The sequence below is a fragment of the Epargyreus clarus genome, unplaced genomic scaffold (assembly GCF_041222505.1).
Source record: "Epargyreus clarus isolate Ecla_fem2 unplaced genomic scaffold, WU_Ecla_fem_2.2 ptg000024l, whole genome shotgun sequence".
Classification (NCBI taxonomy): Eukaryota; Metazoa; Arthropoda; class Insecta; order Lepidoptera; family Hesperiidae; genus Epargyreus; species Epargyreus clarus.
Window position 1 is genome coordinate 577,448 of NW_027332231.1, and position 72,089 is coordinate 649,536.

The 72,089-nt window shown below is 36.4% G+C and overlaps 3 protein-coding genes across 8 annotated transcripts; 1 reads left to right on the top strand and 2 right to left on the bottom strand.

The window, feature by feature from the left end:
- Nucleotides 1–4,020: 4,020 nt before the first annotated feature.
- LOC140752610 (esterase FE4-like) lies at nt 4,021–13,112 on the bottom strand. 3 transcript variants are annotated; one of them, XM_073086967.1, is made up of 4 exons: nt 12,970–13,112; nt 10,366–10,542; nt 4,645–5,924; nt 4,021–4,322 (listed from the first exon to the last, which is right to left on the bottom strand). In XM_073086967.1, the coding sequence occupies exons 1-4, from the start codon at nt 12,997–12,999 to the stop codon at nt 4,151–4,153; spliced, it is 1,659 nt and encodes a 552-aa protein (XP_072943068.1). In that variant the 5' UTR covers nt 13,000–13,112; the 3' UTR covers nt 4,021–4,150. The 3 variants fall into 3 exon arrangements, with proteins under 3 accessions (XP_072943068.1, XP_072943069.1, XP_072943070.1); XM_073086968.1 differs by lacking the exon at nt 12,970–13,112 and adding an exon at nt 10,632–11,455; XM_073086969.1 differs by lacking the exon at nt 12,970–13,112 and adding an exon at nt 10,660–11,453.
- LOC140752611 (esterase FE4) lies at nt 13,028–17,700 on the bottom strand. 4 transcript variants are annotated; one of them, XM_073086973.1, is made up of 4 exons: nt 17,543–17,700; nt 15,758–16,435; nt 14,138–15,420; nt 13,028–13,825 (listed from the first exon to the last, which is right to left on the bottom strand). In XM_073086973.1, exons 2-4 carry the CDS (start codon nt 15,929–15,931, stop codon nt 13,654–13,656), a joined length of 1,629 nt encoding a protein of 542 aa, XP_072943074.1. In that variant the 5' UTR covers nt 15,932–16,435; nt 17,543–17,700; the 3' UTR covers nt 13,028–13,653. The 4 variants fall into 4 exon arrangements, with proteins under 4 accessions (XP_072943074.1, XP_072943072.1, XP_072943071.1 ...); XM_073086971.1 differs by having other exon boundaries at nt 17,482–17,698; XM_073086970.1 differs by having other exon boundaries at nt 17,414–17,698.
- Nucleotides 17,701–21,394: 3,694 nt separating this feature from the next.
- On the top strand, nt 21,395–28,386 carry LOC140752386 (esterase FE4-like). Its single transcript, XM_073086660.1, has 3 exons — nt 21,395–21,975; nt 24,380–25,656; nt 27,837–28,386. Exons 1-3 carry the CDS (start codon nt 21,802–21,804, stop codon nt 28,006–28,008), a joined length of 1,623 nt encoding a protein of 540 aa, XP_072942761.1. The 5' UTR covers nt 21,395–21,801; the 3' UTR covers nt 28,009–28,386.
- Nucleotides 28,387–72,089: the final 43,703 nt, after the last annotated feature.

Genomic DNA, 72,089 nt, shown 5'->3' on the forward strand with positions numbered 1-72,089 from the left:
TTTTATGAAATCTGGACTTTGGTTTATACTTTTTTACTGGTATCTCTGCTGGGTAGAGATTTCCTCCTCAGAATATGGTTTTAGGACCTAAATAGGCCAGAGTCCTGTACTCAAATCAAACGTGGATTGGTACACTGTCATTGTTAAATATCTTGAATGATATAATTATACCTCTCTCAGGTATAAGAGTTTCCTCACGATATTTTCCTTAATCGCAAAGCAAGTAATAGTTTATAATGTTTACATTACTTTCCAAAATCAGGCGATATATAAGTCTCGGTTGTTTACCTTGGCTCTCCAGAACGGAGAGGGAAATTTACCACTTCCTTAGGATTACATGTAGGGTATTCTTTTTTCTGTCTGACTGTAGAATTCTTTCGCTTATAGGACATATGTCAAAAGTAAACTTTTGCAAAAACACAGACATATGCAAAAAGTTTACTAAGTCATAAACAAGACGCAGTAACAATATAAAAAAAACCCGCCCTTAATTTGGGTGAACAAAAAGCATTTTAAATTATTCATTGTACTCTTTGTTTTAAGCGGTACCAAGACAATTCTAACAACACTTATATCCTAAAATCTACCAAGCCGTACAAAGTTCTTAACAAACAATGAACTTTATACATATAATAATATACATATACATAAAATATACATAAAAATATAACCTTCCTTATTGCAGGTACGTCAAAAAAACAGTAAGTAGGTAATACAAAGATTTTTAGTGGCAAACACAATAATAACAATAAATATAATAGCGTTGTAGTTTTAAACGATGACTTAAATAATTTTCTTTACCTACCTTCATAATTAAGCAGTAACCACTGTGTAATTATTTAATTTACATAATTGACCTTATAAACCCGCAAACATAGTAATGAGGCGGTGTAAAATGTTTAAATAAAACTACTTTAAACCGTTGCCGTATTTTGAAGTTTATTTCTATCTTAAGAAATTTGGTTTTTGCATAAAACATGCTCAAATAATGTTAAGTTGTCATTGCCGAAAAACATCTTTAAAGCATAGGCTTAGAATTATTTCGCTATAAACTCTATATTTTTCGGTAGTATTATTCGAGTCTGAGATATGTTTAAAATTTCAAGTCTGTGGATCACTAGGAAGGTTTTTCTAATAGTAAAGGAGTACCAAATGAGCGTATAGTCCAACACGTGTAGTCAATCCCCGATAAGATTAATTAGATTCATACTTGAGGTCGATTGGCTACTTCCGTCTATGGACTAACATGTGTAGTTAACCCCAGATTAGATTCGAACTCAGGTAGAGTTCGGTGTGAGATGCCTTGCTGCACGTGGGGATTAAGTTAAAATGCCTCGAATAAGTTTGTGTCCCTTACCACATCCTTCACGTTTTTAAACTAAAATACAGCAGCTCTTTACACTTTTTACTAGGCAAAGATGATTTGAAAGTGGTACAATTTAGATTTATGTAGAGCCGAACCACAAATGGTTCTACCATTGTCAAAGATTAAAATTGGTTACAAAATTCCACTAGATCGAATACGACCCAAAGCGAATTAATGAAAAGCATTTGATTCCATTAATATGAATGTTTAAATAATTTTACGATCGACTTTGGTAGAGTTCGGTGACATTATTTGACTTTCAATGAATGACCTTTTAACCTCTACATCTATACAAATAAAATATTTTAAGTGTCAATTATATGTGACATAATCAATTTAGTCCTCAGAGGTAGCAACGCATTTACTTCAGTGGAACTACCATCTCACAAAATACGTAACAATCTAATCATATGACATGTGAAATAAATTATGCGTCCTTATTATTATTATGTTGTCCTTAATATTTTGTAAATTATGTGTACCTTGTCTTGAATAGTAAAATTATAATAATAATAATAATAATAATATTCTTTATTGTACCCAAAAAAGAACACAAAACAAAACATACAATTTTGGATACAAAAGGCGGTCTTATCGCTAAAACAGCGATCTCTTCCAGACAACCTTAGGATGAGGAGTTAAAGAAGAGATGACTTAAAATAATAGGGAGGGTGCAATTAAATGATAGATGCAGGACTAATATATAAAATTAAGTGTAAATATAGAGATAGCATACTATAGAACAAATAATAAATAAAGGGGAAAGAAGCTAAAAAAATAAAATTACAAAAAGAAAGTTAACACAGTTTTATAGGTGAATAGCAAGAGCACAGATTTAGGGAGGAAAAATAGTTAGAGGTGAAGGTAGTGAGATTTGACGAGATTTTTGAAGGAGTATAAGGATTGGGAGTAACGAATAGATACAGGGAGGGAGTTCCAAAGACGGATAGCGGATACAGTGTAGGATTTAGGTTACGCCGAGTTTTCAAAATTCGACCTTTATAAAAACAATTGGACAAGTGCGATTCGAACTCACATGCGCAGGATTCCGTAACACCAAATTTTTATTTTTCTTTACTGTATCAAGCATAGATTCCTACGGAGTAATCGATTCTTTGTGAAAAATTGAATTGTCTACCTATTACGGTTCAATAAATAAATCGAAAAAAATTAAGCGTCTCTACATTACACTTACAGATAGGGCTCTGTGACAGACGGATCGGCAGACAGACGTATAAACAGCGAAGGCTAGCATGGGTTTTCATTTTACTTTTTGTATACGGAGCCTAAAAGTGACATAAAAATATCTGATAAAATAATCTAAGCTTAAGTTTTAATGTTCGGATAAATTTGGCAACGATCTGCGACTAACCTGTCGATCAACCGTCAATTTATTCTGATGATGCTTTGTGTTGGGGCGAAAGGTGTTACTTACATGTTATTGATGCTATGTGTAAAGTCCAGAGCCGGATTTGGAGGTGTGGAGGCGCTGGGGCAACGAAGTATCGGAGATCCCTAATTATTTTCAGAATAAAAGAAAACATTTTTTTTCGTTTACTCCTTAAAAAATATTGACAACAAATAAAATTATTCCAACAAAAGATGTGATAACTGCTAAGTACAAGTATTGTCCGTGTACATGCAAAAATACTATTTAAATGTAAATGTAGTAAACCCCTCATAATTTGGATTTTTTTTTTCTAGAAGGCCCCGGAGATAGTCCAGCTTACCCTTTCTCAAAACCGGCCCTAGTAATGGTGTATACCTATTCATTCAAAAGACAGAGAATAGTGCCTTAAACACCATTGTACACTTTAACAGCACATTACAAAGTATATTAACCAGCTTACGAGTAATTGTTTTTCGTTGTACTGCAAAAAAGAAAAAACCCACATTCCGTCTGCGTTGTGAAATGTAATTGCAAACTGAATATCGAGACCAAGGTCCCCTTTTCTTTACCTAGGTTAAGGGTATCTGTTTCAAGGGCGTACGACCTTACAGCTACTTGGCCCGAGTTCGCCAGTTTTCAAGGAAAGAGATTCTGTTATGCAATGTTTTATTGGGAAGGTTGAACTTGTCGATTGAGACTACTAGCAAAACCGAAGAGCAGTGACATTTCACCCATCCCAGAGTGCGGGCTTCAAATTACAGGATCCGATTTTTCAGTGATATTTACATATTAGAAAACATTTGTGTCTTATACGAAAATAGAGTTTTTGAAAAGAGTGTTCGCGGCACTTGATGACTAGGATGGATGGTGGCTTAATCTCGTCTCATCGTGAAAGTATGATTATATAATGACGAGAATGACCCAGCGTACGTTCTTTGTACGATCATTTGAAAATAATTTGAAAGTAATAAACTTCCAACACGGCATGGGCTTTCGCAAAGTAACGCCTGATATTAATAAATATTTTATAATGTAATATACGAGTTCCAATAGTATTGCTGTTATGCGGGAATACCCGTAAACCACTACATATAGATTTATGTTAGTGAAATTTGATATACAAACCCCTAGATGATGCGGGATTCAATATGCGCTATCCCGCAAATAAAGGGATTGTAAATTTATTACGGGATTACATTTCTTAGTGTCGTGTAAATAGACATGAGTTAGAAAATGGAAATTATTTTGAAATCATCGACAAATATTGATAGTATTTTGTTTATTTGTACATAATATTCAAATATTTAAAAAAATGTAATAATTCTGGAACATTGCTAATTACGTGCAATTTGTAGTTGTAAGCAGAATTTGTTTTTTTTTATATTGAGGTATTTTTAACCTGTTCTCCTGTATTTTGTATATGTGTTATTCCAGTACAGAATATCATCGTCATTCCATAGAGGTTCTGTAGAAAATTCCAAGTCTATGACAAGAATGTGTGGATCCATCTTGTCGATAGGATGCCATTTTAACGGTAGTAGTTCTGTTAGGTTTGGCGTAGGATCTCTGAAATAAATTAAAAATTATAGTAACATTTTCGACATTTAAGGGTGTGTGGAAAGAATATTTTTATGAACTGTTGAATACAGTTGTGTTAGAAAATTTTAGGAATACTCAACTCTTTAGAGTGCAACAAAAATATTTTTTCAACTATCATAACTGTTTTTACAAGCCTTTTAGAGTTAATGAATTTTATAGCAAAATGAGGAAAGGGACTGGACATTAATATATTTATTAAATTTTGTATTAATGTTTGTGTGTACAAAGTTCTTTTCAGTGTAATTCCTAAACTAATTGATTTTTCTCCTTGCAATCTTTCAAAACTCACCCATATTTTGCGAAGTTTGTCCACAGCGTAGTCATCCTGTCTATCATTTTCCTATCCTTGATTGTTTCTGGTAAGTTTGGTTTGACTTTGAATAGATAAAATAATTCATCGCCGTGCGTTGCTCCAGGATATTTTGCATAACCAGCCTGCAGTTTTGCTAAATTGTGTATACCGTCGTATTCGAATTTATAAGCAAACACTGGATTATCCATGGTTTTTGATAAAAGATCCGCATCACTCACTACTGAGTACACGAATTGAGAATCAGCTATATATTTGGAAAATTTCCAAAGCGATTGTTTGGAAATTTTCATATTTTTCATATAGAGACTTCTTAACGTCTCTGACGTTTGATTTCTCTCGGCTTCTGTTGGTATGAGTAGGTTTCGTGGCAAAGAACTGTTGAAGGTAATTTCACCTATTGTTGTATCATTTTCTTTAGAAGCAAACAAATATCCTTCCGCGTTATTGTAGCCCATTAGGATCGGCACTTTACTATATTGTCCTGTTATCATCAAATTGTGTGGATCATCTGGTAAAAATCTTTCAACTCCAGGTATTTCATTTACTTCTACACAAGGAACAAATATGTATTCTGATACATAAATGTCACCTTTTGCTCTTGGAACTCGAGTGGTAACCAATTTTTCTGCAGGCTGTGTACTCAATATTTGGTATAATTCCTTAGGATCATTTGTTTGGTATCCCATTTGTTCGGCCAACAAACTTGCTATCTTTAGTGGCTCGAATTGAAAACTCCACGGACAGGTTGTTGTAGCACTTTGCATCATGGCTTTGTGGAATAGACCTCTAGACATTGGTGACAAGAGGTGGTAGTTTACAGAAGCAGAACCAGCGCTTTCACCAAAAATAGTTACATCGTCGGGGTTTCCACCGAAAGCCCTAATGTTATTCCTCACCCATTTCAGTGCCTCCACTTGGTCTTTCAATCCAACGTTTCCAGGCGCTTCTTTAATTCCTAAGCAGAGGAATCCTAAGATATCTAATCTGTAGTTAATTGTGACTAAAATTACGTTATGTTTTACTAAATAATCTGGACCGTAGAGAATCGAAGATCCAGAGCCGGTCCTGTAGCCGCCTCCGTGGATGAAGACCATGACGGGTCGAAGTTGGTTATCTTGTTGCACAGGTGTGTAAACGTTTAAGATGAGGCAATCTTCCTGCCCCGATACCTTGCCGGTGAAGGATCGCTGGATGCATCTGATGTGTTCGTTGGTTGCGTTAAAGACTCCATCCCACGTCGGTTCAGGATCTGATACCTACAATATATCATTAAAAATTTAGTTAACAGGATCTTCATTAATTTTGGATTGCTCCGAGGCCGTGATACAAAAAATCAAGTATGAGTTTAAGAGAATTCTACTTCGATATGCGTTTAACAGTACCTATATAAGTGAAGGTTTGCCTGCTACTGTTATTTTCATAGATACTTATTTATTTAACTATTAAGTTTTAGGTGGGTAACATTTTAAAAATATTTTAAAAATGAATAAATATAGTTTTTTATATTAAGCGATTTCAAGAGCAAATTCAACAACAGACTAAAGCTATTACGGAATCGGTAACTAAAAACGTGGTACAACAAATGGATGAACGATTTGAACGATTATACGAAGAAAACAAACAACTTAAAAATGAAGTTAAAGAACTTAAAGAGAAAGTTAAGGGTTTAGAAATGGGAAAAAAGAAAAATAATATACTTCTTTTTGGGATAGTAGAAAGTAAGCAAGAGCTGAGTTTGGTGAAAAGTATGACTGAAAAAATTAACTCTTACCTTGAATTAAACCTGCAAGAACACGAAATTACAAACGCCTACAGAATTGGAAAAATAAAAAACGCGCCACGGCCTATTCTAATTACACTCGGTTCGTACTGGAGGAAAACTGAAATACTAAAATCTAAACATAAATTACCTCAAGGCATATATGTGAAGGAAGACTACACGAAGGAAATATTAGAAGCCCGCAAAGCATTACAACCAAAGCTTGAAGAAGAGCGCAAGAAGGGAAATATAGCTTACTTGAAAGTAGATAAACTGATAGTCAAAAAGCAAACTGACGCCAATCGAGAAAAAAGAAAAAGGGACCCGTCTTCTTCACCCAGCCCCAGCACACCACAGTCAGAAAAACCACAGTACGTAGCAGCGAAGAAAGTTAATATAACCAATGCATACGAGTACATGGCACGCGCAAGATCCAATTCAGTAAAAGAAAAGACGAATTCATAGCAATCAACAAACACGCGAAACCGGACCCGAAACGAACACAATATAAATATACAACAAACAACTAAGAAAAATAGCCCCCCAAGCCGGCTGGTCCCCGTGGGGGAGAGAGACCAAAACCCTCCAGGAATAAATAAAAAAATATCTCAAAAACTACTACATATTGGAACATTCAATGTCAGATCACTAGCATCCACAAGAAGATACATAGAACTCATGTATTCGCTAGAAAAAATAAAAATTGATATAATAGGCTTAGCAGAAGTTAGACGAATGGGCAGTAGCATCGAAGAACATGACGATTACATACTTTGCTTCAAAGGAGAAACGCCCGGTCTTCACGGAGTAGGCTTTCTGATAAAAAAGGAATACAAAAATAACATAATAAACTTTTTGGGCGTGTCAGAAAGAGTTGCGCTTCTTCAATTACAGTTCGACAAAAAGATAATATCAATAATTCAAGTATATGCGCCAACTGAAAAAGCTTCTAAAGAAGAAATTGATAAATTTTACGATACCCTACAAAAAGTGCAAAGACAGGCCGGGGTAAACGTACTAGTTATTGGAGATTTTAATGCCAAAGTGGGTACAGCAAAAACAAATGAGGACAAGATCCTAGGAAAATTTGGCTATGGAAAACGGAATGAAAGAGGAGAGAAGCTCATAGATTTTGCTTTTGAACATAAATTATCTATCATGAATACGTACTTTAAAATGAGGAAAAATCGGAAATGGACCTGGGTTTCACCGAACGAAAGAACTAAGAATGAAGTCGACTACATCTTATCAAACCAGCCCAAAAGAATAAGAAACGTAGAAGTGTTGCACGGCTTAGGGTTTAGTTCAGATCACCGACTGGTTAGAGCCTCATATGTTTTAGAAAACTGTAAGAAATGCAGGACTTCGTTCAAACCATCTACAAATGCATTTAAAACAGAAGAAGAAATAACAGAATACACCGAAAAATTAAGAAACTGCATGAAAGAATTGGAAACTTTAGATAACGACGAGGGAGTCCAGACCTTATATAATAAAATAGAACACATCATCAAAAATTGTATATTAATCAAACCCAAAAAAAGAAACCCAATAAACTCAAACAAAATTCTAAAAAAATCAACAATAGAACTAATAGAAAGACGCTCGGAACTCCTAAAAACAAGACACAAAACTAAAGAAATGAAGGAAGAGTTATGTAGGCTATTCAAAAGAACGAAGAAGGCTATAAAACAAAATTACGCAGACTATAGAAAACAGATAATAGAAACTACCCTAACACAATACAGGAGCACGAAACGAGCATATAAACAACTTAGTACACATAAAAATTGGATACAAAATTTAAAAACAAGAATCACAACAACAAATACGAGGAAAGATATTATAGACTGTGCCACTGATTTTTATAAAGAACTATACAAAACTGTTGAAACCTGTACAAGTAAAAACAAACAACCGAGAAAATATAGCAATACTAAAGAAGAGCTCCCCGAAGTGGATACAACGGAGGTAGAAATGCATATTAAAAAACTTAAATCAGAAAAAAGCCCAGGACCAGATGGTATCCCAAATGAAGCTTTAAAAATTGGAAGTAAACTGCTAACACGCCCATTATCCTTTCTATTCAACAAAGTAATTGAGACGGGACAAATACCAGAACAGTGGAAGAAATCAGATATAATTCTGTTGTACAAAAAAGGCGACCCTCAAGATATAAGCAATTATAGACCTATTAGCCTTCTCTCAAATATTTATAAACTTTTCACATCTATACTATCAAGCAGAATCAGTGATAAAATCGAAAAACTTCAACCTTTAGAACAGGCAGGATTCCGACCAGGTTTCTCAACAATAGACCATATACATGTAATGCAGCAAATAATTGAAAAGTACAAGGAGTTCAACAGTCCACTATACGTGGCTTTTATCGATTATGCAAAAGCATTCGATACGATATCACATGAGTCAATTTGGGAAGTATTAAACAAATGCAACGTCCACAAAAAGTACATAAACATCCTACAAAATATATACGAAAACAGCACCAGCTGCGTCAAACTAGAGAAACGAGGACCAGAAATACCAATCCTACGAGGAACGAGGCAGGGTGATCCCTTGTCCCCCAAAATTTTCATTGCGGTGTTACAAAACATCTTTGAGGACCTGAAATGGGAAAACCAGGGAATCAAGATAGGGAACAGGCATTTAAGTCATCTCAGGTTTGCAGACGACATAGTCATCTTTTCCGAAAGCAGCAGTAAACTAGAAGAAATGATGAACCTATTAAGTATACATAGTGAAAAAGCAGGTCTTCTAATTAATAAAGACAAAACAAAAATAATGACAAACAGTTACACACATAAAATAATACTTGAAGATAATATACTTGAATACGTAAATAAATACATATATCTAGGAAAAGAAATATCATTTGAAGACAAAAATGAAGAAGAAGAGGTTGAACGCCGAGTAAAAATGAGCTGGAAAAAATATTGGTCACTCAAAGAGGTTATGAAAGGTGACTATTCTCTCCAACTAAAAAAAGTAGTGATGGATACATGCATTCTACCGACTCTCACGTATGCTTGCCAGACGAGGACCTATAGTAACAAAATAAAAACGAAACTGGTCAGTTGCCAGAAAGCTATGGAGAGAAGTTTATTGAAAATAAGAAGAATACACAAAATAAAGAGCAATGTAATACGAAAGAAGACCAATCTTATTGACGTCTTACACCAAAGTCTAATGTTAAAATGGCAATGGGCTGGCCATGTTGCACGATACGGTGACAGGAGATGGACAATAGAAGTGACGAGATGGAAAGGACCTAGCGGAAAAATAGCAAGAGGACGACCTTTAAAGAGATGGAGTGACGACGTCGTGGCAGTAGCGGGAAAGGAGTGGATGAAAAAAGCTAAAGATAGAGAAAGATGGAAAATACTGGAGGAGGCCTATACCCACATAGGGGTTCCTATCAACGATAAGAAACCAAACGAACAAGACAAATAAAAATGGAGAAAAACCTGACATTCATAGTGTATAACTTTAACGTACAAAAATAATAAGAAAAATATATATACATATATTACTTTTTCAACATTTAAACATATATGTAACTCTTAGGTGATGGGAAATAAATGGCTTTATTATTATTATTATTATTATTATATTAAGCGATTGGGTTTAGAGAAATATCGCAAGTTATATAGGTCTATTAAACGATTATTTAAAGTCGTCCCCGATTCAGTATAATGGGGGATGAAAGTTTTATATAAAACTAGCTGACCCGGCAAACGTTGTGTTGCCATATAAATAATAAAAAATTGTTAAGGATGAACAACCTTTATCACTTAGGGGTATGAAAAATAGATTCTCATACCAATTTTCAGACCTACTGAATATGCGTATAAAATTTGGTGAAAATCGTAAAGCCGTTTCGGAGGAGTACGAGAATTTTATATATAAAATGTATTTACCTGGAATCGTTCCCTAACAGTCGCGTACGGTATTCCCATATATTTCGCATGTGATCCATCAGGAGCTATTATACCTCGAAGTAAGCCGCTGCGTATACGCACCGGTTCCGTCGGTTGCGTCCAAGCCTGTGTCCCCCATAGCGCCCATAGTATTATCCATTGAACGCCTATCATATTCTGAATTAAAACACGTTTTAATTTTAACAATTTTAAATCATTAAAATTTATATTTGTACTTATTTATTTCACTTTATACTAATTACTACCCCTGTTATATACATTACAATCATTTACGTTATTACGTTAAGTTTACAGAGTTTTCGAACACTAAGAACAGTAGTAGACTCAAATAGGTCGTCGATACATGTATTTATCTCAACATGACTTTAAGGTCTAAGGATTCTAAACCATCTATACTTGCTTTTATTTCCTTATTAGAAACAATTACGATGATTAAACTAATGACACTAGCGGAGCAACGTTGATTATGACTAATTATGTTATGACAAATTGTATGCAATTATGTACAAAGTGGATCAAACAAGTTTAGTCGGAACAGCCTTCTGTAAAACATATCTAATAATTAGCTTTGTTTCCCCACTCCTTTTTAATACTCTTATGCTATCATGGATATGAATGTCATAGGAAATTAATATAACTCTTTGTGGTTCGACTCTGTACCTTTACCATGAGTTTTTACGTTTGGACAAGTATGACTGTTTTGGTATTTGTTTACGTATTTGCCCATACAATTTCCAATCAGCGCTCCTAGCGGATTGTATCAGAACTATAGTGTCAGTAACGTAACATTGAATGTCTATATTTACGAAATGGCGCTTTATTTTTTGTCTCTCTTTTTTGCGAACATGTGACGTAGACTTGAGCACTTACTTATTGTTACGTTTACTCAGTCTACTAAGCAAACGGAACAGAATAATGGATAGAGTAAAAGTTAAGTAAAATTGTGGGATGTTTTGAAAGCTCATTGTAAGGGTACTGGAGTTACCGCCGCCTCAACAGTTCGACCTAATAACACCATTGTTAAGCGCTGCTGTGTTCCGGTTTGAAGGATGTGGTAAGGCGTCCAGGCATTTCAACTTAGTTCTCAGGGATAGTACTGCATCGATGGCTGACCTCTGATTTTATCTGGGATCGATTACTGATTACTATTACGGCACTTATCAACTGGTGGACTGCATTCTCGTTTGCTACTCCAATATTATAAAAAACCGGTATCAGCTAATTTTGTGTAAATAAGTGTGTAGTTACCTTTATTCGTCGTATGCCGAATAGACAAACCTATAAGAGGTCATAATCATAATCATTTAGTAATTTGGCAGTTAAGTTCTTGCAATTCATCAATTTAAACATTTCGCGTATTAATTTTTTTTTGGCTCAATGTTTCAAATCATTCGAAAGCCGACGTTTTGTTCTCCAAAAAAATATATTTTTGTGTCCGACTTAGTAAAGGTTATTTTAAGAACCATTATAATAGATTTAACTTGCTACTTGGGCGGAGTTTCGTTTAATACAGATGTAAAGTTTACAATTTGCGAGAATGACTTTTTCGAGTCAAATCCGAGTGATTACTAAACAAAGAGATATAGACAATCATATTTAACGTTTAAACGAATTTGTAAACAATAAACAATAAGAATTTACTATTTAATCAGTTATCTATTTTTATTAAAAAAATAATCCTAAAAACGGCGGCAACTTATTTGCCAAACTATTACTTTGTCATACTAAGCCGTATGTCCTGGTCGTAACATCGAATAATTAGTTGGTTAACCAACAAATTCTTCAAAGGTATGACTTATGTATGTTTCTAAAGAATTATACATAAATCATTTGTTATGTATAATCCTTAAGTATTAGTATGCCAATGTATGAGAAAATATATATTTTCTTCAAAATTTTCCTTTTCCTTTAATTTTTCACATAACATTACTTCCTACAATTTGATCCTTATAAGCGACACTATCAGATAGTGGAATAATATAGAGGGTGTAATTTTTTACAAAATGAACTCGTTCGATTCCCGGCTAAGGAAAAAGATATTTTAAAAAACGAATGATGCACTTTTAGTTTTTATCAAAATCGGCCTCGTAACTCCTTTCAGCATTTTTATCTAATCCTTATAGTTTCGGATTTGGCCCTGAAGGCCCGTTTGAAAAATTCACCCTGTATGTATGTAATACCAGTTGTAAATATGTTTTTAATTCAACCTACATATACAAATATGTTTATAAACATGTAAGTTAACGGTCTTTATTACCGTACACACTCAACTTGTAATTTTTTTAACAACGCTTAAACCAACCATTACAAATAGTTGCAATGAAAAGTGTGTTTTTTTTACTTATTAACTTATTTACGCTTTGTATGGATATATATAACGTATAATGAGAACTAAGAAATATTTTTTGTAACCATGCTTGGCTGCTATATTAGAAAATAATCTTTATTCAATTAGATTATGCTAAAGTTGTCTACGACGATATTGCTTATTGCATACATTGCAAGCGGTTAATTCTAGTAAGTCAACTAATTATATATGCACAGATTTTAATAATTTTATGTCATAATAAAACATTTACTCACCTTATTAGTCACGCAATTCTTTGTAAACATTTATCGAATCACACTTAAACAAATTAAACGCATTTATCAAAACGTATTATTTGCTATTTTTAATACAAGGAAAATTCAGACTTATACAGTAAACTCAGTATTGTTATTCAAATTATGATCCTTTTTGGAAAATAACAAAGACATTTACAATGGTTATTAGGTGGTCACTTCTGTGCAAAAGTTGTTACATAATGTAATGTGTTACTAAGCGTTTTCCTCGAGATGGACTCGAGACAAGGTCTACAATAGGCTATTACCGGTTAAACGGTCCTGTGCGGTCATAAATTAAATTTGACATTGCCACATTCACAGTCAAACGCTTTACCAAAGTTATTAATTTTGTAGCTGTGTAATAAGAAACAATGTTGTTATAAGTCACATGATATCTTATCACAAAAATGTAATATTTGGAATTTTGGGATAAAAATTAAACTGTTACTTTTATAATGCAATTAGTACAAAAATACATACATTGGACTGTCTGGTATAAATAAAAAAAATTGCAGCAATTATTTAAAAGTTTTGTCATTCGAAAATTAAAAACAAAATTAAAATATTTACAAACAAAAAATATACGATAAGAAATGGCAAACATTATTACCAAATACAAAAAAAACACAATATAACATTTCTATTTATGAAAATTAATTTCTATTAACTCTTTCTCCTATATTTTGTATAGATTTTATTCCAGTAGAGAAGAGTCTTGTCATTCCATAGAGGTTCTGTGGAGAATTCGTTGTCTATGACGAGGATATGCGGGTCTTTCTTCTTGACAGGGCGCCATTTTATCGGAATCAGTTGGGTTGTGTCTGGAGTGGGGTCTCTGAAACAATTTATAATAAAATTTAATAGAGCTCAATTTAAATAGGTCTAAATGATTATTTTTTTAGATTGCTTCTTACTGTTACATTGTTGATACGGTACTAGTGATATAAACTTATTTAAAGCAATCACAGTTAGAAGTTATGGGTCGCTATACACTTGCGACTGATATTAGATAATACTAATTAAATACTAACTAAATATACTAAATAAAATAGTAATTAAATACTATCAGGTGGATCTTATGTCCTTTTCATTATGTAAAACCAGCTCCAAGAATATTATTTACTAAATAAGATAAAAATTAAATCACCCCAGCTTCACGAAGTTAGTCCACATTGTACTCATTCGGTCTATCATCGTCCTATCTGTGTTTGTCATCGGTAAATTTATTTGTATTTTAAACATATAAAATAATTCGTCAGCGTGGGTCGCACCTGGATACTTTCGATATCCAAATAGAAACTTAGGCAAATTGAGCATACCATCATAACCAAATTTGTATGCAAATACCGGACTATTCATGGTCTTTGACAAGATATCAGTAGTAGCTACCGCTGGGTAAACTATGTGAGATTCACCGACATATTTCGAGAATTTCCAAAGCGTTTCTTTTGAAATCCCTTCCTCACCCATATACATTTCTTTTAACTCTTTGGCAGTTTGGACTTTTTCATCCTCTGTTGGTATAAGCAAATCTCGTGGCAAGGAACCATAGAAAGTCAGCTTTTCTATTGTTGTATCGTTTTCTTTGCCAACGAACATGTATCCTTCAGCGCTATTGAATCCAATTATAACAGGCACTTTGTTATATTGACCTGTTCTAATCAAATTGTATGGTGTATCTGGTAGAAATTGACTAACTCCGGGAATTTTAGTCTCGACGCAAGGTACGAATATATTTTCAGCGAGTACAGTATCTCCTTCTGCCCTCGGGACACGGGTACTCAGCAGTTTATCTGACGGTTGCTTACTCAGAAATTCGTAAAGTTCTTTTGGATGCTTCGCATTGTAACCCATCTGTTGTGCTAGCAAACTTGCTGTCTTCAGCGGTTCAAATTGCATACTCCAGGGAGATATTGCTGAACCACTTTGCATTATTGCTTTCTGAAATAATCCTTTAGACATAGGGGATACTAGGTGGTAAAGAACAGATGCAGAACCGGCGCTCTCACCAAAGATGGTTACACTTTGAGGGTCTCCTCCGAAAGCCTCAATATTTTTTCTAACCCATTTTAATGCTTCCACTTGGTCCTTCAATCCAATATTTCCAGGAGCTTCCTTTATTCCTAGGCACAGAAAGCCCAGTATTTCTAATCTGTAGTTAAATGTGACTAAGATTACGTCATGTTTGATAAAATGATCTGGTCCGTACAGAAATGGAGAGCCAGAGCCGTCTCTGAAGCCGCCTCCATGAATGTAGAACATGACAGGTCGGAGTCGGTTGTCCTTTTTCATTGGCGTGTAGACGTTTATGGTAAGGCAGTCTTCGTAGCCAGACAGACGAGTGCTGGTGAACCGCTGGAAGCATCTGATGTGCTCATTGTAAGCGTTTAGGACGCCATTAGGATCCCATGTCGGATCGGGCTCTGCTTCCTGGAAAGTGTAATTTATGAACATTAATATTCTATTTTGTACATCAAAAGTCATGTCTGAATAAGGTATAATTCAGAACAATATTTTTTAATTACTTCACTGTAACTGCCTAATCAGGTTATATAAAGTAAACCTAGGATATTTAGATACCAACCTGAAAAAGAAAGGAAAAATACGTAAAATAAATTAAAGAAAATATGAAGCATTCTTAAAGTTTTTTCGTAGTGAGACTGCGATAATATCCAATTTCTAGTTTAATTTTTACGAGTTTCATTTTCATGACGACCTTTATTTTCATGGAAAAATTAAGGCTATTTAATGATGTCAAAAAAATCACCTGAAATCTTTCTCTCACTGTGGCGTATGGTATGCCGACATATCGCATATGCGACCCGTCAGGGGCGACAGTCCCACGTAGCAAGCCGCTGCGTATTCGCAACTGTTCCGTCGGTTGCGGCACAAACCGCGCTGCCCACAATGACCACAACACTGTCCATTGCAACCGAACCATGTCTATAACATTTATCGCAACCGTATTTTATTCAAGCACTTCAGGATTAACTGTTAGAACTATCAAAGTTTTTACACATCCCATAACCGGTAACTTCATAACTGTTTCAGTTATTGAAACAATAGCTTTTTTAATTTGCTTTTTTATATATGTAATATATTTATCACTCCTTTGTCTTCATCAGTTTAACTTTTATCTTAGCACACTTTCTGATTGTCTTATGAATAATATAAGAACTACCGCAATTCGGATACACCGCTTAACTGTTAATTTCTCAACAGTTTCTTAAACAATGGTAATTTATTTTACTTTTGTGTGTATGTTTCTCACTAGCCTCATTTCAACACTTAACACATATCTTATACACTTTCTTGTATATTCTTTCATTTATGCTTTAGTTTCGCTATCACCTTCTTATGGTTAATTGTAAACAAAACACTTCACATTGCACTGTATCGCTAAGTTCACTCCATTCTATATTTTATCTTGCACATCCGTTTTATCCTGTAAGAAAATAAAAATAAGCCTTGAATATCTTAAAAGTATTTTTTGTAATATCAACATTACATTACTTTTTGAAGATTCGGAATCGTTATTACACGCTTTATTTTTTAAATGACACAATAATATTTACGTGTGCTATTTTATAATATGGACAATAGTGTATTAAATTATTTTATGTATATATTTTTTTATTATAATTGAAAGAGTTATTAGAATTTGTCCAGTAGTAATTCTAACATTACAACGAAACTTTACCTCTTAATTATTACTAATATTAGTATGTCCTATCCTCATGACGTTGCGTTATTATTAAATTTATAAACCGTTATGTATTGTTGAATATATTTGAAGCCACTATAATGAACCGATACGTCCGCAATCCGTTTAGCGATGGACTATACAAACTAAATGCATTTTACTATGCCGTTACCTGATTACGAGGTACAACTCTATTTGGTGTCATTACACTAACTGGTAGAGGAAAATAACCTTAAGTGATTGGTAATAAAGGCGTTACAGCTGTGTGATAAATGCAAGTGGGTTTGTCTCGGCTTGTTTTGTAAGCGATTAGTATAGAATCGGTGTTACCGGTCGCGACCTACATACACAGGGTATAATTTCATACGATTTTAATAATATTTTTTCTATATTAGCATTTTTCTTTTAAATTCTACTACAAAATAAGTATGAAAGTATTTTTTTTTATCGTTAACACAAGAGTTGTAAGTCAGGCCACTTACAACTCACTTAATATAATATTTACAGACTGGCAAAAATATTAGCAATCTAATTTAAAAATATATGAAAAAATATTTGATAAGAATGACATGATTGCTATCAACGACTTTTTATCCATTCAATTAGGTAGTTTCATATATAATCACTTCAGACTATGCAATAAATCATGTTATAAATAATAAAGCGGTTGTGAAGATTTTTTAGAGAATATTAATAAATAAAAATTAAAATCTCACTTACTAGTCCAGTTAAAGATCGATAAAAACTCACAACACTCACATATGGACGAAATAAGTAAACACACTTACTTTTTACAAAAAGACGAACTAATTAATTTCATCATTAATTTTGACTACAAAAAAAACTGACTTCGCAACATCATATTCGCAAATAAACCACGATATTAATCTTTTTGACATGAGCATGTATCTTTCGCGAATTCTTTACGAAATAATAAGTTTTTTAAGCAAACAGACACGTCGGTTCGAGAGCTGTTTCGTAACTCATTGAGACCGGTTTGCACGCAAGAGCGGTAACATTGCAATTCACTCACGAGAAGTTTGCGTACCTACTCGTATGTGCAAACATTTGGAACAGCGTGTACCAATATGCCCATATTGTAAGTGTAACTTGACTTAATAACACATGTGACCCAATTTTTTTTATAATATTGGCATAGCAAACGAGCAATCTTTCCACCTGATGGTAAGTGGCTACTGCCGCCTATGGACAATTGGACATCTGTTACCTATCCCAGATTAGATTCCTACCTGGGGTCAGCCACAAATCTACAGTTACCCCTGACGTATGTCTCGGAAAAGTACTTATGTCTCCACTCATGTATTAAAACGGGAACACAGCAGCGTTTAACATTGCTGTTATTAAGTACAAATACAGAGATACAGAATGTACAGATATAGAAGTTTTACAGAGAAAAGGCGACATGAAAATAGTATCCCCATTTTCAGTCGCATCATTGTATAAATTAACTTATAATTTTACACAAAAATAATTTTGAGTAAGTTTGGAATGTTAAATATTGCGATAACCTTTCTATTTTAAAAGGTTTCCAAATATTTTTGATATTTTTTTCCACGTTTCATTTTATTTAAATCCAATTAAATATGATTAGCTGTATTTATGATCCTTATTAGCTGTAAGAAAAAAAATACAAAAAGAACTTAATATTGAGTTTTTTGTTTTGATATTATGCAAAGTATAAGCTTTGAAATCCGTAATTATCTTTAATGATTTGAATTAAATGTAAAGAATTATAAAAAATTACATAATTACAGATTAAATTCAAGTACGGTCTAGTAACGCCATATGTGATAAACTAAATACATATATCACACTACGTTCTAAAGGCGATTTTTGTCGGAAAATTTTCTTATTTTTTTTTCCAAACGAGTTTTAAGTCCACTTGAAGTTAAGTGTTTACTAGTGCCCATTAACATATGTGACCAACTTCACATAGAAAAGGTTTTGTCTGAAGTTGATCACCGGTGAGTTGCCACTCCTGCGTAGTAAGACGGTAGCTTCTTATCATGTAGGTAAGCCGGCATCCACACCTTTCCACAGAAACATAGAACTGCTTCACGCAAGAAAGTGATGTGATGGTGGTACCTCATCGGTCGTACCACACAAAATGATACAAAAATATTTTAGTTGCACGAAATGTTTTTCTTATTTTAATTTAAGTATTACTCGTATTAGTTACGACACAGCTAGTCAAATTGTCTGTTAAGTTGCAGTTACTTATTTTATGAGAAAATTCTACGCTGAAAATCTATCTATGTTTATATTTTTTCTTTATTATTCCATATTTTATAGCAATAAATATCAATAACGTAAACTGCTGTAATAAAAATATTATTCAGTCAAATACGAGGATAATTCAATGATGAGTAACATAAGGAGGGTTCTTGGCGAGCAAATAATTCATTAGTCATTATGAGAGATTGCCAAGAAAGTTTTGCCTTAAGAGATTTATAAATCCTTCTGCCTTTTACATGGGAAATTACGGATGTATTGTAGACACTGACGAAGTAAATCAATAGACCCCTAATACGTATTTTCATAAGGAAGGAGTTACCATATATTTTATTCTTCGATTATTTTGTTAGCTTAGGAGTGTTGCAGGGTTTCGTATACCATTTATAAGTTTGTTTATTGTTTCAAGTTCATTTTTATAAGATTAAAGTAGTAAAGGGGCATGATGTCCATCTGATTGTATGTGGTTACTGCCACTCATGGACATTTGTAACTAATTCTATATGTAGAGAATTACGTTTTTAAGCCGATCACAGATATGTTTCTAATCCTAAGGACTAAAAAGGAACATAAACAATGTTTTCATAGTTATCGTTTTTGCATAACCGCACAAATTAGAAATAACCGCACAACATCAACATACTGAACCATGCTATTTCCATCATAGTACAAATAACCACTTATATAAAATACCTCCATAATATTTAAAAACTTCTTTTCGCAAAAAAAAAAATAAATTTTAATGAACATTTCACCTTTTTTCATTTACGTTATGGAAGGAAAATAGCGAGAAAACATACGTACCTATATGAGAGTGTCCCATTTATTTAGTCAGCCTTCCTTATTACAGTGCTGACTCTTTAGGTGATCTTCTGCTGATCACATCAGTCACTACGGCCTTATTAAGGTCATTGGTCTTAGATAACAAGGAAGTCTAAACCGCCCCAGATAAGATTGGAGTTTCAGAAGAGGGTCACAGATCCGTTCCTGTTTCTGAGAACTAACTACGTGGAGCAACTTTACATGAATAGCGGGCGCGGGGGCAGCGAAGAGAATATGCCGGACACCTACCGGCTAAAACCCCACGGTGTTCCTCTGTACGCCTTTTGTCGGGACTGCAGGTACGCTAAAAGCATTCGTCCGTAGTCCCGACGACGCCTGCCCACAACAAGGCCCATCTCTGTGTGGGATGGAGCTGGAGCTACTCCATTCTATTGATATTATCTTTGAGGTGCGGTTCCTTTGGACGCTCTTCGTCGGGACCACGGGTACACTAATAGCACTAGTATGTGAATGTGGCTAGTATGTGATACAGGTCACAGTTCATAATAGAATATAAAATGTTATAGCACGTAAAGTAAATTTTATAGCCATTTACAACATAAACACCTGAAGCCATATCTAGCCAGCGGTAGCCAGCGTACGCTGAGCCGTGATCGCGGAAACTGATTGTCATTAGGGTTGCCACTTTACACCTGGAGAATAATTGACATTAGTTCAACTTGGTCCGAGAAAGATTGCAATCAAAAGTACAATTTTATAGCCACCTACAACATAAACACTTGCAAGCCATACCTAGGTGGCATTAGCCAGCGTACACTGAGCCGTGATCGCGGAAACTGATTGTTATTAGGGTTGCCACTTTACATTTTAGAGAATAATAAAATTCACATTAGGTATGTGTGCAACTAAGAGAATAAGCTTGCAATCCAAAATGGGTTTTGAAATTAAATTTGTATAAACTATTGGGAAAGTAAAGTAATGTAAAGTAATAAAGAAAGAGGTAATGTGGTAACTTAAGGTAAGAGGTGAATGTATTTTTATGTATTAGCAAGTACATACTTGCTTCAAATTATACGTACGTACAGAACATACCTGTGTGTATATAATACATTTATACTAGCTGAAAGAGAAAGTAAAAATGTGATTTTAAAATAATTAAAAAGAAAAAGCATACAGGGATGTATCAATTTTTACGGTTGTGCATAAAGTATCAAGAAGCGCTTTGAGTTTAGGATAGGGAAAATAAGCTGTGGTGCATTGGTGAGTCTTGATTGGTGACTATTGTAGCTATTGTTAAGATACGAGTATTTATCATTTTTTTAAATTTAAATAAAAAACGATCATGCATCAATGATTTTCTTTCGGCGTTATAGCATTTCATAATTAATTTAAAATACGCGTATACCTTTGAAAAGTCACGGGTATGAATCTGAGTTCGAACCTGGGACCTTTTGATTAAGAAACCAAGTTTCAACTAGTAGATTATCACAGCTCTTATTGTTAAAACTGAACCAACTGCTATCACAACGAGGTGTGTCGATAGTGCAGTTCACGCAATAACATACTCAGTGACATAGTCTATGTGTGACAACCCTAACAACAGCTGATAGTAACCTTAGAATTACTGATAATCAAATCGCCTTGGATGACGAACCACAACGAAACTGTGCCACTAAGTCGCGTCCGTGTGACTTGCTCGGTCGCCACTCGCGTGCAACACTATAAATAATGTGTATATAATATTTTTCTTATTTACAAGTTATACCAGTAACTAGCCAGTCAAGTTATGTAAATGCAAAGAACAAATAAAAATGGATTAATTAGTCGTATTAAACTCGTTTTCCTCGGTAAATTAACTGCAATTGTGAATTATTTAGTAATTGGTGCGTTATGTTTAATTGTATTCGGTGATGTAAGATGTGGTTAACACGAACATAGTGTTAAATACACCAACAAAGTTATAGTTTCAAAGTTACTAACCAAACTTTAGTTACAAAGTTGTCAAAATATACGGTAAAATTCGAACAACATTGAATGGTTATCGTGAAATTCGGTTATGGTTGTATGTAACCATGGCCCGGTTGCAATGGACAGTGCTGTGGTCGCTGTGGGCGGCGCGGCTCGTGCACCAGCCGACGGAAACGGTGCGGTTACGCAGCGGCACGTTGCGGGGGTTCGTCGCGCCGGAAGGCACGCATAAGAGCTACCTTGCTATACCCTACGCTTCGTATCTTGGTAGATTTAAGGTATAAATATGTAATCTACAAATATACAGACAAATTTTAAGTATGAAGTACTCTTACATTACGGTGATTGCTGACTTACATATGATACGATCATATTATCTCTCAAGAGTCGCAACGCGTCTGTACTTAGTTGGTTTCAAGTAGAACATAATATATGGAGTTGGTTACGGATGTCTACAAGTGGCATTAACCACTTATAAAAAATTAGTTCTCTTTTTAATAAGTTAAATAAAAGCCAACCTCAGATAGGAATATCTAATCCTATCTGGGGCTTATTATGCAGACGTCCACGAGCGATAGTAGCCACTTAACATCAGGTGGACTGTATGCTCGTCTGCTACTCCTATAATATAAAAAAACCGCACCTCATTTGGTAAGATAGTTTCCTTGTGTTGTTAGGGTCTCTTTCCGCAATATGTTTTTGAAGGTGGTAGAACCCTTTGTGGTTTGACTCCGGCGGCACCACCGCCACACCTATTTCTACCTAATAACAGCAGTGTTAGGCGCTGCTGTGTACCGGTTTGAAGTAAGGGAGACAGACTTTTCCGAGGCGTTCCAGCTTAGTCCTCAGGGGTAGCGGCGCATCTGTGGCCGACCTCAGGTAGGAATATCTAATCCTATCTGGGGTTGATTGTAGATGTCCATGGGCGGCAGTAGCCACTTACCATCAGGTGGAATGCATGCTCGTCTGCTACTCCTATATTATAAAAAAAATATGTCGCTGAAATTGTACTAAGCGTATAAGATGTGCTATGAAAATACAATAGATACACTTGTCGCGATCCTTAGCATTCGTAGCTCCGAGTCCTAGCTCGCATTCTTTCAGCTTAGCAATAAGAACAGAGCTAAGCTATGAAAATTAAGCAATTCGTGGATTTGACACATATATTGATAAATAGCTTAACTACTTCGCACATCTATACTGGAGATGGCTTAGGTACATAAGATGTCCCTATTATACAACCTTTCGTGTTATTTATTATTATTTTTTGTATTATTTTATTTATCCACCAGTAAAGATGAATTATCACAAGCTTAAACAAGTCCTTCGAGTAACCTACTACAGTGTATATTCTTACTAGTTTTTGCTCGCGGCTTTGCTAGCAGTCTGAGGTTTTTATCTAAACCTCGGGGCACTTTTTTGGGATAAAAGGTATCCTATATCCTTTTCTGAAACCCTAACATTTTATTTGAAATATTGGATATAACATGTCGATAAAATTACATAATTTAAATTCTATTGGCTAAAGATTTGTACTATACATATTGTTTAATTTGCATACATTCTTACTTAGTGCTCATATGAACGCTAAGACGTTATTTAAGGCACTCCTGTGCACTATTTCATACGTAGGTAGTTCCAGTATATGATATGGGTTGTCAGTCGGTATACTTTTATTAATTTGATGTGAGCAGCAAATCCGTTTCCAGTGCTTCTTATGCTAAGAGATCACTAATGCTCATGGACATTTGTAACTAACTCCATATAGAACACTTTCTACCTGAAGCCTGTGGCAGATGCGTTGCCACTCCTGAGGATTACTATGAAGCCCTTTAGTGTAAGTCTGTCCGGTTCTACATCCTTCCATCGAAACGCAAAACAGTTTGATAGAAACGGGTGTAGCGGTGGTAACAATTTGGTAGAAGCATACTAACTCTACCTCCTTAACCACCACCACATTAGCTATAGGTTATATGTTATAACTTAATCTATATTATCGATGGACATGGAATAACCGGAAGTAGAAGAAGAAGAAGAAGGAATAACTTTGTTAATGCATTGTACATAGACACAACTACGATAATAATTGTGTTTAATTACGTGTCTGAACTCCATTGACATCAAGATAATGTTTTCCAAGTTTGTCTGCTGTCTCTTAGATATGGGTCAGAGATGCGTGGTTGCAACACATCAGTTACCTTGTGCTTATGTTTCGGGTTATCTCATAGACACCACAAATTGTAAATGTTTTTTACGAAACAAGCTTATCGTGTATTTAAGTCTAACCGACAAAACCTAAAATAGATAACTTTTTTGCAAAATTTAATCATAAGACCTACAACGAGAGCAAGGACAATACTAAAAACTGGTTTTGGGGTCATGAACACAGATATTTAGACATGAATTAGTTTTGAAAAAAAAATAGGACATTGTTCTACTTTAATGAAGTTGAAATGTTGTTATTGTTATTTTCATAAAGAAAAAATATAAGTGTTAGAAAATTGTTTTAGCAACACTCTGCCGTGTCTTAAGTGGCTTGGAGTATTTGTGCCTAATCCAAAATAGGAGTGGCGTCCTTCCGTATGTCGGTGATAGCATTGCTGCATCAGAGGACTAAGTTGAAACACCTATTTTTTATTTTGGACAACACGTAAAACTTAATCAGACTTATTTTCTTTCCAGCCGCCTGGTCCGGAGCCGACGTGGGAGGGTCTGTTCGAAGCAGTCAACGAGCACGTGCGATGTCCACAACGAGTTGGCCAGAATATTCTTATAGGACAAGAAGTTTGTATGACGCTTAATGTTTACACGCCTTTGGATGCCAAGCCTGGATCAGATTTAGCTGTTATGGTTTACATACATGGAGGAGGCTTCTATGATGGCTCAGGATCTGGGGCTTTGTACGGTCCTGATTATTTGGTCGAGAAAGGCGTTGTACTAGTTACAGTTAACTATCGACTTAACATGCAAGGCTTTGGCTGCCTGGGCATCAAGGAATTACCGGGAAATGCGGGATTAAAGGACCAAGTTGCAGCTTTGAAATGGGTGCAGCGTAATATAAAGGAGTTTGGTGGTGACCCTGAAAACGTGACGATATTTGGTGAGAGCGCTGGAGCAGCATCTGTCTCCTACCATGTCCTCTCGCAAATGTCGAAAGGACTCTTCCATAAAGCCATTATGCAAAGCGGGTCCCCGCTCGCACCTTGGGCACTACAGTTCAGACCAGCTTACATAGCAAGTTTGCTCACCAAAGTCATGTTACATAAAACAGAGGATCCTTATGAGCTCTACGATATTCTAATGAACAAGACTGATTATGAATTAATAATAACAAGAGTACCTCGGAAACCACATAATATTATAATATCGGAATGTCTTTATGTCCCATGTGTTGAGAAACGATTCGAGGGTATAGAACCATTCATAACCGACATACCATTGAATATACTATCTAAAGGAGAGTATAATAAAGTGCCAATGATCTTAGGGGTGAATAGTGAGGAAGGATATTTATTCGCAGCAATGGAAAATGATACAACGATACCAAAGATAGACATAAGTAAATCATTGCCTAAAGACATGGTCGTACCTGAGGAACAAAGACTGAAAATAGCTGACAATTGGAAACGACTATATTTAGGTAATGAGGAAATTTCTAAAAATAATTTGCTCAATCTTTCAAGGTTCCATGGTGAAGTCTACTTTAGTTACCCAGTTCTTCAAGCAACTGAAATGTTTTTGAATACTAATGACAAGCCAGTGTACAGTTATATGTTTAAGTACGACGGATGGAGGAATTTCGTGAAGATTGGTATTGGGGACCCATACCGAAGTGCACCGGGTGCGACTCATGCCGATGATATCTTCTACTTATTTAGACAATTCCTTTTGCCAAAGATGTTCGAAAATAAAATGATTGATCGTATGACGACTATGTGGACTAATTTTGCCAAATATGGGTGAGTTTCACTTGCATTTCTATTTGTTTGTTATTTATTTCAGTGGGACAGCTGTTGTAAGTCTTTAAATCTATATCTTATACTGATGAATGTATATTTATCAATTTATACTACTTCTATAGGTAACGTATGTAACAAATCTTATCTATTATCGAATAGGTACTTAATTGAAGATATATTTTATCAGAACCTGTTACTTGCGTTCTTATTTAAACCCTGTGGTCCATTATTATTACTTACTAGCTGATCCGGCAAACGTTGTGTTGCCATATAAATAAAAAAATGTTAAGGGTGAACAACCCTCATCACTTAGGGGTGGATATGAAATATAGATAGTTGCCGATTCTCAGACCTACTGAATATGCATATAAAATTTGGTGAAAATCGGTAAAGCCGTTACGGTGGAGTACGGTAACTAACTTTGTGACACGAGAATTTTATATTATATAAGATTTACTGAAGTGTCCATCGCAACCTCGCAACTCATACTTAAAAAACTGTTCTAAAACAATTAATAAAATCATAAGATTATTTTCCGTAAAGATACTTAATTTATAAAAGAACTTAATATTGCTATTTAATTAGACATTTTTGAAATGATAGTTCATCTTTTGCAAGTTGCGGTTAGTTATGAAAAACATTATTTTATTACTATCTATCCTCCTCTGTTGCCATTGTAGCGAAATAATGATTATAATATACTAGTTTTTAAGTATCTTTACCGTATATATACGTATTATAGCTGTTTTTGCGTGACCTTCGACCAACAACGGGTAAATTAGTTTTATAACATCATAGATGATAAATATTCTTCATAAGTAAATTATCACTGGTTCGTACACGCTAATCTCTGAAACCATATAACTGATTTTATTGCCGATTTGTGTGTGAGGGTTTTAGCTTGAAATATAGATTTTTTAGATCCGAAAGTGGCGTTGTTGTCGAGGTGATTTTCTATGACATGGCAACCTCTGTTGGGGTGAGCTCCTAGAAGTTGATTTTTAAATAAGAAAAAAAATAAAATTTTTAGCATTATTTTGTTATTTGTATTCTTCTTAGAAAACTCTTTCATTTGTTAACAATATCAAAGCAGTGTATAAAACATAACAATACTTGATCCTCCATCTTGGATTTAGAATGACGTCATTAAACTAACTAATTAACATGAATGGTCATCCAAACCAAACGCGTATACAATATCTGCTCAATGGATTGTTGTTAACTGGCTTAAAATTCAGTTACAAGATGTGACCCTCGAACTAACAAAGAAAGTTACAAGCTTGTCTATACTAATATTATAAAGAGGAGAACTTTGTTTGTTTGGTTGTAATGAATAGGCTCAAAAACTACTGGACCGATTTTAAAAATTCTTTTACCATTCGGAAGCTACATTATTCACGAGTAACATAGGCTATATTTTATCCTTGAAAGTAACTCTGTTTGTCTGTCTGGTTGTCTCTTCTTCACGCCTAAACCACTAAACGCGGGCGAAGCCGCGGGCAAAAACTAGTATGAAATATATTTGATAAATACATTTTGTGGCGGTACAAAGTTTGCCGGGTCAGCTAATAATAAATAAAGTAGGTTAAAAGAAACAATTCTTAGTAAGAAAAGTGAGTTATAATTAAAGTGGATTTAAATGACATGGGTAATTATGTAGAAAAATAATCTTTGAACCAAAAAATACATATATGAGTATTTTTTGCAGTTGACAATAACAAAAAAAAACTTATAGGTAATATTAAAATTTGGCAAAAGCTATTACGTACTAAACATTGTCGTGATTAAAGTTAAGAAGGCATTTTTTGTTTCAATTTTAAATCCGCTTATATATTTATGAATAAAATTAATATCATAATTATTAAGAACTTGGGCCATAGTCCACCACGCTGGATAAGTGCAATTGGTAGTGTTCACACCATAATTCTAAGTCTATGGTTCACACACCATTGAGATTTTTTGAGAGAAGAACTCAGGCACGCAGGTTTTACCGATCCTTTACCATTTAAGCAAGTGATAATTAACTTCTAATACGGTGGATCAATTAATTGCCTGGGATTCGAACCTCGGACAACTGATTGAGAGGCCGAGATTCTTCTAAATCCATAAGCTTTCCCGATTTTATAAATGGACAATGATACTTTTGCTTATTTGAAAACTAACATTTTTCCTTTTTGCAGAGATCCTACTCCAGTTTTGACTGAGTTGCTGCCGATCAAGTGGCATCCTGCTGATAAGTCTTCACCGCAGACCTTCGTTATTGACACGGAGTTCAGCTACGCACCACTATGGGCAAGCGAGTCCGCAAGATACCTTAGGGAATTATACAGCAAGTACAGAAGGAAAGAATGATTAATGCTACATACCAAATTTCATTAGAAGATATGATAAGTTATAAGAAGTGAAGATTCCACATTTAAGATAACTTTGGTGGTAGGACGAGTATGCTGCAAACCAAATGGAAGTCACACTCAATGCTGGCCCAAAACAGTTCTTACGTTTTGGTGAAAGGGCGTGAATGCTCGCTGAATTACTTATACCGCAACCATTTTGACCGCAAGCGGTAAAGTATCTGGTATCAGCTTCAGGTCGAATCCTTGATAAATATAGAATTAGTTGAAGATATCCAAGAGCGGTATTTCTCACTTGATGCACTCATCAGATGGACTACATGCCTGTTTATTTCTTCAATTTTATGACAAAAAACTAAAGTCTACGCTTATGTTCTTAATCTTGTCTCTAAAATTTTAGGTTTTTAAATCTTTCCTCTTCTTGCCTGGGATTGTCCTGATATCACCAGTCGGAAGCAGTAGCATATAAGAAAATTTGACTTCATAGTTTCTGTTATGTTCACTGTTCACATTTTTATTTATATGTAAATAAATGCACCTGGTATTGGTTAGAAAATAAACGTGTCGTGGTTTCAGGGAATTACTATTTTAAAATTGAAAAGACTTGGGATAGTCGGGATATTATACAAGATAATTTTATATTAACAAAGTAGTAAGTATTACTCAAACAATGTCACTGGAAATACATTAAAAAATGGGTTGTAAACAATTAAAGGGCGATAGCACACGCACGACATTGAGCTAATGCTTTGAGCGACAGTTTATGTCAGTGATGGTAGCTGACTTTTATTGGCATCGCCGGTGACGGGCGGCCACGGTGGCGATGTGGGCTGTCGCTAGTGCATAAACTGCCTTAGAACTGATGTATACTTACTCGTACATTAGTGCTATTACAGGAAGGTAATTTATTTGTCGTGTTTTATTCCGATGGAATAAACGATAGCTCTTAATGAACATTAACTAGAGATTTTATCAAAACTCTTGATGCAAATTGTATGATTTATGCCTAACATTATTCCATTTTATCAACTTATGTAATTGACAAAAGAATTAAACTATTCAAAATCTGTGTAATTCTTTAGTTGCTTATTGTATCGCTTTTATTTTATGCATACAAATTATGAATAATGCTATCATTATTTTGCGTTTAAAATAATTGCACCTCTGTAATAACAATGGTTAGTGCGAATACCATGTTTTCATTCTGGTACCGCGAGTAAATGACCAATCAGGCGCTGTTGCCTTCAATTACCGCCTTCAATCTGACATTGTCATTACTCCCATCTAGCAGACTTAATTGTAAATATTCGAGACAGTGTTGCATTGGCTACTTTGTCATTTTTACAGTTAAAGCAGACTTGCTACTTTTAGCATCGGCGATTCGCGTTTATCGAATACGCGATTTTTGCACTAACGTCATTATAGAGGTGTGATATATTTCATATCATTATGGCCTCTGTTAAATGTATTCTGTAAAATTTCTGCATGGGACAACAGACTAATAATATACCCTAATATTGTTAGTACTGGTTTATGAGTCAAATAAAAATATTTATCATCAAATTATGTAATAATGGTAGTGTTGATTAAAAACGAGTGATTTTTCCTTTTGCATTATTTTTAAAAGACCCGACGTCCATTTGTTACTAACTCCATGAGGACTTCTGATTTAAGATTTTTTTGTTTTTTAATATTGCGTATCGTGTTTCATTCACACGTCTCAATTTGTGACGTTTTGTCAAGCTTGCGAACGCAGCATTTAATTATCGTAAGTAACCGTAAGTATATGTTTTATTAAACTGTTTAAGGCTTAGTCGTTAAATATAATGTACGAATATTTTTCATAGCAAATTTGGGCACATTGAGATATTTATTATGACAACGAATGCTAACTCACTTCACTTAAATAATGACTTTTCACCTTATACTGCGCCTGGTGATGATGATGATGTTCTGACGTATATCTACCGTTCTTACCCAAGCAGGCCTGCTCATCACCTCATTGCAAATATGGCGCAAGTAGTGTCTTCAAATTTTAAAGTGATATTTCGGTGACTTTTAAAATACAATTGTATATGAAAAAGTACGAATTTTAAATGATGGATTTGAAGGTAAAATTGCAAACAAATAAATGTTAGTTTAAATCTAAATGAAAGGCAAAAACACGCATTGGATTCAGTCATTATTTCTTGTTCCACAATATACTCATACCTACAGCATTGTTAGAATGCTCAATTATATAACTATTACAATAGTGTTACGAGTATAAATGTATGAGTTCGTTGTTCAAGGTGACTTTATTTGGCCAGTAAAGTAGGTATATGATGATATTTTACACGCTTTATTTCCTCTTGAAAGTTAATTTAACCTACTTTTATTAAATGAAGAAATCAACAAACACACTGACAACTTGTATCAGATGTTTTATAAGGTTTAACGTGTGCTTTTCAATAATGATATGAGTCTTTTAAAGAAGAGTGCAAAATACCTCCTCTTCAAAGCGATGCATTGGCGATTTCTCTGGTGTTGCAAAAATGGTGCGATGAGAACCCGTCTACTTTATCGCTAGTTTCAATAATATAAAATACTGTCTAGACTTACTTCCTAACTTTCTATGAGGATATTTTTTTTATTTTACAAGACCTCACCAGCTGACAAGTTCGATTATCATTTATCCCCAAATACATAATTGTGAATCCAGATTGATATAGTGACCCCAAAGTCCCCTAGTGTACACTCGTACTTAGAAAGGATCATATTCTTCAGGCCGATATTGCCCCAAAATCTTGGGGCTATTCATCTTTTGAGCAAACTTCCGGTCCCCAAACTCAGCTTACGCTCCTTATTAAATCCCTTCAATGGGCCCGGGTGAATGGGAATAGTTTAATCTTCGCCCTTTGACGGATGACCGAGTTGGGGATGTGGGGTAAATTTGTCATGATATTTTCATAAGCGCGAGATTGATTAGTATGTGCGTTTTTGGATTTCGTGATTCGTGCTGTGATTTTTATTGTTATTAAGGGTAAAATGTTATAAATGACTGTGAGGACTAAATTGTATGGCTTCCTGCAAGTCAATTATTTATGAAACACACCGATATAAAGCTTAAAGATATAGAAGATAAATATGTTACCTTATTCATTAATAAATTTATCCGATTTGATTTGATTTGCCTTTTTAATGAAATGTATAATTTTATCGTATTTTTGTGGTAACATACTGAATCAAGGAGTTTCAAATTAGTCCTCTGGGGTAGCGACACATCTATGGCGGTCTCCTGGTCTCTTATATAATCTGGGATCGATTACAGATGTTCATAGACAGAAGTGTGCACTTGTCAGGTGACCTGCTCGAGTGTTTGCTGCTTCTTTATAATAATAAAAAAGTGTTTTGTCCATAAGTCCAGAACCTCTATGTTTACAAGCATACACTTGCTTATACAAGACCAGTTTCTGTATGATTCGTTACTGACAATTACTGTTTCCGCCTTCTCTTCCTATTTTGATGGCAATAAATAGGTTAATAGGCACACTACCGCTTACATGCAATACTCGCGTCGTGGACATTGTCCATCATTATAAATGTTAACCTACTTCAAAAGAAGGTCATATGTTTTTGTTACATATATATTCCGCATATTTGCTTTATAACAGGTTTAAAATAGCATTTACAAAAACTGAGATAACTATATTATGTTTCTTGTAATTTTGGTTAAGTTTACAAACATTATATACCTACATTTTCTATTTGTAGAAGTTAATTAATAATTTTTCGTCACTGTGCTTGCGGACATCAATTTCGGTAGATTAAAAATAATTGGTTTAAACTCCATAGATTGTAAATTATTAAAACCAATTAGTAATTTTCATAGCTCAAAAACATTAGGCTCTATGACTTAATTAATAAAGTTTATTAATGTTCAATGTTCATAGATTAAAAAATAATCGGTTTCAATGTAGTAAATATGTGCTATTTACGAAGATAAGTCAAGATTTGCTTAAATCATTTTTAAAATTTTTAAATTATCCATCTGTAATTCTTCACACTAGGTAAAATAGTTTCTGATCCCTCGGGGGGCCTTAACTAAATTCCATTATTCTAACACAATAGCAGTGGAGTCCCAAAACTGGAATACTACAATATAGTAACGCGATACAAAAGATAAAAATATTATAATCAAAGTAAGGATTAGGGTAAGTAGACGTGTATTTTCGAATGGTTTATTTTAATGCAAATGTTATTGATTTAATTAAAAAATGTTTTTTTTTTATTCTGTTCGGAAGGTGGATTTTTCAAATGGTGGATACTTCAAAATGGGTACAGAATTACAGATGTCTATGAACCTGAAGCTATTTAATTCCGATGGCATCATACTTATTTCTCCTTTTTAACAGCGAAATAAATATAGTTGTTGTTGGGTTCTTCTTTAAAGGCTAACGTAAGACAAATGTAATAATGTGGGCATTACAACATAGTTTTCAAGAGATCTGTGAATCCTATGATGGATTCCACTCTGCAGCTCTATTTGAGGTTTGGTATAAAGATTTTACATCATTACATAAGAACTGCAAACGAAAATATCACAAAAAACTTATTATATAATAATATAAAACATGTAATATAGATAACGTTGTAATAATATCATTAAAACTGATATATTGAATTCCGAATATCTGTGCATATCACAGCGGCTTAATCCCTATAATGACGTCAGAATGAAATGTGCAGTCAGCCTTACGTCAATTTCGTACCGTATTTGTATTTTACATTTTATTTGAGCTATTATTAAAGATGGTGGAACTCTTTTTCGTCTTTAGAGGCACCATCGCCATACTAATTTCTGCCTTTTTTAGAGTAGCAGACGATCATGTAGTCCACATGATGGTGAGTGACTACTGCCGCCCATGAACATCTGTAGTTACCCCAGATAAGAACAGATTCATTCCTATCTGAGATAATATATATAAACCCTTTACATGCGTTGTTATCTCTGAAGATAAATGTAATGCTGCGGAAAAGTATGTCTCCCTTACCACATCCTTCAAATCAGAACACAACAGCGCTCAACACTGCTATAATTAGGCAGAAATAGGTGTGGCGATAGTGCCGCCAGATTCGAACCACAGAGGATTCTACCACCTTTCAATGCAATAAACAAAACGCACGGCTATGTTTTGGAAAAATTTCAACAGTCCAAACGCTAGCCTATGTGTAACACGAAACATTTCATCGTGTTTTTTCCCAATCACAATTAATTCTATATTATAAAAAATCTCCGTGTGCACTCAGCCTTACGACAAAGCGAACGCCCCGGGCAGCGATTCGTTCATATTTAGTTACCAATCTTTGTGTTAGCCGAGCCAATATTTGTTTATAGGAATTTCCATTTATTGAATATCGAAATTTCAGTTGAATATTTTAAAAAACTGTTATGAGTTTTTTTTCGTTTTAGTTTATGTTTTTTTACAATGTAGCGTCTAGTCGGCCATTTTAACTTTATTCTTATCAAAAAATACGTTGGAGGAGTAATCTTTTAGTAGTAAGTGTAGTAAGAATCCCATATAACCCTGTGTCTCAAGCACGGTACTGGGGACCTTTTGAAAGTTGCTCCCTCGTTTTTAAAAATGCCTCGTTATGTAAATAATTATATAGATTACTGGCCCTACAGGTATATAGAGTCCATAAACACATACAGCTAGAAATTTGAAATCGTTTGGAATTTCCTGGCCGGGATCGAACCCGGGCCCTTTTATGGGTCCCGCGTAGAAACCGATGGCTTATACGGATGATCAAAAATGTATTACGTAAATAATAATGTTCTGGTTTTTGGAGTGATTTAAAACAACCCATAATACCATAACATTAGCGACCACATTTTAATAACAAATTATATATAATGGACATCATTTACGAACAAACCCTTCGAGTTTCAAGTCAATTAAAAGTTGCAAACGGCGGTCGAAAGGACCACGGGACATAAAATAACCCTATCGTTAATAGTTAAAAGCCGACATGGATCGTTAGCGCTCACCAAAGTTATGCTAAAACGTTATTTTGATGTTTTGAGACAAAATTTGGATATTTAATTCATACCTAATAGATTATTTTGCAAAGACGGTAAAGTATGGCCAAAATTTTACGAAAAAACATCATTGTAAATAGTTTATGACATAATAATATTCAGTATTCATTTCAAGTAACACATTAGCTACTTAGTGTTATTTAAGTTCATGTAAAGTTAGATGTCATCTCTGTCTGACCGTTTAATTGATTATTACTTCATTATTATAACCTAGACACATCCTTCTAAAACGAAAGGCAAGTATTTTAGAATATTCATTTTTACGAAATCACAAAAGTTACTTTTTGATGAAAAACACGTAAGCTACTTACATAAAAACGTTATAAAAGGTCCAGAACCGCAAATAAATAAGTTACAAATTATGAGATCCCTGTAAATTAAGGGTTTGCGGCCCTGTAGGGATAATCCCTGTCGTTAATAGTTTAAACCCGAGATAGACCGTTTGCGGCCACTGCGAAGATATACTAAAAACTGGGGATTTACCGACCGACAATAACCTACAAATCTGACCAAATGGCCGAATGGACCCGATGGCCCGACTTGAGTTATAACCGAGAGCGTTTTAGGGTTAAGCGATTTTTTTCTAGTTACGTACCGATTGGTAGGTATTTTTGAACTTAACGGATTTTTTAACGGATGGTTTAGTACATATTTCTGAAGTCGGCGCTCACATTAGACACGCTGTTTACATCGTTATCCAACGAAATATATTGAGCGCCGACGTCAGAAATATGTACTAAACAAACATTTATTTCAATTATTTTTTACTTTGTAGTGACATAGAAGTCGGTTGTATATTTTGTTAAAAATTTTTTTTTAGTCAATATCATTAAAAATATATTAGTTGTAGTTGTTTCTTATTATAATATCATTTACTTAACAGAAAAAATGTTGCTATTGTAATAATTATATCTTATTTTGTTTAATAAGTAATGAAAGAAAGAATGAAAAATAAATTATTCGAATACATGATATATAAATTAACATATAATAATTATTGTTCTGTAAAGATGAAAACAACTGTGTTTTCTTAAGCTATTGTAATTTTCGATTATTCTTATATTAATATAATTTGCACGTATACTTTGAGACTTGGGCCACGTTTGACTGCGGAAAGATACTTGCTTTAGTAGTCCCCACGTGCAAAAATGACCCACTTAGGTGTTTGTTTCATTGTTAGCGAGGGAATGGGAAATAAACATGTTTGTTTTTAATGCGAAGAAATCCTTATAGATCTTCTCTGGGAGTATAGAAGAGGTATATCGGGCCCTTACAGACTACTCAACTGTGTTCCTCTGGATGCTTGGTGTCAGTACTCGAGAAACGTCAGCATCACATTCGTGGCCCGGCGACGTTGGTCGGCGCTGGTGTTAACGCCAGCGTCGTCCCAAGAGGGGGGCCTCTCATTGATGTCCCTGAGATGAGCGTAGAAAACGTACACACAATTTTTCGCATCCTAAAGATTGGAATCGCACTGAAGTAGCATGTAATAGCCAATTATTTTCTCACGTCGTTTAAATAAGTCAATTTTTAAAAGCTTCACATTTTTTAACTTTGTTTACGTAAACGGTTGAATGATAGACCTACGAGTATTACACTTTTACAATTGTAGCTTGGAACTTTCTGACGTTGATGCGACAGGTCCTTTACCGACATCTACTGGGCATCTACTACCTGCGGGCTGCGGTGAACAATATGATAACTGTGGCCCTCAGATAGGGCCGAGTTATAGCGGACCTGCGTTATCTATAGCAGTTATGTGTAAAGTAATGGCGGGTTAGATAATGTAGATGTAGTGACGAAGTGTTACCTTTAAGCTGTAGAACACTTTGTTGTTTAAAGATAGGCATATACTTTTGTTGAAGTGGCACGACGCTATTTTTTTACAATATTAAAGTAACGAACGAGGATGCAATACACTAGATGGTAAGTGGCTACTGCCGCACGTGTACATCTGTAATCAATCCCAGATAACATTACATTCCTACTTGAGGTTGATCATAGACGCGTTGCTACCTTGAGTTGAGGACATACGTTGAATTTGGAATTATAGGAATAAAAACAATGTAATGTGTATAAACTTAACGCCTGCATTTAATATAGCGGCAAAGATTTTACGTTTTGTTGTTTAATACAGCGCCTGTCGTTAAAATTGTAGCAATCGGAATAATTGTTATAAATAGGTACACGCCATACTACATACTACAATGTGGCGACATATTACTTTTCAGGAATCGCAACACGCTATCTGCTTCAGGTCGACAGGATTCCATTTGGAGCTGGTTACAGATGTTCATGGGTGGCAATGTCCATTTACCTTAAGGTGGATTGCATACTCGTTTGTTAATTCAATCTTATAAAATTAATTCATTAATTATATCAACGTTATTATCTATTGCTATTTTATGGTATATATTGAACAAAACATTTAAGTTTGCTACTCTTTTCCTATGTATGTGGATGCCACCTAAATCCACCGTCAACATTTATCATTCACACATCCTAGCCAGTTATATAACAAGGTATGTAACATCCTCGCATTAAAAACGGTTCAATAACCGCCAAAATAAATAATATGAATACAATCGGACCTCAGGAAGCGATAAATAACGATACGCTGAATTAACCTCCGCGCCGACCTTCCGAAGATGCTGTTTGGGAATCTTTACAGATAATTTACCTTTTCGAGGTATATTTTATATTTTGGACTTCGTGGTACCACTGCAGCGGTACTATTGTTACACATATTGCATTTATTTAACAGTGGTTGGGTTATTAAGGAAGGATTTTGTTTTTTTTGTAATATTGAAATATTTTTTGTAATATTGTAATATTTAAGTAAACAAGCATGTAGTCCATCTGGTGGTAAGTGGCTACAGCCCATGTATATTTGTACCAACTCAAGATAAAATTTGATTCCTACTTGAGGTTGGACACAGATGCGCCGCTTCCCATGAGGACTAAGCTGGAACGCCTGGGAAAAGTATGTGTCCCTTACCACACTCTTCAAACCCGAACTCAGCAGCGTTTAACACTGCTGTTATGAGGCAGAAATAGGTGTGGCGGTGGCACCTCCGGAGTCGAATCACAAAGAGCTCTACTATCTTTAAAAACAAAAACACAGCTTACCAAAAGGTAACCATCTGTAATGATTTCCAGTTTACAATTACTTGGTGCTGTTATATCAGTGGCGAGATATATCATTTCGAAAGATATTGTTTTTGTTGCTTCAGTGCCACAAAACCATATTCCTCTTACCTTACCAAAACCCCATCCCATCAATATTAACTAGCGGAAATAGTGGATTAAATTTGCTAAGTTGGGACAAGAGAGGCCGTTTAATAAATAATTAATGGCAGATACGGGCAAACAAACAATTATCTTTGATACGGTCCAAGTTAGATTATATGTAGGGCGGCCACACGGTCTCGTTGACCAGGACTGTCATAGGACAGATACGAGTATATTATCATTTATTTCTCAATTCCCCACAAATTATGTTTTTCGCAATAATAAAGAGTTAGGTGTCATGATTTCCGAATTTAATAATTATTTCTTGTCGTCTTAACAGCAATGATTGAAAAATTAATATTAAAATAGGTAGTTGATATTAAAATAAACTTATATTATGGGTAGTATGCACCTAAAATCTCTATTAAAGTCTGTGATAACGTCGGCTCTGGTAGTCGGTTGGTAGTCGTACGTTAACCATCAAGGTGATATTATAATAAAGAATTATTAAGTCCGAGCGCTAGACTTCTAAACTTTTAACATCTTCAAATAATTATTCTCTTGTCACATCTTCATTTTTTTGCGGTATATAAGACCTAGACAAGGACTGGGACTACCACCAAAAAAAAAACAGATTTCCAAGCTAATATAGACTATTCGGAACCTGTATGTATCTGATGGGTAAGTCTTATGGTGACTTCTTCTGAGGTATATGCTCAATAGTGGGACATCGGAGTTTAAACCCGAAACGCAAATGTCCGAAAACCCGCTGAAACCCGAAACTTGTATCATTTCCATCATCATCATCATCACCATACTATTCAACTTTTTATACACAACTCAGAACACAACAGAAGAGTCCTGTTATAACAAGCGGTATGGTCACCATGTTATACAACTTCGTCCAAAGGGTGGGGTTATCGGCGTCGTTTGGGGACATTTATTGAAGAACCCTAATCAGAGGTATAATTAGGAGCATGTGCGCCGTTCAAATTAGTATTTTCTAACTTTTGTTAGGTACTTTATTAACTCAATAATGTCATACCAAAGTGACCTTTACTAAATATAAGTACTGTGGGCTTGTATAAAGTTAAGCAATCCAGCACGTGGTTGGAAGTTGGATGGGTGACCGCTAGTGGCTAAATATGCCTGTGTTGCACCAAACGATAATAATAATATGTCACGTGCACTAAACAGCGTGATTGAAATAGATTTGATTGTAAACTGCCTGATGAAACGAACATATACACTAAATATTGTCGGAGGTAATTGGTGGCTGACTGCAAGACTTTTATGTCCCACTATAGGGCAAGGGTTTCTGATTACAACTGAGGGAGGTCTGGACCGTACTGTACCAAGCTGCTTCAATGTAGATTAAATTCCATTATTATTAAATTGAATATTTTCACATCGCGCATAATGCTTCCGATAAATTTTAACGACTATCCAATGAAAACAACTTAGACGGCTTAAAGTATCTTCCGCATGAAGTGCGCGTGAAATGAAACCACTAGTGGTCACCCATCCAAATGTCGACCACGTTCAACATTGCTTAACTTTGTAAATTGGTTGACATTAAAATCCAAGTTATGCTTGTTTACCGAAGTGCGTAACAACAAATATAGCATACCACTAACAGTGCAGACAAACAACCACACAAACAATCGCAGACCGAAAAAAACTAACCTTTAGGTCGACAACCCGCACCGGGCGATACCTAGCCAGAATTCCCGAGCGCCAGGAATTTTGCCGCTTGGCTTTTTATCAAATTCCCTGCCATTTTGTATCTCAAATATTTTATATATTTCGCCATTAGGTATTTTTACGGAGACGAGCTGCGGACTTTAAAATTGCTGGGATTTATCATAAGAATGCGAAGTGGAAAATTTTCGAAAGAAAGTCAAATAAATTGAATTCATTAAAGTGTAGTAGACGGACTTTTTTTTATTAAATCACCTCGATTAGTGTTTTTAGGAAAAAAGCAAATAGAGTCCTAATCTGTCTTTTAATTTTGGATATGACTGAATCGATTTAGATGAGATTATTACTCGTATATGTGTAATCGACGCGAAAGGAAAGCTCTACTTATTCAACTGTAACATTACAAGAACTGTACTTTTGACCCTTCAAAATTTTCAGTATAAATTGAAATAACAGTACTTCATGTCATCAGCCATTATTTCGTTTTCTCGTACAAAGTCACGACCCATAGAAGGCAGTGGGTACCATATCGAAAGCTGAAGGACCTGAGTTCGATTCCCGGCCATATCATTTTGTTTCTTTACACTACAGTTTTAATTTAAAGTCTGTGTCCAGCACCAACAATATTCAATTTTTGGTTAGTTATATATTTTATTTGTTTCAATTATTATTCTTTTATAAGATTAAATTAGCCAACGAACGTTAATGCACCTGATGGTAAATCACTGTCGTCCATGGGTATTTGTAACCAGATTCATATAGGAGTAGCAGAGGAGCATGCAGTCCACCTGATTAAGTGGTTGCTGCCGCCTGGACATGTGTAATGAACCCCAGATAGGCTTAAATATTCCTACCTGAGGTCAGCCACAGATGTGCCGCTATCCCTGAGGACTGAGCTGGAACGCCTCGGAAAAATATGACTCCCTTACCACACCAAAATACTTACACATCACTTATTCCTTACGTTACTTTTGTTTTAATTTTACTGGATTACCATAACATTACGTTCATTTTGGTAATCAGCAAAAAGTTTATCGACTACTCGATCAGTCTAAGCAACTAACCGTGTTAGTTTTTATAGATTCCTACAAATTGTACGAGACTGTTCTTTGGAACTGCTAAACCAGGCTGTGGACCCTAGATGTGACTGATTCTTAGAAACATAATGTGTTAGGGCGTTCTACTGTCAAAGAGAATCGAGAAGCGAGTAGAAATTAATAATAATGACTGACAGTTACATGGTAGTTTATGGAAACATCTCACCAGTTTGATTTTCTGAATTTGCGTGCGTGTTACAAATGAATATTCATATGGTTTAACAGCGTACGATTATTAGGAAACCCAGTCACACAGCGCCATATAATACTGCTAAGACAGAAGTAGTTTGTCCCTGTAGTTTCGAGGCCAGAATAGGACTACGTTATCCTCTGCCTGTCGCCCAGCCAACGGCCCCGGGAAGGACGGCGGTATGTTTGGTCGTATACTGTCGTACGCACCAGACGGTGTGGCGACCGCCAAGCTCACCTGGGCGGAGCCCGACGGGGCAACGCTCTAAGCGGACTCCGGTTGCGTTCCTTTGGAGATCCTGGAGTCCTCTATGCAGCGCCGAGGACGGCCACCGGGGAGGTTTTAGTGCGGTAAGAATCCCACATAATCCTGCGTCGCTCCCACGGCACCGGGTACCTTTTGAAGGTTTCCCCCTCGTAAAGAAAAAAAAAAGACAGAAGTAGTTGGTAGTGCCTTCGCAGTGCTATAATAACTAAAAAAATGCCTCACATAGCTTATCGTTACTCGCGTCGTATAAGACCAATTATACTATTTGTGTTTCAAATTTCGAAAGGTTATAAAGAATGGTTTTAGCGCTTCCGAGAAAGCTTTCGAAATCTAACATTAATAGTACCAAAAATAAGTAAACAAATATAGGCTCAAAGGAATTATGGAAGGATCCTTTGAAACGTACATTATTTAACGTAAATGTTAGCAAAAAATAACTCTTCAATATTTATTTAGGGTGTAATTACGTTTGGGGCATCTGGGAATTGGTTTAGGTAAAACTTAGACCAAAATAAAACAGACGAACCTTCGTAGAATTCTCTATGAACCTTTATGTATGTCGGCTTATATTTGATACGTATTTATAAGTACATAATGACAAAGTATTTTTTTCCGAATCTATTAATATAGTACAATTCATTCGAGATTTATTCTTTACGATATATTTTCTATAATTTCAATTTCTTTGAGTGTATTCCGTTTTAAGAGTTATTGTGTAGGTAAAAAATATTCAAATTTTGAGAATTTAAGGAGGAAAATTATATTAAATTGTATAATAACAATAAAATTTAGTCAATTGTATGATGGGTTGGAATTTCATCTATTACGGGACGTCTAACAATGGATTTCAAAGAGGTGGTGGAGGTCGACCACAAATGTGATGCTTTTCCTGAAAATTAAATTGTAACGCCTTGAATAAGAATGTCTCCTTTGCCACACTCTTCAAAGCAGAACAACCAGCGTACAATATTTTTATTATTAGGCAGTAGTAAAGCAGTGATAGCTTAGCAAAAAGCAGTGATAGCCTAGTGGTTAAGAAACTCGACCTCTTGATTGAGGGGTCCGAGGTTCAAATCCCAGGCACCTCTGATTTTTCAACATTATGTGCGCATTAGAAATTAATTATCACTTGCTTACCGGTGAAGGAAAACATCGTGAGGAAACCTGCACACCTAAGAGATTTCTTAAAAAAAAACTCAAAAGTATGAGAAGTCTACCAATACGCACTTGGCCAGCGCGGTGGACTATAGCCTTAAACCTTCTCATTGTAAGAGGAGACCCGTACCCAGCAGTAGGACAATAATGGGCCGAAGATGAAGTAGTAAGGTGTGGTGCCTCCCCACTCGAACCATAATAGGTTCCACCTTTAAATATATGAGTATTTTCGCATTAATCTCTCTTTATTCTATTATGTATATTCTTTACTATTATCTCGCCTGTTTCATTCGGATAAACATTTCTTACACGTGTTTCCAAAATTATGAAAATAGAAACATTATCATTATAACAACAAAAGCTAATAGAATGAATGAGACATCTTAATATAAAATAAAACTGTAACGGTCAGTGGTCCATTGGAAGGGAATTCAATAAAAATATTTGTTTTCGCGTCGGAATGTGTACCATGTGAGCGGTCAAGCGGATTGGTTCGTAGGTTCACAGTCAGAGGGCGGTAGTTACGGATTAAAGATGTGGGCAGAGGGTACATTGCTTTGAAGTAAAGGTAAAGATAAAGATAAAGATAAAGATAAAGATAATTTATTTGCTTTGAACAGTGAGAAAAGTTGTTACATACAATATTATTAGTCTCTTATTCAGCCTTTTCAAGCATGCAAATTGAATTAAATGAAATGGAATTACATTATATAAAATTAAATTACACCAAATTAATATAACTATACCAACTACATTACATTAAATGGTTTGAAATTTTAACTATTTAGATTAAATTATATATTATACAATGGAATACATTAATTACAATTAGTTTAAATGTCAACATCATCATTCAAAAATTCTTTTATGTCATAATAAACTGCTGTCAAGAGAAATTGTTTCAGTTTTATTCTAAATTTATTTATTGGCAGTTTTTTGACATAGTCAGGTATTTTATTATATATTTTAACACACATGCCATATGCATTTCGTTGAAGCAATGAAGTACGTTGTGGTCTATCCAAAACTAGTCTTTGAGTATTTCTAGTGCTGCGTGCATAAACTTGATCTGCTGTTTTAAACAGATTTGTATGTTTTCTTACAAACATGCATACTTCCAAAATGTACATACTAGTCAATGTTAGTATTTTAAGTTTTTGAAATAATGATTTACACGGCTCATGTGGGGGAACACCTAATATCGCTCGAATACATTTTTTTTGAGCTATAAAAACTCTTTGTATATGTGTAGATGAGCCCCATAGTAACAACCCGTATCTGAGATTCGAGGCTATGTAACCGTGATATGCCAGTAGTGCTATCTCAGTTGATGCAGATTGTTGGAGCCTAAAAAGGACATATCTAAATCTATTGAGTTTATTGCAAACCATTTCTATATGATTATACCAGGTTAGACAAGAATCAACCGTTATACCTAGAAATGTGCTATTTTGTACTTCTTTTATTGTGCTTCCTTTGTAATTTATGTTTAGATTTATGTCACGTTTATTTTTGGTCTTGAATCTGATATAATTAGTTTTAGATAGGTTAATATTTAAATTATTATTTGTCAGCCATTTTATTATTACGTCAATAGTTTTGTTAATGTCATATTCAAATTTATTAGTGTCAAAATTACTTTTAGATGCTATAATAATGGAGATGTCATCCGCAAAAAGTATACTACGATGCAATGTTACATTGGGAAGGTCATTGATATATAAGAGAAAAAGTAGGGGCCCTAGTACACTTCCTTGAGGTACGCCACTATTGACACACTTGTAGGATGATTTATATTTTATTAGCTCGTTATTTTCATTTATATTTGTTATTTCAACACATTGTAATCGTTCGGTAATATAAGAAACCATCCATTGTAGCGCATGCCCTCTTATTCCACATTTCTCGAGTTTATGTATTAATATATCATGAGAAACAGAGTCAAAGGCTTTGGACATATCAAGAAATAGAACGATTACATCTTGTTTCATGTCAAGTTTTTTTATAATTTCATTTATCAGATTAAATCCTGCTAACGTGGTTGATTTATTTTTTTGAAATCCATTTTGATCACAATTAATAACATTATTTTTTGTCCAGTAGTTGTCTATCCTAGTGTACATGCATTTTTCGAATATTTTTGAAAATATTGGTGCTAGAGTTATTGGCCTGTAATTATCTAGACTTGTTTTGTCGCCTTTTTTGAACATTGGTTTTACTACTGATCTTTTAAGTAATTCAGGATATATACCTCTTTCAAATGATAAATTAACTAGATACATAAGTACTGGAGTTAGTTCATCAGTGCAGTTCTTTATAATTTTTGTACTGATTTCGTCATAACCGACTGCGTAAGAGTTCTTCAAAGATATGATTATCGACCTAATTTCACTTTCCGTGCATGGCGTAAGAAATATGGATCCTGGGAAAGAACTAATAGGTTCTAGAGTCGAAGTTACTTTTGCCTCATTTCTATATCTATTGCTAAAGTTAAGAAAATGCGTATTAAAAATTTCTGCCACTTTATCCGGATTCCCAACAACTGTACCTTCATACTGAATTTCACCTATTAGTCCCTTTAGAACACTATCGGACTCTTCCTTTATTATATTCCACGATGCTTTTCCAACATTTTTATGATTGCAAATATATTTTTTGTTGCAGATAACTTTCGCGTTTTGAATACATTTTTTCAAAATCTTCGTGTACTTTTTATATTCTATCTTTGTTTTTGTTGATTTTATTTTATATTGATTAAATCTTAATTTGCATTTAGTTTTACAACTAGTTTTAATACCCTTAGAGATCCATTTTGGTGTTTGATAAGAATTTACTAATTTCGTTTTTATTATAGGAAAGCACATTTTATATAAAAGGCAAAATAAGTCATGGAATGTTTTAAATGCTTCATTAATATCTTTTTGTTCATACATATCTGTAAAGGACAAGCATTTAAGATGGCGTTTAAATAGCTTTATATTTTGTTCACTAATATCTCTTTTATAGCGAACAAAGGTTTTAGGTGGAATTTTTTGTAGAGACGTAGAAAATTGTATCATTTGCCCTGTTTCATGATCTGATAGACAAAGTGGCATAATATATATTGAGCTGTCCTTTATATTACTTATTATGTGATCAATGCATGAGTGTTGTCTGGTCGGAGTGTTAATATGCATAATAAGATTATAGCTGTGCACTAAATCAAGAAAGTGAGTTGTATATTTATTTGGCTTTAAAGTATTTAAATTTGTGTCTCCAGTTATAATAATTTTTTTCCGATAAGTTTTGCTTAGGTTATGCAATAAAAGATCAAGTTTATCTAGAAAGTACATTGGATTTGAGTTAGGCGTCCTATAGATGCAGATAAGTAACAATTTACACTCTAGCACTTCGACACCACAACATTCAAAATTTAGTGGTTCTGCAATTGAAGCAATATTTTGCATCTTATTATAACTCAGCCCATTTCTGAGTAATATGCAAACCCCACCTCGTTTCACAGGTCTTGAATAATGAGATACCATATTGTAATTATTTAGTTTAATATTGCTTTCGTGTCCCTCTTTAATGAAAGTTTCTGTCAAGCAGATGGCATCGGGTTGTTTTCCTTCGTCAGATAATTGAGAAATGGTAACATCTAACAGGTCTCGTTTGGATATTATGCTTGCTATATTTTGGTGTAACACACGAATATGTGTTTTACTGTTTTTACGACCGAAAAAACTGATTTTCTGTTTGCTTTAAAGGAGTACTAGTACTAGTTACAGCTGAGTTCTTTTTTTGTTTAGAGAAGTAATATGGTATTGTGCCTCGTTTTTCTGATGTAATATTTGCTTGACAGGGGTTAGTTTTAGAGGTTTTAATTTTATGAAAGTAATATTCTATTGTACCTTTTTTATATATGATTGACTGATGCTCTGATAAACCACAAGTATTCTTTACTCCAATCGTAGTACGTTTTAAATATTTTCTATTTTTAATGAATTTAAAATCGTAATCAAAAGAGTCAATATAAAAATTCAATTTAGAACATAAAAAATGTTTGATTTGCCTATCACCATACAAATTATCATTAAATTCAACAAATGTACAATTTTTAAATCGTGAACAAACAAGTTTTAATTCATAATTTAATTTAAATGTATTCATATAAGGATTACTCAGGACTTGAAACACGAATACTTTATTGTTTCTATTGATTTTGAGTACATTGTATAGTTCGGATATAACTGTTAGCGGATTATTGTCATTTTCGCCAATGGAAAATATAATTTTGTCCTTGGTTCTCATAGAAATATTATGGTATCCTCTTAATATTTCTTCTGTTGAAGCGTAAGGTTTTGTTTGTGACGATATAGTGTAGTTATAAATGGTATTATGTTGCCTTGACTGTAGTAAATATGACGCTAAATTGATACATTTTTGGTCACCAAACATCCATATCGTGTTTTCTTCGGGCTTGTTTTCTAAGTTTTCGGCGGTATTCATTTGTATTTGCGAGGTTGTATTAGACTTAATCGATTCGCTTAGATTACATTGGTGTACCGTAGATGAAGTGTCGAAATTTTCTGATTTTCCTATTTGGTTTGGGATAGAAAAGTCTAGGGATTTTTTGTGTAATCTTTTTCTTAATGAACTTGATGGTTTCTGTTTTCTCGGTGTACATAGTAAATTAAGTAACTCTTTTATCTTAAGTTCCAATTCATTAATTTTCTTTTGAAGATTCCCATTTTCCGTGATTAACATTTCTATTTCATTGTTTGCGCTTTCCAATTTAATTGATAAGTTTTTTATTTCTTCGTGGAGGTGATATTCTCTGATATTCATAGAAGGTGTGTTCGGCAAGCTGCTGTTGGAGTAGGTGGTCTCGGATTCATTGAGAGAACTATTTTCCATTTCGTGAAGGGAATGAAATGATAAATTCAGATGTGTGTTCTGTTTTCTCAACGTAATATTTTCCGAATCCATTTTTCAAATTTATTTAGTTATATAGGAAAAAAAGGAAAAAAAAAAATAATAAATAAATATAAGAAGGAAAGACAAATGTCCCCAAGAAAAAATAAATAAAAACAATAAAACATTTAAAAAGTCTCAATTCTGCGACGGTAAGATTCGAACGCACGTCACTTCAAATGTAGCACTATAATGTTCCGATGTCTTAACCGCTGAGCCACGGAGTCTAATGCTAGTAGAGGCAAATTATGCATATAGGTTCTTCTTGTAAAGCTTAAGGTCAATGGCCATATAAGGTAATGTTGATGTTCTTTCTTTCCTATTGGTTCATGTGTGAATCATCAATCAATATGGCACACTTGTATTGTAGTTAACTCACTTATTATTGTTTTTAGTATTCAGTATTTTTATGATAATTTCACAGTTTTACGGTTCCACTGTACTTTTATCACTGCATTTTTTCACTGATTTGTTTATGTTTTGATTGATACACTTTTTTTCGACGTATAATCACTATTTACACCAGATTTAGATTTTTATTTGCAGAGCTAAGAATCGTGCGCCCACTCTTAATGTCGCGCGTACGCACACGTAAGTTAGGTTAGTAGTAAAATACTAAAAAAGTAAAATCCTTGGGTCGACACCGAAGGCATCAATGGCGTTCTTACTTCTGCCTAATAACATTAGGGTATAGCGTGGCTGTGTTTTGGTTTGAGGGTGTGGTAAGGCAGAGCTATAATACTAGGCCTTTTAACTTAGTTCTAAAGACTAACAATATACCTGTGCCTTGCTTTAGATAGGATTGGAGTTTTACATGATTGAGGTCCATAGCCACGTACCATCAGGTAGATTTTATTCCTTATTACATACTTTTACCACCCTTATAATTTACTACTTATTGTGGGAACTACTTCTATCTATATCTGAATATATGCCTCGGTTTGGTTTAGTCCCCTGTCATATTTATTTTTTCTTTTGTTTTTGTACATAGCTTAAGTAGACTTTTAATAATGAATGGATAGAAGAACTCTATCTGTAGGCAAAAAACTTACCGGCGCGTAGACCCTCTGCACAAACAGTTACTGCCCAAAACACAGAGCAAATGAGTCGCGGCTCATTTAGCTCAAATTGCCCGTGCGGACAGTGTTTGTGTGCTGACCTGGCTCAGTTAAGTTGTAGATTCAGTTACATATATCTTCTGTAATGATTTATTACTATTTGTGGGAATGGAGGCAGAATATGCCTCGGGTTGGCGGGTTTCGTCCGCTGTCATATCTACTTTTATTTTGTTTTTGTGCGTAGCTTAAGGTTGGCTTATACCCAGAAGTGAACATTTAAAAATGGATAGAAGGAAGAAGCAAGTGATCACAATGCTAATGTAATTTTACTTCAGTCTTACCAATGCCATAACAATTAGGGGTTGTTAAAGTCGTTTTAGCACAACAATAGCGTCTAATATCGACTTCAAGATGACTGCTATCCTATTTCAGTTACGGTACCTTTAACCGGTAGTAACCTCTTAGCACTAGATTGACAGTACGCCAGTTTTCTATTTTGTTTACACAAAAAACAAGTGATTAACAATATTCGCAATAATAATAAATTTATTATAACCTATTGCCGTTTTATCATTAGAAACGAAACCCTTTCCAACGGCAATTAATATCCCTTAGAACAATTAATAATAAAGCCTCAGCGTCGGATAGGGCAACACTCGACATATTTATTAAGAAAACGATAAATCAACGCAATAAAACTCCCCCTTTTATCCGGGATTTACCCCCTTCCCGGGATCCGCGGATTACGGGCGATGCATCACTGAAATGTTTTAATAAGCGACTTTAAGAGATTTTTAGCTGTGATTCAGATTTATTTTGGACATTAATGTACCGTTAAAATTGAATGAATGGGCACTTAAGTATCATTTAATATTTGATGAATAGGTGTTTGTGTATTTTTTGGAAATCGCAAAGTTACGTTTTACAGTTCATGGTTTAATATCTTATTTACATGGTTTGGTATCTTACTGAAATTAGAAAGGAAAAGCTTAGAAAACCTTAAAAATAGAAAAGCTTAGAGGCTCTGTAGATGAAATTTTGATACTTTTCATACTTAAACTACTGATTATATTTGGGTGAAATTTGGCTCACGGATAATTTATGACCAGAATTAAAATATAGGATATCCAGTAATGATAACGAGGGTAATGTGAATAGTCTTAGGCAAAAGATAGTCAATGAATATTTATGGCGCGTATTAAGCCTATTGAAGACAGATAATGAATATTTTGACATAATTATTTCCATTGTATTAAATTGTTTATTAAATTATTTACATGTTGACATTGAATAATGATAGCCGTTACTTCTTAAGTGTATAATGTAATACTTGTCTCCTGTTTTATTCTAATTTAATTATATTTACATGGTAATATATGGTTCTGGTTTAATTAAAAAATTGCATGCCTACAGGGTAACTACAGAGAAATGTAAAACCGTCCAAATACCTTGTAAACACCTGTACAATGCAATAAATACTGATTATTGATTACTGATATGTGAATTCTTACTTAAGTGTAACTTTAGAAGTAGTAGTGACCTTTCCTCCATCCGGGCACGGGTTGATTTTTAGAATTACATATAAGGATTTATTCGATTGTGTCCAAAGCTGACCGTGTTGATGTGGTTTAATTTACATGTATGTATTTAGAACTTTTATGGAATTCTTTGGTGTACTATGTTAACCTGCAAATAATTACAAGATTGTAGTTATATGATCTTACAATCTCAAGCGTGTTTTTTTTATTCGCATGTCCCTGTGCTCTTACCCTTAAAACCAAACCATATAAGTGTTATCCCAAGTTACCACTTAAAAATGCATGCATCCGAAATACAAAAATAAATCCAGATTGAAGATTACGTGTACTGAATCCATTTACCGTTTCGGATCCCGTATTCCCGTTGCGACTGAAAATATTGTTAAATTATACTCCGTACAGAGCATTAAAATTTTATAGCGCAAATGGATGGTTAAGGTGGGAAGTTTTTGCTGGAAAATTCACGTATTTTTGGAAAGTTATTAAAATATTACGATTGATTTAAAAATAATGTAATATGGTTCTTTTTATCGTTGTGCTAATGATTGACTGGTAGAACTGTATGTTGATTACAATGCAGCTCATTACTGTTGCACTGCTGTGTACGGGTCTTCTCTCGTAGGATTGGTAGACTTCACATACCATTAAGAATATTTATCAAGAACATAGTCGTGCAGGTTTCTTCGTAATTTTTCCTTCGCCATTTGAATAAGTGATAATTGTTTGTGATACGCACTTTTGAAATACAGAGGTTCGAGCCTCGAATCTCGGATCCTTCGATTTTGATGCGAAATTTATAACCTTTAGGGTAGTCATGTTTTTGTTAAAATTGGAATAGAAAACGAGCTTGCCGCTGGCTTCATCGATAATAGTCATTGTCCCCCAAAGACATCTGTAACCAACTCTAATTAGAACAAGTTCTACCAGAAACCGACCTCAACTTTGTTACCTCTCTTGAAGACTAAACGAAGGACTGCTTCATGCTAGAAATGTGTGTTGCGGTAGTACCTATCTGGTTGAACAATACTAACTATAGTACCTTCCATTTATCGATATTTTTGTAATTTCTATAAATAAATCTAAAGAATAATTCCTTATCCTTAAGCCGAAAATAGCAAGTAGTCAATAATTATAACAATTACGTTAAACGGATTAACGCAATTCAGAATTAACGCACGTGGAGGTATCCAATTGGCGTTATGTCGTCAAGCGTTGCGTTGCAATTAACGCGAATTAATTACTTCCTTTGACGTTGCCTAAGGATTAGGACACAAAAGGCGTTGTAACGCTTATATTATATGGATTAGAGGACCCGAGCAGACGTTGTCCTGCAAAAATAGATCCTGACTACAGCGCTACTTGCCGGGCTAAAAAGGAGTCGAAATTTCGACCGACGAATATGTTTTTTATCGGAAACAAAAACTTCGGATAAATTAAAATGATGCTCTTGAAGAAGTTACTGTAATAATTTATGTTTTTGATTCCATAGTACTTCAATAAATGAAGTAAAGCTAATTTTTGAAATTAAAAAAAAACAAGTGAAGCGGCGATTCTGAAGCGGCTTGTTAGTTTGTTAAAAGTCAAATGGGTACAAAACGCTTGTGAAGCAATTGCCCGTATACAGTCAAAAGCAGCTCAAAAGATATGATTATATGTTTCGTCTGAGTCCAAACGTTCGGCTATTTCTCACTGAAACTGAGCTGAAGTCTTGGCCGCAATTGAAACTTATGGCGATCTTTGGTAAAAAGCATATTTTTTCGAAAATAGGGTCCCCTCACTTCCGGTGGATATTGTAAGAGACTAAGGGATTGAATGCAAGAGATGGTAGAGTCTTCCTGCAAAGTTATTCAACTACTGCAGTTATCAGTACCACAACACACAGGTAAGAACTGTGTCTACAGCAAAACCCACATGCCAAGAGAATCCTTTGCTTAAATGTAACCTTAAAGAATTATAACATGAAAATATATGTTAGAAAACGTTTACAGACAAATCAACACGCCCAATGTGTACGCGGCCTTAGCTTAAATCGTATTTAGAATTCGTCAAATTAATTAGACCGGGAGGTTTCATTCTGTAAAATTAATAACCTTTAAATGTAATTATAAAATTAAATAAAATTAACGTATGTATTACTTATGACATAACTCTTAGATTGTTATTTTAAGAAGAACATGATTGTGTTTATTCAATTTCATAAGAGAAATAAAATATAAGATCAAAAAAAAATAATATATAAATACAGCAAAAACACCGGCTATTAGGATTCCACTTTTTCCTAAGTTTAAATTTCAGTGAAAAATGTTAAAAAATAAATAAATCTTAAAAATCAATTATCTCAAAAACGAAAAGATTTAGGATAGCACATTATAGGGTTAAATCCGTTAACAGCTTCAATAATAACCTGTTTAAATATATAGGTCAAGTTACCCTGTAACCCTGTACATACTACACATTATTTATAAGCTTATATTAAAATGAGTTCGATACAAAATAAAAGAAAGTAGAAAATAGAAAAAGCAAAAATTCGGCGCTAGCAGATAACGAACTGAAGTGTTTGCTCGAGGCATTTCTGTTCATGGAATATGAAAATGTGGATAGGCGTGGATGTGTCATTGTATTTTTCTTTGTAATACGGATAATTATGTCTTTAAACAAATTCGCAGTTTCGGACCTTTACCACTTTGGCTGTACGGATATGTCGGCGATATCCCAATACCGCACTTTATTAATAAATGGAACGAAACGACTTTAATATGAGAATCACTTTTATTCACTTTTATTTACAATTCGGGCAGAGTAATGGCTTACACGACTGATTAAATGCGAATGAATCACGCTCTACCAGCGCGTGGACTTAAATACTACTCGAGTGACAAACAGCGTAAGAACTACCCTCTCACATCACTTGTTTTGTTATAACAAGTGACGTGATTCACAATAAATTTAACTATTAATAAAATAACATTATATTTAAAATATTGTTTTAAAAATACGAGAATAAATATTTTAATATTATTATAATTCATATAATTTATTTGGTATGACTAACAAAGTGTTTTGAAGTACTACCGGAAGTTGTCCATATTTTAATCTAAATATTAATTCCACATTGACAATCAAAATTAACATGATAATAATTAATATTATATATTATAAAAGGTCTCGCCGCCCATACGGCCATACTGACTCAGCGCGCTCTCTGCGCAATTCTGGTGTTACAAAAATAAACCCACAATAAATATAACATAGTTATCAAATGCCTCGTCGCCCATACGGTCATACTGATTAAATATAAATTTCTTTTGTAAACTTAAAAAAAGAGAATCAATAACAATAAAACATTTTAAACTAAAAATAACAATAAAACATTTGTTTGAACATAAATATTTGTAAACTTAAATTAGAGATAAGATAAACAGTATTGCAATATGGTACCAGTAAGCCTTACCAGGATCCAAATCAAACCAACCATAACAACCATCACCCATATTGGGATCAAGCTGACAATAACCGGCATCACCCATCCCGGGATCTAGCCCCCAAGACCGGGAAAAGGAAACGCATGGTGGCCAGCCAGCGTCAGGGAAAGGAAATGCGGACAAGGCAACAACAACACAACACAACACAATAACACACATCGGGCATCACCCATCCAGGGATCTAGCCAACACACAAATCAGGCATCACCCATCCTGGGATCTAGCCTCCAAGACCGGGAAAAGGAAACGCATGGTGATCAGCCAGCGTTATGGGAAAGGAAATGTGGAAACATAGGCATCACCCATCCTGGGATCTAGCCCCCAAGACCGGGAAAAGGAAACGCATGGTGATCGGCCAGCGTTATGGGAAAGGAAATGCGGAAAGGAAATAAATAAAACGTAGTTACAAATTGTTTCAAAGTTCTCATTTACCCAGTGCCCATACGGCTCCACGTGTGCAAATTTGCATCTTTTTCTTTTTTTTTTTAAAGAAAATAATTTGTTACAAAAATTGAAATGAAGGTTCAGCGGTCCAAATTGTGGCGTTGTGGCACCCAAGGACCACGCGCACTCACTTTTAGCAGGTATCGACAAACCGCCCCTATGTCTGTCCAGCTAGTGCCATCTCATACTTAGCGCACTCAAACCAACCCTCCACTGGCCATCCGCGGCATGGCCATCGTGATAAGTCAAACGTCCTCGTGTGCTGTTCCTGTAAGACAGAAAAACAAACGGCGAATATTAGAATTTCCGCTCGGCCAATCCTGACTAACTCGTATTAAGGTTATTCGCCACGCTAAACTAAAAGACTAATGATGAATAGTTTATTTCAAATCACATGAATCTCTCAACGCACAATACAACCGTACTCAATTTCGACCTCTTTTACATTACTATCACTTTTCTAATTAAACAAAATTTTACACAAAATCGATCGGTCGCATTGTCTGTATAAGATTCCACATTTTCTACAACACCATTTAAACAAAAGAATTAGTCCCTTAACATTAAACTCAAACGCGTAAAATAAATTCCAACGAACTATTATTAATATAATATTATTATTTTTTTTTTGTTTTTTTTTTATAAACTAAGAGCTTAGCTGACCAATTCCTTCTAATTACTAAAATTACTTAGACCAAATACATCAAATAATTAGAGACATTTAACCACTACATGCGATTGATGGATAACCCAGTAACCACTTGTTACTTTTTATTAACGCAAATCCACTTACATGAATACACATAGTTTCTACTGAAACTAGACCTCCGCCATAGCTGCCTGTCCACCGCATACTACGGCTACACGACAACCTCTGGTACAGTCCGATCAAAGTGCTTACTCAAGTTCTCAAGTCATTATTGTAACTACTTTAAATGAATTTAATCAACTTAGCACCAAATACCCCGTAATATACCCTATTTGTATATAGAAAAATAAAATGAAAGAAGTCTGGAAGTTCATCAAGGACATTAAAACCCAAAATTTAAATGTTCTAACCTAAATCACCTTCATCTTGCTCAATACAACACACCGTTAAATTCAAACACGAGCGCCACTGAACGCTACGGTATCGTATCTTCGCTGAACCCATATCACAAACACATCTATTGAGCCTTTACCAAAGACAACTCTATTCGCTTCATCAGAAAAAGAAACGAGGGACCTAATGAATCGGCTTGAGAGTACAAGCTTGGACTTTGGCCTTTTGATAAACAGGAGCAAAACTAAAATTATGATGATCGACCGTTCTGAGTCACTACAATGAACAAATCTGCTCAGCGACTTCGAAATCGTCAAGGAATTTCAATACTTGGGATCAGTCATTAATGATAAAGGAAACTGCGAAACTGAGATACGACGCCGCATCGGTATGGCTAAAACGGCAATGAACCAACTTACCAGGGTCTGAAAGGACGGGAATATTACTAAGCGTACAAAAGTTCACTTAGTTCGTACGCTCGTCTTTTCCATATTCCTCTACGCATCGGAATCTTGGACGCTGAAAGTAGCAGACAGACAAAGAGTGGACGCATTTGAGATGTGGTGCTGGCGGCGAATGCTAAGAATCCCGTGGACAGCCTTCCGGACCCACGCATCCATCTTAAAAGAATTACACCTAGAGCATTCCCAACGTCTCTCCAGCATTTGCCTGCACCGCATACTTAAATACTTCGGTCATATAGCCCGAAGAAATAATGACAACCTAGAAAAGCTACTGGTGACAGGCAAGGTGGAGGGCAAAAGACCCAGAGGACGCAGCCCAAAACGATGTTCAGACCAGATATCGGACCATCTACCGGTCAGCGAGGCGGTACACCAGGCCACTAATCGCAATCTCTGGAAAGACGCTATAAAGCAAAGAAGTCACGATCCTCAGCATTGAGGGACCGACTATAGAGAGAGAGAGAGGAGAGTCTCCATTGAGCAACGTGTAGACTATTAAAATTGCATTAATACGACTAACTTCAGAAAATTTTCACAAGAAATAATGAGTGTACCCGCAAAAATCTTAAAAATTCGTAATTCGTAAGTAAATTCTTTCCCAACAGTGGTCATATTCTTGTAGCCAAATTCTTAACAAACCGTCAAGTATCTCAATTTTTAAAGCATAAAGTCACTTACCGAAAAGGCTCTTACTAACTCACCGCCTTGGTTTTACCAAAGTCAAAAGTATCCTGCCTTATAGCGACCCGTAACCAATAAACGTCACCATTGATCTCCATCATGACCATGTGGACACGTAGGTCTATCCCACCGCTGCTGTCGGCGATATCCCAATACCGCACTTTATTAATAAACGGAACGAAACGACTTTAATATGAGAATCACTTTTATTCACTTTTATTTACAATTCGGGCAGAGTAATGGCTTACACGACTGATTAAATGCGAATGAATCACGCTCTACCAGCGCGTGGACTTAAATACTACTCGAGTGACAAACAGCGTAAGAACTACCCTCTCACATCACTTGTTTTGTTATAACAAGTGACGTGATTCACAATAAATTTAACTATTAATAAAATAACATTATATTTAAAATATTGTTTTAAAAATACGAGAATAAATATTTTAATATTATTATAATTCATATAATTTATTTGGTATGACTAACAAAGTGTTTTGAAGTACTACCGGAAGTTGTCCATATTTTAATCTAAATATTAATTCCACATTGACAATCAAAATTAACATGATAATAATTAATATTATATATTATAAAAGGTCTCGCCGCCCATAGATATCTTTTTCTATATTTTGTATATTACGTACATTTAGTTTTGTATGCATAAGTCCGTACGAAAAATATTAATTTGACAGTTATTTTATAGAATGGGTAAGTCAAATTTACTATTGAATAGATCTGATACCCATTTTCGATACGAAGTACACGTTAAGGTCAAAACAACGTAGAAGTAACAGTAACTGTTGCGCCGTCAACTCACACTTGCAAAAAGAACTCTAAGATATTAAAATATTTTTTCTTTATTTCTTATATTTATTTTTTTAAGATCACACAATGTCTCGTCGCATTATTCTACGTTCAGTGTTAATCTTGAGGCGGCTGAAGGGTGCGACGTCGCCCGCGCATACATTATGCATGCTAATTTATTGACAGGTCAGCGGCAGTCTGGCTTCGGCCGATACCGGATAGGCAAAGCGACGCAAAAGGTAATAGGCACTCAAATCTACTCAAATATAGCAATAAATAGGCACACGGGCGGTTCTGTTTAAAAAGAGAATTATAAAAAGCAAATTATTATGAAACAAGAAAGTAGGCTGATATATTTTCAACTCTATTATTTTACGAAAGATGTGTAATGTAATTTAGTTTCTTTTGCAGCTTTTTCTTATAATTAATGAATCCGAAGCAGTGGTAGTCATGTTCAAATATAATTTTATTTGAAATATGTAAGGTATTTATTTGAATAAATTATTTTTGATTTGTTTTATAAAACTTTATTGATGAATGAATATAATATGAATGAATGAAACAAATTATAATTGATTTAATAATGATTAATAAATAATATTTACAGATGGTGATAACCTTTCAACGTTCGGATTCAGAGGCCATAGCTATAATTTTAGCCCAATAACAACAGCTGAGTGGTATTTTAAAGGGTGTGATAAGGAAGACATACTTTACTACACAAGGCGTTCCAAGTCAGTACCTTCTTAGAGGTACTGAATTTATATTGTTTAGGTTTTTTTTATAGATATTCCGAGGTGGCAGTGGTCACTGCCTACTACCATTAAGTGGACTGTTCCTTTGCTACTACAAATTCCTTAAATGGGTTCAAATATATGTAAATTCTACAGACACAACGCCCATTTGGGTGAAAACCTCAACCCATGTCATACAAATATTATTAATCATATTTCACCTAACCTTCGTCTTGTAATTGAAGTGTGTTGCCAGTGCATATGCATACATTATGCATGCTAATTTACAGACAGGTCAGCGTCAGATGTGCGATACGAAATAGGCACAGGCAAAATGAGACGATATCACAAAATAGGCAACTATACGCATAAATTACATTAAAGAGATGACCCATGTTATGAGCCATGAGAGCGTTAAACGTAGCTACCTGACATACATAAGGTTACAGATTCTATCTAAATTCTATTCTAAAACAAATAAATGTATATAGATATTTTCGGTAGATATTTAATGATATATTTTGCCGTCAACCCTGCCCCACAGCTGGGCTCATTTCAGTTCGAGCGGGCTTTAAGGGATAGTTTTTATAATATGTAAGTAGTAATCGAGCATGTAGTCCACCTGATGGTAAGTGGGTAATGCCCATGGACATCTGTAATCAACATCACATAAGATAAGGGTCTTACCTAAAGGACCACAGCTGTATTGCTACACTTGGTCACTAAGTTAGAACGTCTCGGATATTAATTAAGACTTCAAGCCGGAACACAACAGCGCTGAACACCGCCGTTATCAACCGAAGTCGAAACCATAAAGTCTACCACCTTCATTTCGCTTCTTCTATAACAAAGCATTCCTTCCATAATAAAGGTTATTTCTGTATCTCTTTACCATGTAGATCTAAGTTAGGTATTAAGTTGTTAACGTTTTCCGGCGTAGTAAAACAAGATTAACTGGAGGTAAAGACCTCGCATCACGTCTCCGAGGAACAATAACACTCACCTCGACATAAAACTATGAAAACTACAATGTTATTTCACTAGAATTTATAGTCTTGTAGCAGTTTTACTTCAAAGTTGTGGTAAACTGTTGTCAGTCTTGAAAACAAACTCAAAAAGGTATTATAATAAACTGAAGTGGTAAAAGTTGTAGTTTTGTAGTACAGCGGCGGTATTTTCATTGTTATTTTATGTTTTTATTTTTTATTAATTTGGATGATTTTGAGCCCTATTTACCCCTAAGGTCTAACATAGATCATAGTCTCCTTGAAGGGCTAAGTAAGGTACCCGGTAAGTAAATACCCGGTGCAGTGGGAACGACACAGGGTTATTTAGGATTCTTACCGCACTTTAACCCCCCCAGTGACCGTCCTCAACGTTACTAAGAGGACTCCGGGATCTCCTACGGAATGCAACCGGAGTCCTCTGAACGCGTTGCCCTTTCGGACTCACACCGTCTGGTGCACACCGTCTGGTGTCTACGACACTATGCGACCACACATACCGCCGTCCTTCTAGGGGTCGCTTGCTAGACGGTTCGATCTCCCACTCTCGCCGCCCGCAACCCCGGAGCCCCCATTCAGTAGCCTCTTACGACAGGCAGGGGATACCGTACCCTATTCTGGTCCCGGAACTACAGGGACAACCCATTTAGCCTAGTCTGCCAAATAGGCTAAACTAAAGACTTACCAACTCACCAGGTTTGTAAACTGGTAGTTTTGCTACTGATAAACTCATGCCCTCTTTTGGCACACCCTGCAAACTAGAACATAGCAGCGCTTATACTGCTGTTATAAGGCAGAAATAGATGTGGCAGCGGTGCCTCAAGAGTCTAACCGCGAACGGCTTTACAACCCTTACTTCTAATTTCATTATTAAAAGCATAGATAAGTAAAGATATCTCATCGCCTTGTAATCGAAGGAAGCCATTAAATGACTTAAACAGCTGACAATTCTTTCAGCCGTTTAATGGCTGTCATGGTGTAATTTACGCGGAATAATGCCGACATGCGCAGTTAAGACACGAAATCGAAGAAAAAGTGCGAAGAAATATCGTTTCATTCGTCAATGATCTAAAAACTACATTTTTTAAATATTTTTCAAACACGAAAGTAATTGACAGTGACAATTGTCAATAGGTTACATTTTCTTGATAGGAGCGAGTAATCTTTACTAATCTATGAGTAAAATTAATGAAGTTACAATTAACGAAATCTACCAACCTGCAATTGACCAGCGTGGCCGACACTGGCCTTACGCTAGAAGATTCCTTTCGACAGTGAAACAGTATTTTGTTGAAAGCTTTCAAAGATAAACATTGCCAATTAATTTCTAGAATTTCCCACATTATTTCGCAGCAAAGTTTAGTGTATTTCTCTGTTTCAGATAAAAGGTTGTATCATTTATATCGGAGTACAATATCGGCAAGACGCCATCGTGTCAACGGTGTTGCAATTAATCTATCGCCTTTGCTTGATTTATGTTATTATATTACTGCATTCGTTGGCGTAGACTAATTAATGAGTAGAGGGATTTCGAGCTATTTATCACTTGTATTTTTGTAAGAATGCCTGTTGTGGTGTTATGGTATACTATGTGTGGTATGGTATATAATAATAATACTTTATTATTAATCCTAAAATTTTATTTAAGTTTTGACATGTGTAACACCTGTAAAGGTAGCATTTAATTGAACTGTATGTAGTGTTATTGACCTATTGTAATAAATGCTTTACACAATAAAATAAATAAAATAAAATAAAATAAAAAATGGTTTGGTGAACTGATCTAGTATCTTTATTAAGGTATCTAGAAGAAATAGAACTCGGAACCCTCGTTTATTTTGAAAAAAAAAAATTAATAATTAAAGTCCTAGATTTATCGTTCTTTTATAATAATAAAGTGCTAAAAATATACTGACGCAAGTATCTAATTTTTTTTTTTGGCGCCCAGATGTAGGTGGAAAAAGGGCTGACCCTCTACGGAGAGGGAGGAGCAAAAAATGCGTCCAAGCACTTACAGGCCGCGACGGCCGGTGCCTGCGTCGTGTGGGGCTGACTGAAAGGTCCTCCTGAAGGGAGGACCATCCCACTAAAAACTCCTTTAAGGCATTCGTCCAAGGGGACCGTACAGCCGACATCGGATAGCGACCTCTCGTTTGCGGAGCGAGAGGTGCTAGCGGCGCTCCCTAGAGAGCTACCGCTGGATAGATGACACTGAAGGTGTCAACGTATCATGAATAAGATTAGAATCGTCGGGAAGACGATTCTCTATGGAGAGTTGTACGCCCCTGTGGGCGGCCAGAAGATTCTCCACATCGGTGGAGAGTTTGTTAGGAGCGTCGGTCAAGATATTTCTTGGCCGACGGCAATTGTAGCGGGTAGGAAGAGGGGCAGCATAGTCCGCTGCACCCTTGATTAAGGGGTTGGAATGGTTTTCTGAGCGGTTGAAGAACGCTTCAGAGAATTGTCTGAGGACTTGTTGTATTGGAGCGAGCTCCAGGTCGCGGTGGAGGTCAGCGTTTCTGACATACCAGGGGGCATTAAGTGCCCGACGACAAAAGAGATTTTGTATGACCTGGAGTTTGTCTAGGATGGTGGTATTCGCGTGAGCGAAGACTGGAGAGGCGTATGTTAACACCGGTCGAATGCAAACCTTATACAGCGTTCGCTTATTCCTGGCTGACAACTTGCTGTGTCTGCCAATCATGGCGTTGAGGCGGCTCATGTAAGAGCGGGCGGTATGGGTGACCTTAGAGACGTGGGGTCTAAAGGTGAGGCCCGGGTCAAGGGTAACTCCTAGGTATTTTACTGTGGGCCTCCATGGAATGGGGGCCCCAAGTAATTTGACGGAGGGCAGGTTGTTTAAGCGCCTGCGTTTGTGGTCGAAGCGCATTGCGGAGCTTTTCTCCGCATTGACTTCGATGCGCCATTTCCTAAACCAATCTCCTAACTCGTTGACCGAGCGTTGGAGTTTGGCGAGGACAGATGACTCCTTTTGCCCTTGGATGTAAAGGGCGGTGTCATCTGCGAAGAGTGAGAGCTGCACCCCATTTTTGGGGATAGGAATATCGTTGGAGTACGATATGAATAATGTAGGAGCGAGCACTGAGCCTTGAGGGACTCCGGCTGTTACGGGGCGTGGGGGAGAGAGGATACCTTCGTGCCTGTAGCGGAAGGTTCTGTCCTGAAGGTAGGAAGCCACTATGCGGACTAGGCGATCAGGAAGACCAGAATGGTATAGCTTGTATACCAGTCCTCCATGCCAGACTTTGTCAAAAGCCTTGGCGACGTCGAAGAAGACTGCTAGTGTCTTGTTACGTCTTGGATAAAACCCGCTTGTGATGTACTCGACGATGCGGTGGACTTGTTGGGGGCACGAGTGCTGGAGGCGAAAGCCAAATTGGTGAGGAATGATGAGTGGGGGAGCATCTATTGGGAAGAGGTGCCCTCTTATGTGAACGAGGATCACCCGTTCGAAAACCTTGCCCATTGCATTGAGGAGGCTAATGGGGCGGTGGTTGGAGGGAATATGTTTCGGTTTCCCAGGCTTGGGAATACCGATAACTGTTGCTGTCTTCCAGGCTGTTGGAAAGAAGCTGAGATCGAGGCAGGCATTGAAGATAATGACCAGAAGGGTCAGTGCCTGCTCGGGGAAGTGTTTGAGCGCCAGGTTGGAGATACCATCCGGACCTGGGGCTTTACGAGGTTTCAAACCGCGGATGACGGTCCGGACCTCGTCTGTAGTGATTTTAATGGGAGCAGAGGTGACAGGGAGAGAGATCTTTTTAAGGACCTCCTCCTCCACCTTGTGAATGTGGATAGGGTCGCACGGTTGAGTGCTGGGGGAGCACTGCGCAGCGATGCTATCTGCGAAGCATTCGGCCTTCTCAGCGTCTTCGAAGGCTATGCTGCCGTCGGGACGCGTGAGAGGGGGAGTGCTTGAGAAGGCTTCGGTACGAAATCGTCTAGCGACTTTGTAGAATGCCTTATGAGAAGGTTGGATATCCTCCATGAGAGAGTTCCAGTTGGAGTCCCTCATTTCGGCTAGCCGGGATCTGACTTTCCTTTGGAGGGCGTTAGCGCGCCTCCTAAGGACAGGGGTGGGATACTTGGCGGCCCATCGGAGGGCTGCGTTTTTAGTTTGGATTAGCTTCCTGACCTCGCGAGGTAGTTTGCGGTTCGGGACCTCTACCACCTTCGCGTTGTCATGAAGCGAAGTCTGAACTAGCTGGGTGAGTGAGTTCACCGTACTGTCTATTTTCTCCGAGCTAACAAGGTAGTCTGGGGGAATAGTATACGGTGAATCGGGGGCCTCTATGGCCGAGGTGAGAGATTTCTCGTACCCTTCCCAATTAGTGAAGGTTTTCGAGGAGGTATGGGGAGTTGGATCGTAGGGACCTAACTGTAGAGAGACTGGACGATGGTCTGAGCCCAGATCGTCCAGTGTTTCGATCGCTCTTGTATTGAGCGCGACGCCTTTAAGGAGGGTGAAATCCAGCACGTCGGGTTCTTGGTCTTCCCGATCGGGGTAGTGGGTTGGCGCTGTTGGAGAGAAGATATCAAAGTCCAGTGCGCGGGAAATGGTTAAGAGTTTCTTACCGTTGGTGTTAGTCAGACGACTGTTCCAAACGGTATGTTTGCAATTGAAATCTCCAAATAGTACGACAGAGTCTCCGAGCGAGAGGAGGGCCTCCAAGTCGCTTTGGAGAGGGGCTTTATTGGCGGGGAGGTAAATTGAGGCTATGATCAGGGACGGGTGTCCTGTCATGCCTAATTTGCATATGGTGGCTTCCATATTGGTGAGCTTGGGTGTTTCCAGAGGGGTGCAATGGAAGGATCTCTTGTAGTAGATGGCAGTGCCTCCGCCACGACGGTCGTCGGCTCTGTCATTACGTACAAGCGCGTAAGAGGGGAGACTTACGCCTTTAAGGGAGGGCTTGAGGAAAGTTTCCTGAACAAGCAACAGGTCGATATCCCTGTTGCGGACGAACTCTTTGAGTTCGGGAATGCAAGGCTTAAGACCTCGTGCATTGAAGGAGATAAGCGAGACGCCTTTAGGTTTTTGACGACCGGGATGAAGGGGTTGAGTATGAACGTTACTCATTGAATGGACTTGAACAACGCTAGGTGTTCAGAGTAGATTGCGATGCGCTCCGCCTGGCTGGCGTTACGCATCTTTTGCGAGACGAGTAAGATCTCGTCGAGGTTCACGCCCTTAACGCAGTCCTTAAGGAACATGATATGTTCCCTTACCGATGCGTCTTGGGTGGGACGGGGAGTGGGAGTGGCCTTAGGGGCCGGGGTTGGTGGGGCGGTCGCGGGTGCGACTTTCCTCCAACTCATGGGAGCGGTTGGGGTTTTGGAGGCCCCTAGCCGCGGGAAATTGGTCGAATTGACCGGAGGTGGGCCTGCTTTCGAGGGCTGCTTTTTAGCAACCTTCTTTTGAGCGGGACGGGGGGCTTTAGGGCAGCCACGGTAGTTAGCCGGGTGCCCTGAAGTGGTGCATAGCATGCAGGCAGGAGGGGACTCGTCTTCACGAGTTCTCTTGCACTCACGTGTGGCGTGGGGTTCTAGGCACTTGACGCACCTTGGGGGGGCAGTGCAGTTCGCCGCTGCATGGCCGTAAAGCTGGCAGCGGTGGCACTGGGCAGGGTAGCCACGCTTGTTAGGTGGTTCCACCTTGATCTCAGAAAGGCCACAGATTGTGAGCTCCTTCTCCTTGAAAATGTTCTTGGAGGACGGGGTTTTGGCTAGAATGGCCAGGGCTAGAGGGTATTTGACCCCGTTGCGGTTGTACAACTTGTGTACACCTTCCACGGGGAACCCTTGGTTGACTAGATCCGTTAGGATTTTGTCGGTGGGAAGCTCGTAGGGGAGACCCCTAAGGACCGCTTTGATTTTGCGGTCCTCTTCTAAAGCGTACGTGTGGTACGGGAGTTGAAGGTGAGTTAGGAGCCTAATGAGGCTCCTGAAGTCCTCGGTGGTGGGGCATGAAACGCGAATAGAGTCGCGAAGGTTACGTGCCTTGGTGTAGTGGATCTGTTTTTCCACTAGGGTTTTAGAGAAGTCGGACCATTTCGACTTATCTCTGAAGAAAATGTGTGGGGGCGGTTTGCACTTGGCAAGTGCCGGTTCGCAGCGCGTGGCTGGCTTGGCGGGCTTAGCCGCGGGGGTTGAGCTCTGGGGCTCGGTGGAGGTTTTTGGCACGGGGGCCAGAGTGGAGGCTTTTGGCACGGGGGCCAGAGCGGGGGCCGCTGGGGCTGGGGTGGCTTCGATAGAGGCCTCGGAAGAAGTCTCACTTGTCGCCTTAGCGACGCGTTTGACCGGTCGTTTCTTGGTCTTCCTCGACTTGACAGGGGTGAAACCCTGGTCGTCGTCGGAGGAGGGGGCGGTGATGAGGGTGTTCTCCGATGATTCGTCGGAGGAGGCGGGGCGTTTTAGCGAGATGGCGTCAAAGTCCATCTCGTGTCTCGGGGTGGCATCAGGTGATGCGGGTGAATCGGTAACGGACAGGGGATCCGTTACGGACTTTAAGGGCTCGCAAAGGGAGCGGAGTTTGACAGCGTCAATGGGGCGGTTGAGCTCCTTGCTCAAGAGGGAGGACAGAGCCTCGAAAAACCTATCCGTTACCATGTAGGCCATGGTAACCAGGGATGCCTCCCTGCCGAGGCAGGGAGCTAACGGGGAGGGGGAGGGAAATGCAATTACCCCTAAGGGAAAGTAACTGCTACCGTCACCCTTGGGATAGCCCAAGTGCAATGGGATCGGGTCTGCCGGTTTCTCTCAGACCGAGAGGTCTGAGAAGCGCACCGGGTCAACGCTAGCTGGTTTCGTTGGCACCGTTAGGTATCCACCAACTCAAACGCGTCGGGACGTGAGTTTTGTTTATTCCCAATAAATTGGCAATAAACAAAGCACGGACCGCTACCGATAAAAATCGAGTAGTCGAGAACCGGCCGAAAGGCCAGACAAAAAATCTGGGTTAGCGAACACTTAGAGCGCGAGCAGGCGGGGCTGCTCGGTCTGGCGTTCAAACGCAGAGTGAAGTATCTAATGTGGCTGTCGTGGCCTAGGGTTTTCATGATTTGATTCACACAGGGCCTAAGATTACTGGACTAGTAGATGCAAAACATATATGTCAACATCAGCGCTACCTATCGGATTTGCACTTATCCTATCTATCTAGCTGACCAACCACACAAGCTCACAAAATATTGGAATTGATTAAACAGTTTCGGATATTTAGATATACCTACTAGCATAGTGATTTATACTTATATTATTTGACGGTCTGTGTAGTGCAGAGGTCGCCAGGACGCGCAAAGAGTTCTGGGCTCGATCCCCGGCCAGGCAGATATCTGAATGATGAAGTGAGGTATGTTCTGTTATGGGTCTGGATTCATGGAATCCACGCTACAATAAATCTTAGTGGGGGCTGTAAGTGCAGCGTGTTTAAAAATATACATTAAAATAGATTGTTTAAAATTTAAAACGTAATGTCTCTATTTCAAGCTAGTCTGTCCTATACACATAATATAGATTTTATCCTAATTACAGTCTAGGTCTAGACTCAGCTAATTTGACGTCACGCCGACATCGCGAGATATGGGTATAACAAACGGGACGTTATTCTCACGATTCGCGTCTCTTTCACACTTGGTATATTAGAAAGAGATAGCTATTACGAGTTGTTTTAGGTTTATTTCGAATAAATAAAATGGAAGTGTATAGCAATCCAAATAAGTATCATTTTTGAAGTATTTTTTCTTTGCTATAGGTTAACTATTGCCGACATAAGACGAACCAATTTTGATAAAACCGTGATCATGATGTAGTTTACCTTTTAACCTAAAAATCTGTAGAATACTTGTAGATTTGTTAAAAAGTGTCTCATTTGTATTAAAAAAAAATATTTTAGCTATGGTAACAATTCATAATATATTTAAACCCGACTGTGGAGTATTACGTATTTCAAGAGTATCTATGAATATCATATTTAGCAGTCGGGTTTTTCGTTTTAATAATTAATGTCTAGTCGATAATACTTTGCTAAAATGCCTTCGAGAAAAAAACACATAATAATTAAAAACGGAAATTTAAATTAATATATGATTGACGGGACAATGCTGTGACCTTTTTGATTTTTAACAGACTTCAAAGAACTGTAGACTAGCTATGTCCTATAGTGCCTATTGTCTAGAACATCACTATTCTTAATTCTAGTATAGTCCGCGTAAAACTGCTAGTCCGCTCTGAATATAGAAATGAATCGCGTCGCCATAGCAAATTGTAAAACTACACCTTTCCGCAACAACTTCAGTGCGGACTAGCATTCTGCTGCGGACTACACTTATAAAACATAATATTTGTTGGGTAATCGCTAGTTAGTCCGTAAAACTACGGTTAAGTTTAACTGTCACTTTTATTGCTCGGGTTTTTACTGCAACTTATACTGTAACAGTTATGGTAAGGACTTTAATTTAACTTCTACTTTGCAGTCGAGGAAAGTCGTCTAAATTTGTAATTTACGAGCTGTACCTCGCGGTTTCATCTACGTTTAAAAGTAATACTCTGGAGATACCATGGTTGTATTTTGAGCGGAACCCTAATTATTTTTCAAAAATAAAAGTAGCATAGTTACTCCTAACAACATCAGCTAACTGTCAGTGAAATTTTATTTTCATAAATTTAGACTTTAATTTGTCGGGAACTGAACCTGAAACTTGAGTAAGTGGTTACTGCAGCAAATGGGCACCTGATCATCAGGATACAGCATTTCCTATTTCCTATCAGATTGCGAAGGATTAGTCAACAACGCCTGCTAAGAGCTTTTTGAGACTTACACACCTTTAACTCTATAATTTGTATACATGTAGATTTCTTTTAATGTTTTAGCTCTTGAAGTAAACGATAATTAATTAATTTATTATCAATTATAAAATGTGTCTACGACGACATAAGACTATAAACTATTATTACTAAATGTATCTTTAGTATATAGGGTATGATAGGGGAGAGACATTCACACAACGTAATTTCTTAGTCCTTATAGGTAGAAACGTATTTGTCACGGAACTCAGGAATTACTCCAACTCTATTTGGTTGATACCCATGGGCAGCAGTAGCCACCTACTATCAGGTGGACTGCATACTCATTTGCTAGCATAATAAAAAAAATCCTTTCTCTACCCGTCCTTGCTCTTTCCCCACATCTGTTGGAGACTTCGAACATTTTGAAGGTGGTAGACCCTTTTGTGGTTCGACTCCGGCGGCACTACCGCCACGCCTATTTATGATTATTAGTAATAGAGTTAAGCTCTGCTGTGTTCTGGTTTAAAGGGTGTGGTTAGGGAGAAATATTTTTCCGAGGCGTTCCAGCTTAGTCCTCAGGGGTCGACCGGCGCAACTGTTGTCGACTTCAGGTAGGAATATCTAATCCTATCTGGGGTTGATTACAGATGTCCACGAGCGGCAGTAGCCACTTACCATCAGGTGGTCTGCATGCTCGTCTACTACTCCTATATTAAAAAAATCTCTCCCATGCTGCCCAAGAATCCACGAGTATGTCATTGACACATACAATAGAGCCCCGTGATTACTATAGACATGTTGACCATCATAAAATCCGTTCACATCGCGGTGAGAACGTCGGATGTGTAAAGAACCCGGTTTCGAAGCTTCCCACTCGTTATTAACTTTATTAGTTTACTGAGCGGGGTGAGGGTTCCGTAAACGGAGACCAAAGACCTCGTGTCAATTAAAGTTAGACAACTTTTTTCTACACTCAGTTCTACACTAGGATTCACACATACAAAAACGAAAACACGAACAATTAGACCCGGGACAGATATCTAAATTCATCTTTCCAATATCTGTCTAGCCGGGGATCGAATCCTCAACCTATTGCTTGTCAGACCGGTATGGTGACCACTCCGCAACCTTAGTCGTCAAAACACTTTTCATCTTGACTACTGCTTACGTCATTATTATTAAAAAATATTGGATCGACAATGATGTCATCGTAATCCAAACCAAATGTGTGTGCAAAATTTTAACTCAATGGAATATCAGGAAATACCTACGAGCTAACGTAAAATAAAGCAACTCAATAAAATCGTTTACTTGCAGAATAATTCATAATATATTCTGGCCCACTATGACATGCAAAATTGATACGTTGACATGAATATATATTGATAACTAGCTGACCCGGCAAACTTTGTACCGCCTCAAAATATATTTATCAAATATATTTCATATAAAATATAGCCTATGTTACTCGTATATAATGTAGCTTTCGAATGGTGATTTTTTTTTTAAAATCGGTCCATTAGTTTTTGAGCCTATTCATTACAACCAACCAAACAAACAAACAAACAAAGTTTTCCTCTTTATAATATTAGTGTAGATACATAATTGAAATATATTACATAACATTATATCCCATTACATAATCATAATTTATTCCAAAGAGTCCACATTAAATAGATGCTTGTAAAATGTGTAAGTTACGGAACCCATAATAACCCCTCCGCTCGGTAACCACGCCACGTGTACCACTGTTTACATTGCTGTGTTTACAGCTGTGTGTTGATCGATGGCCACTCACTACTGTCGTGTAACTCTGATATCGGGTTATGTAACGTTGTTGCTTAACCTGCGCACTTTTGGTGGTAGAACCCTTTGAAGTTTAAAATATACGTAATCTGAGGTCGGCTATAAATGCGTTTCCACTCCTAAGGAGTTGTGAACCTTCGTATGAGTGTTTCTGCCCAATGAAATCTATAAAAATCTTATAAATAGCAGCATTTAATACATAATAACATTATATATATATCAGAATTAAGTGTGATGGTCATGCTGCCGCCGTCGAATTATGGAGTGCTCGACTAACTTGAAAAGTTTGTAATGATGAAAGTGCTTATATAACAAGGGATGCCTTTCCACTCTTGAAAACTAAGATCAACCGGCATCCACATCCTCCTACTGAAACGCTGCTTCACGCCAGAAATAGATATATATCTATATTTGACATATCTTTGAAAGTTTACACTAGCTCTATAAACTTATAAAAGATATATAATATATTACTTATACGATGAAAATCATCTCCTTTAAAAACGGAATAGTAAAACTCGTAAACATCTCAATTACTTCTAAAAAATACAAAACACGCCCCGTTATCCGACTAAAACACCCAATCCGTTATAACACAAGAAAGTAATATCCCAAAATCGGTTTGTACATTCGTCACAAATCTACGTTTAGGTCATTAGGCGAAGGAAAACAGCCATTAGGGTGGGTTCGGGAGAATTGATTAATTGGCGAAGGACAAAGGAGAGCGGGGACCGCCATAAATAAAAATAAAATACTGCTGTAGGCTCCATGTTAATTCCTCTCTGTATTCCTGTGGGATAAACTCCACATTTCGGGACGCCCCGGCCTAAATCTTCCACGCAGTTGACACCGACTATCGATGTTACCTAAATTGTACCGAAATTGTACAGCTGATGCTTTTAGGCCTGAATATTGGATGTTTGGAAAGGTAGGCTGACTTTCGTTTGACTTTTGTGACTGAGTATATTTAAGAGATACAAGTTACAGATGCTTTTAAAATCGGATTCTTCGAATTCCCTAGGATACAGATATAATCAGACCTAGAAAATCTTATTTAAAGCTGTGTAAAATATATTTTTTTCATCAAATGACGTTTAGCACTCCTATTATTAGGCAGGGATTTTTTCGTTATTAAAATGAATTGGCTCGCTTGGGTGAAATTGTTCTCATATGCATCTTATTTATTCACTGGATTCTCTATTGGACTATTGGAGTAACGCACTAAGAGGACTCCGGTTGCGTTCCTTTGGAGATCCCGGAGCCCTCTACGTAGCGCCGAGGACGGCGGGTTTTAGTGAGGTAAGAATCCTACATAAACCTGCGTCGCTTCCACGGCACCGGGTACCTTTTGAAGGTTTCCCCCTCGTAAACAAAAAAAAAGATCGGTTGAGATGTACACAAGCTGCCCGACTATGTGTGCGTCTGTGAAAAGACTACTAATAAATAAATGTTAACGGGTGACAAAACAGTACGAACGAACGCTCCAGTTAACCAGTCTAGCTCCCAAGTTCCAGCGCTACCTTTGAGCGGTCGTTAAAGAAAGTAATTTTACTTTTTTGCTCCAAACTCCTCTGTTCGAACTTCGTTTAATTGTCCAAGTTGCGAGCTCCAATGTAATTTTAAATTTCGATTTAATTTATTAAATTGTTTTATGTCGGTGTGTTGATTTATCGTGTTGCTATTGTTTTAATGTATTTTGGTATTAATTAATGGTTATGTTTAAAGAATTTGAAGAAAATCTTATATATAAAATTCTCGTGTCACAATATTAGTTACCGTACTCCTCCGAAACGGCTTTACCGATTTTCACCAAATTTTATATGCATATTCAGTAGGTCTGAGAATCGGCTACTATCTATTGTTCATACCCCATTTCATACCCCTAACTGATAAGGGTTGTACACCCTTAACATTTTTTTATTTATATGGCAATACAACGTTTGCCGGGTCAGCTAGTATGTTATTAAAGAAAGCCTAAAATCGAGAAAGACGGACTTGTCTTACAATTTCTTAACTTTTGTGACTGGAATGATGGAATTTAAGTCCTATTTGAGGTCGACTATAGATACATTGACTACCGAAGACTCACATCAACATCTCTTGAAGTCACCACCTTTTCACCCCATACAAACTGGTATACAACAGCGCTTAACACTGCTGTCATATTGTAGGTATAGAGTCTAGAACCGTAAATTATTCATTACATTCACTATTCAAAAAAAACTTTTGCCTCCCTTAAATTCCAATTTCTATTTATTACACGATAGTTACCCAAAAAAGCTAATGAAAATTATATTACGTAAAGTTTCTACAAGGTCGGGTGCGTAGTGAACTATATTAAAGTTAAAGTTTAATCATAATCAAGTACCGCTTTCTTTAGTAAAACCTAAGAAAGTTTGCTTAGAAATGAAAAAGACAAATGTGGCTTAGGATGTAGTTATCCACACCTCAGAGTCATACGTGACAATGGTTCAAATCGGCTCGTGTGCGAACGTCACGCTTATTTTTCATATTTTCGTTTTTGAGATGAAGAATTTTATTGCCCGTTTTGGAATATAGATAGTGCATATAAAGTTACTTTGTAGGTTTGTCACAATCCGTTATGGATGTACATGTGATATATTTTTTGGTAAAATATTGCAAATACATGTACAATTTTACGACTCATACGACGATTTATACTGTATATCTCCCATTATATACCCGCTAACGACGACTAATGTATCATGCTACGACATCGTCAAATGTTTTTAGATTAATATTATTAAGCTACGACATTCGGAAAGTTTTTGTAGATATCCGTCATCACGCTACGACATCGAATGATGTTTGTAGATACATTAGACATGCTACGACATCGTAGAAATGTCTGTAGTTGTAGACACGACGTCGGAAAGTTCTTTACAGATAAGTGTTTTCATTTGGTGGTAGTTACTGATGTCAACAAACAGTGAGAGCCTAGTGGTTAAAATTTTGTCCCTAACTCGAAGGGTCTCAGATTCAAACTTCAGGAACATACCTCTGATTTTTCAAAGTTACGTGTGTATTCGAAATTATTTAAAGTTTGATATATCATTAAAAGAAAAAACGAGAAAAAATCTATACACCTAATATAACTTATTTAAAAAATCATAGGTTTGTGAAGTCTACTAATTCGCATATGGCGAACTACAGTCTAAATCTCTTTCAACCTGTCAGGAGACCTGTGCCCAACAGTGGATCAGCTGAGTTGACGACGATATCAATAGGCAACCAGTACTCAGACACCCAGTTACTTAAGATCCACAAAAACTTATTATTTTATTATTTAGTACATTTTACTAACGTTTCGCTACGTGACGACCTTCCCTACGTCCCGTGCCACTATATTTACATTTTTATTCAGTGCGAGAGCGGGGAATTTGAACATAAATAGGTGGGTTTTTCTGAATATTTATGGGAACGCTGACGGCTATAAAATTTACGGCGTAGAGAAACACCCGCATGGCGTGGCTACGGAGTAGTGGATCGGGAGTTAAAGTAACCTTTCTTTTTACTT

Excerpts from the sequence above, each read along its gene's own strand:
- LOC140752610 (XM_073086967.1), bottom strand. The coding sequence starts at position 12,999 with ATGTTTACAAAGAATTGCGTGACTAATAAG. Across the intron at positions 10,543-12,969 it reads AGAATTGCGTGACTAATAAG|AATATGATAGGCGTTCAATG; the intron begins GTGAGTAAATGT and ends GTTTTAATTCAG. Across the intron at positions 5,925-10,365 it reads CTGTTAGGGAACGATTCCAG|GTATCAGATCCTGAACCGAC; the intron begins GTAAATACATTT and ends GATATATTGTAG.
- LOC140752611 (XM_073086973.1), bottom strand. The coding sequence starts at position 15,931 with ATGGTTCGGTTGCAATGGACAGTGTTGTGGTCATTGTGGGCAGCGCGG. Across the intron at positions 15,421-15,757 it reads CAGTGAGAGAAAGATTTCAG|GAAGCAGAGCCCGATCCGAC; the intron begins GTGATTTTTTTG and ends TACACTTTCCAG. Across the intron at positions 13,826-14,137 it reads ACTAACTTCGTGAAGCTGGG|AGACCCCACTCCAGACACAA; the intron begins GTGATTTAATTT and ends AAATTGTTTCAG.
- LOC140752386 (XM_073086660.1), top strand. The coding sequence starts at position 21,802 with ATGGCCCGGTTGCAATGGACAGTGCTGTGGTCGCTGTGGGCGGCGCGG. Across the intron at positions 21,976-24,379 it reads CGTATCTTGGTAGATTTAAG|CCGCCTGGTCCGGAGCCGAC; the intron begins GTATAAATATGT and ends TTTTCTTTCCAG. Across the intron at positions 25,657-27,836 it reads ACTAATTTTGCCAAATATGG|AGATCCTACTCCAGTTTTGA; the intron begins GTGAGTTTCACT and ends TCCTTTTTGCAG.